The sequence below is a fragment of the Oncorhynchus nerka genome, unplaced genomic scaffold (assembly GCF_034236695.1).
Source record: "Oncorhynchus nerka isolate Pitt River unplaced genomic scaffold, Oner_Uvic_2.0 unplaced_scaffold_1445, whole genome shotgun sequence".
NCBI lineage: Eukaryota > Metazoa > Chordata > Actinopteri > Salmoniformes > Salmonidae > Oncorhynchus > Oncorhynchus nerka.
Window position 1 is genome coordinate 5542 of NW_027039871.1, and position 72089 is coordinate 77630.

The window sequence follows — 72089 nt, forward strand, 5'->3', positions numbered from 1 at the left end:
CTAGCTGGTCTGTCATAATATAATAGAGACAGTGATCTAGTCTGTCATAATATAATAGAGACAGTAGATCTAGCTGGTCTGTCATAATATAATAGAGACATCTAGCTGGTCTGTCATAATATAATAGAGACAGTAGATCTAGCTGGTCTGTCATAATATAATAGAGACAGTAGATCTAGCTGGTCTGTCATAATATAATAGAGACAGTAGATAGCTCTAGCTGGTCTGTCAAAATATAATAGAGACAGTAGATCTAGCTGGTCTGTCATAATATAATAGAGACAGTAGATCTAGCTGGTCTGTCATAATATAATAGAGACAGTAGATCTAGCTGGTCTGTCATAATATAATAGAGACAGTAGATCTAGCTGGTCTGTCATAATATAATAGAGACAGTAGATCTAGCTGGTCTGTCATAATATAATAGAGACAGTAGATCTAGCTGGTCTGTCATAATATAATAGAGACAGTAGATCTAGCTGGTCTGTCATAATATAATAGAGACAGTAGATCTAGCTGGTCTGTCATAATATAATAGAGACAGTAGATCTAGCTGGTCTGTCATAATATAATAGAGACAGTAGATCTAGCTGGTCTGTCATAATATAATAGAGACAGTAGATCTAGCTGGTCTGTCATAATATAATAGAGACAGTAGATCTAGCTGGTCTGTCATAATATAATAGAGACAGTAGATCTAGCTGGTCTGTCATAATATAATAGAGACAGTAGATCTAGCTGGTCTGTCATAATATAATAGAGACAGTAGATCTAGCTGGTCTGTCATAATATAATAGAGACAGTAGATCTAGCTGGTCTGTCATAATATAATAGAGACAGTAGATCTAGCTGGTCTGTCATAATATAATAGAGACAGTAGATCTAGCTGGTCTGTCATAATATAATAGAGACAGTAGATCTAGCTGGTCTGTCATAATATAATAGAGACAGTAGATCTAGCTGGTCTGTCATAATATAATAGAGACAGTAGATCTAGCTGGTCTGTCATAATATAATAGAGACAGTAGATCTAGCTGGTCTGTCATAATATAATAGAGACAGTAGATCTAGCTGGTCTGTCATAATATAATAGAGACAGTAGATCTAGCTGGTCTGTCATAATATAATAGAGACAGTAGATCTAGCTGGTCTGTCATAATATAATAGAGACAGTAGATCTAGCTGGTCTGTCATAATATAATAGAGACAGTAGATCTAGCTGGTCTGTCATAATATAATAGAGACAGTAGATCTAGCTGGTCTGTCATAATATAATAGAGACAGTAGATCTAGCTGGTCTGTCATAATATAATAGAGACAGTAGATCTAGCTGGTCTGTCATAATATAATAGAGACAGTAGATCTAGCTGGTCTGTCATAATATAATAGAGACAGTAGATCTATCTGGCTGGTCTGTCATAATATAAGCTGGTCTGTCATAATATAATAGAGACAGTAGATCTAGCTGGTCTGTCATAATATAATAGAGACAGTAGATCTAGCTGGTCTGTCATAATATAATAGAGACAGTAGATCTAGCTGGTCTGTCATAATATAATAGAGACAGTAGATCTAGCTGGTCTGTCATAATATAATAGAGACAGTAGATCTAGCTGGTCTGTCATAATATAATAGAGACAGTAGATCTAGCTGGTCTGTCATAATATAATAGAGACAGTAGATCTAGCTGGTCTGTCATAATATAATAGAGACAGTAGATCTAGCTGGTCTGTCATAATATAATAGAGACAGTAGATCTAGCTGGTCTGTCATAATATAATAGAGACAGTAGATCTAGCTGGTCTGTCATAATATAATAGAGACAGTAGATCTAGCTGGTCTGTCATAATATAATAGAGACAGTAGATCTAGCTGGTCTGTCATAATATAATAGAGACAGTAGATCTAGCTGGTCTGTCATAATATAATAGAGACAGTAGATCTAGCTGGTCTGTCATAATATAATAGAGACAGTAGATCTAGCTGGTCTGTCATAATATAATAGAGACAGTAGATCTAGCTGGTCTGTCATAATATAATAGAGACAGTAGATCTAGCTGGTCTGTCATAATATAATAGAGACAGTAGATCTAGCTGGTCTGTCATAATATAATAGAGACAGTAGATCTAGCTGGTCTGTCATAATATAATAGAGACAGTAGATCTAGCTGGTCTGTCATAATATAATAGAGACAGTAGATCTAGCTGGTCTGTCATAATATAATAGAGACAGTAGATCTAGCTGGTCTGTCATAATATAACAGAGACAGTAGATCTAGCTGGTCTGTCATAATATAATAGAGACAGTAGATCTAGCTGGTCTGTCATAATATAATAGAGACAGTAGATCTAGCTGGTCTGTCATAATATAATAGAGACAGTAGATCTAGCTGGTCTGTCATAATATAATAGAGACAGTAGATCTAGCTGGTCTGTCATAATATAATAGAGACAGTAGATCTAGCTGGTCTGTCATAATATAATAGAGACAGTAGATCTAGCTGGTCTGTCATAATATAATAGAGACAGTAGATCTAGCTGGTCTGTCATAATATAATAGAGACAGTAGATCTAGCTGGTCTGTCATAATATAATAGAGACAGTAGATCTAGCTGGTCTGTCATAATATAATAGAGACAGTAGATCTAGCTGGTCTGTCATAATATAATAGAGACAGTAGATCTAGCTGGTCTGTCATAATATAATAGAGAGACAGTATATCTAGCTGGTCTGTCGTAATATAATAGAGACAGTAGATCTAGCTGGTCTGTCATAATATAATAGAGACAGTAGATCTAGCTGGTCTGTCATAATATAATAGAGACAGTAGATCTAGCTGGTCTGTCATAATATAATAGAGACAGTAGATCTAGCTGGTCTGTCATAATATAATAGAGACAGTAGACAGTAGATCTAGCTGGTCTGTCATAATATAATAGAGACAGTAGATCTAGCTGGTCTGTCATATATAATAGAGACAGTAGATGTAGCTGGTCTGTCAAAATATAATAGAGACAGTAGATCTAGCTGGTCTGTCATAATATAATAGAGAGAGTAGATCTAGCTGGTCTGTCATAATATAATAGAGACAGTAGATCTAGCTGGTCTGTCATAATATAATAGAGACAGTAGATCTAGCTGGTCTGTCATAATATAATAGAGACAGTAGATCTAGCTGGTCTGTCATAATATAATAGAGACAGTAGATCTAGCTGGTCTGTCATAATATAATAGAGACAGTAGATCTAGCTGGTCTGTCATAATATAATAGAGACAGTAGATCTAGCTGGTCTGTCATAATATAATAGAGACAGTAGATCTAGCTGGTCTGTCATAATATAATAGAGACAGTAGATCTAGCTGGTCTGTCATAATATAATAGAGACAGTAGATCTAGCTGGTCTGTCATAATATAATAGAGACAGTAGATCTAGCTGGTCTGTCATAATATAATAGAGACAGTAGATCTAGCTGGTCTGTCATAATATAATAGAGACAGTAGATCTAGCTGGTCTGTCATAATATAATAGAGACAGTAGATCTAGCTGGTCTGTCATAATATAATAGAGACAGTAGATCTAGCTGGTCTGTCATAATATAATAGAGACAGTAGATCTAGCTGGTCTGTCATAATATAATAGAGACAGTAGATCTAGCTGGTCTGTCATAATATAATAGAGACAGTAGATCTAGCTGGTCTGTCATAATATATAGAGACAGTAGATCTAGCTGGTCTGTCATAATATAATAGAGACAGTAGATCTAGCTGGTCTGTCATAATATAATAGAGACAGTAGATCTAGCTGGTCTGTCATAATATAATAGAGACAGTAGATCTAGCTGGTCTGTCATAATATAATAGAGACAGTAGATCTAGCTGGTCTGTCATAATATAATAGAGACAGTAGATCTAGCTGGTCTGTCATAATATAATAGAGACAGTAGATCTAGCTGGTCTGTCATAATATAATAGAGACAGTAGATCTAGCTGGTCTGTCATAATATAATAGAGACAGTAGATCTAGCTGGTCTGTCATAATATAATAGAGACAGTAGATCTAGCTGGTCTGTCATAATATAATAGAGACAGTAGATCTAGCTGGTCTGTCATAATATAATAGAGACAGTAGATCTAGCTGGTCTGTCATAATATAATAGAGACAGTAGATCTAGCTGGTCTGTCATAATATAATAGAGACAGTAGATCTAGCTGGTCTGTCATAATATAATAGAGACAGTAGATCTAGCTGGTCTGTCATAATATAATAGAGACAGTAGATCTAGCTGGTCTGTCATAATATAATAGAGACAGTAGATCTAGCTGGTCTGTCATAATATAATAGAGACAGTAGATCTAGCTGGTCTGTCATAATATAATAGAGACAGTAGATCTAGCTGGTCTGTCATAATATAATAGAGACAGTAGATCTAGCTGGTCTGTCATAATATAATAGAGACAGTAGATCTAGCTGGTCTGTCATAATATAATAGAGACAGTAGATCTAGCTGGTCTGTCATAATATAATAGAGACAGTAGATCTAGCTGGTCTGTCATAATATAATAGAGACAGTAGATCTAGCTGGTCTGTCATAATATAATAGAGACAGTAGATCTAGCTGGTCTGTCATAATATAATAGAGACAGTAGATCTAGCTGGTCTGTCATAATAATAGAGACAGTAGATCTAGCTGGTCTGTCATAATATAATAGAGACAGTAGATCTAGCTGGTCTGTCATAATATAATAGAGACAGTAGATCTAGCTGGTCTGTCATAATATAATAGAGACAGTAGATCTAGCTGGTCTGTCATAATATAATAGAGACAGTAGATCTAGCTGGTCTGTCATAATATAATAGAGACAGTAGATCTAGCTGGTCTGTCATAATATAATAGAGACAGTAGATCTAGCTGGTCTGTCATAATATAAATAGAGACAGTAGATCTAGCTGGTCTGTCATAATATAATAGAGACAGTAGATCTAGCTGGTCTGTCATAATATAATAGAGACAGTAGATCTAGCTGGTCTGTCATAATATAATAGAGACAGTAGATCTAGCTGGTCTGTCATAATATAATAGAGACAGTAGATCTAGCTGGTCTGTCATAATATAATAGAGACAGTAGATCTAGCTGGTCTGTCATAATATAATAGAGACAGTAGATCTAGCTGGTCTGTCATAATATAATAGAGACAGTAGATCTAGCTGGTCTGTCATAATATAATAGAGACAGTAGATCTAGCTGGTCTGTCATAATATAATAGAGACAGTAGATCTAGCTGGTCTGTCATAATATAATAGAGACAGTAGATCTAGCTGGTCTGTCATAATATAATAGAGACAGTAGATCTAGCTGGTCTGTCATAAATATAATAGAGACAGTAGATCTAGCTGGTCTGTCATAATATAATAGAGACAGTAGATCTAGCTGGTCTGTCATAATATAATAGAGACAGTAGATCTAGCTGGTCTGTCATAATATAATAGAGACAGTAGATCTAGCTGGTCTGTCATAATATAATAGAGACAGTAGATCTAGCTGGTCTGTCATAATATAATAGAGACAGTAGATCTAGCTGGTCTGTCATAATATAATAGAGACAGTAGATCTAGCTGGTCTGTCACAATATAGAGACAGTAGATCTAGCTGGTCTGTCATAATATAATAGAGACCGTAGATCTAGCTGGTCTGTCATAATATAATAGACAGTAGATCTAGCTGGTCTGTCATAATATAGAGAGACAGTAGATCTAGCTGGTCTGTCATAATATAATAGAGACAGTAGATCTAGCTGGTCTGTCATAATATAATAGAGACAGTAGATCTAGCTGGTCTATCATAATATAATAGAGACAGTAGATCTAGCTGGTCTGTCATAATATAATAGAGACAGTAGATCTAGCTGGTCTGTCATAATATAATAGAGACAGTAGATCTAGCTGGTCTGTCATAATATAATAGAGACAGTAGATCTAGCTGGTCTGTCATAATATAATAGAGACAGTAGATCTAGCTGGTCTGTCATAATATAATAGAGACAGTAGATCTAGCTGGTCTGTCATATAATAGAGACAGATCTAGCTGGTCTGTCATAATATAATAGAGACAGTAGATCTAGCTGGTCTGTCATAATATAATAGAGACAGTAGATCTAGCTGGTCTGTCATAATATAACAGAGACAGTAGATCTAGCTGGTCTGGTCTGTCATAATATAATAGAGACAGTAGATCTAGCTGGTCTGTCATAATATAACAGAGACAGTAGATGTAGCTGGTCTGTCATAATATAATAGAGACAGTAGATCTAGCTGGTCTGTCATAATATAATAGAGACAGTAGATCTAGCTGGTCTGTCATAATATAATAGAGACAGTAGATCTAGCTGGTCTGTCATAATATAATAATAGAGACAGTAGATCTAGCTGGTCTGTCATAATATAATAGAGACAGTAGATCTAGAGAGACAGTAGATCTAGCTGGTCTGTCATAATATAATAGAGACAGTAGATCTAGCTGGTCTGTCATAATATAATAGAGACAGTAGATCTAGCTGGTCTGTCATAATATAATAGAGACAGTAGATCTAGCTGGTCTGTCATAATATAATAGAGACAGTAGATCTAGCTGGTCTGTCATAATATAATAGAGACAGTAGATCTAGCTGGTCTGTCATAATATAATAGAGACAGTAGATCTAGCTGGTCTGTCATAATATAATAGAGACAGTAGATCTAGCTGGTCTGTCATAATATAATAGAGACAGTAGATCTAGCTGGTCTGTCATAATATAATAGAGACAGTAGATCTAGCTGGTCTGTCATAATATAATAGAGACAGTAGATCTAGCTGGTCTGTCATAATATAATAGAGACAGTAGATCTAGCTGGTCTGTCATAATATAATAGAGACAGTAGATCTAGCTGGTCTGTCATAATATAATAGAGACAGTAGATCTAGCTGGTCTGTCATAATATAATAGAGACAGTAGATCTAGCTGGTCTGTCATAATATAATAGAGACAGTAGATCTAGCTGGTCTGTCATAATATAATAGAGACAGTAGATCTAGCTGGTCTGTCATAATATAATAGAGACAGTAGATCTAGCTGGTCTGTCATAATATAATAGAGACAGTAGATCTAGCTGGTCTGTCATAATATAATAGAGACAGTAGATCTAGCTGGTCTGTCATAATATAATAGAGACAGTAGATCTAGCTGGTCTGTCATAATATAATAGAGACAGTAGATCTAGCTGGTCGATCATAATATAATAGAGACAGTAGATCTAGCTGGTCTGTCATAATATAATAGAGACAGTAGATCTAGCTGGTCTGTCATAATATAATAGAGACAGTAGATCTAGCTGGTCTGTCATAACATAATAGAGACATTAGATCTAGCTGGTCTGTCATAAAATAATAGTAGATCTAGCTGGTCTGTCATAATATAATAGAGACAGAGACAGTAAATCTAGCTAGTCTGTCATAATTTAATAGAGACAGTAGATCTAGCTGGTCTGTCATAATATAATAGAGACAGTAGATCTAGCTGGTCTGTCATAATATAAAAGAGACAGTAGATCTAGCTGGTCGGTCATAATATAATAGAGACAGTAGATCTAGCTGGTCTGTCATAATATAATAGAGACAGTAGATCTAGCTGGTCTGTCATAATATAATAGAGACAGTAGATCTAGCTGGTCTGTCATAATATAATAGAGACAGTAGATCTAGCTGGTCTGTCATAATATAATAGAGACAGTAGATCTAGCTGGTCTGTCATAATATAATAGAGACAGTAGATCTAGCTGGTCTGTCATAATATAATAGAGACAGTAGATCTAGCTGGTCTGTCATAATATAATAGAGACAGTAGATCTAGCTGGTCTGTCAATATATATAAGAGAGACAGAGATCTAGCTGGTCTCATATAATATAATAGAGACAGTAGATCTAGCTGGTCTGTCATAATATAATAGAGACAGTAGATCTAGCTGGTCTGTCATAATATAATAGAGACAGTAGATCTAGCTGGTCTGTCATAATATAATAGACACAGTAGATCTAGCTGGTCTGTCATAATATAATAGAGACAGTAGATGTAGCTGGTCTGTCATAATATAATAGAGACAGTAGATCTAGCTGGTCTGTCATAATATAATAGAGACAGTAGATCTAGCTGGTCTGTCATAATATAATAGAGACAGTAGATCTAGCTGGTCTGTCATAATATAATAGAGACAGTAGATCTAGCTGGTCTGTCATAATATAATAGAGACAGTAGATCTAGCTGGTCTGTCATAATATAATAGAGACAGTAGATCTAGCTGGTCTGTCATAATATAATAGAGACAGTAGATCTAGCTGGTCTGTCATAATATAATAGAGACAGTAGATCTAGCTGGTCTGTCATAATATATAATAGAGACAGTAGATCTAGCTGGTCTGTCATAATATAATAGAGACAGTAGATCTAGCTGGTCTGTCATAATATAATAGAGACAGTAGATCTAGCTGGTCTGTCATAATATAACAAAGACAGTAGATCTATCTGGTCTGTCATAATATAATAGAGACAGAAATCTAGCTGGTCTGTCATACTATAATAGAGAAAGTAGATCTAGCTGGTCTGTCATACTATAATAGAGACAGTAGATCTAGCTGGTCTGTCATAATATAATAGAGACAGTAGATCTAGCTGGTCTGTCATAATATAATAGAGACAGTAGATCTAGCTGGTCTGTCATAATATAATAGAGACAGTAGATCTAGCTGGTCTGTCATAATATAATAGAGACAGTAGATCTAGCTGGTCTGTCATAATATAATAGAGACAGTAGATCTAGCTGGTCTGTCATAATATAATAGAGACAGTAGATCTAGCTGGTCTGTCATAATATAATAGAGACAGTAGATCTAGCTGGTCTGTCATAATATAATAGAGACAGTAGATCTAGCTGGTCTGTCATAATATAATAGAGACAGTAGATCTAGCTGGTCTGTCATAATATAATAGAGACAGTAGATCTAGCTGGTCTGTCATAATATAATAGAGACAGTAGATCTAGCTGGTCTGTCATAATATAATAGAGACAGTAGATCTAGCTGGTCTGTCATAATATAATAGAGACAGTAGATCTAGCTGGTCTGTCATAATATAATAGAGACAGTAGATCTAGCTGGTCTGTCATAATATAATAGAGACAGTAGATCTAGCTGGTCTGTCATAATATAATAGAGACAGTAGATCTAGCTGGTCTGTCATAATATAATAGAGACAGTAGATCTAGCTGGTCTGTCATAATATAATAGAGACAGTAGATCTAGCTGGTCTGTCATAATATAATAGAGACAGTAGATCTAGCTGGTCTGTCATAATATAATAGAGACAGTAGATCTAGCTGGTCTGTCATAATATAATAGAGACAGTAGATCTAGCTGGTCTGTCATAATATAATAGAGACAGTAGATCTAGCTGGTCTGTCATAATATAATAGAGACAGTAGATCTAGCTGGTCTGTCATAATATAATAGAGACAGTAGATCTAGCTGGTCTGTCATAATATAATAGAGACAGTAGATCTAGCTGGTCTGTCATAATATAATAGAGACAGTAGATCTAGCTGGTCTGTCATAATATAATAGAGACAGTAGATCTAGCTGGTCTGTCATAATATAATAGAGACAGTAGATCTAGCTGGTCTGTCATAATATAATAGAGACAGTAGATCTAGCTGGTCTGTCATAATATAATAGAGACAGTAGATCTAGCTGGTCTGTCATAATATAATAGAGACAGTAGATCTAGCTGGTCTGTCATAATAATAGAGACAGTAGATCTAGCTGGTCTGTCATAATATAATAGAGACAGTAGATCTAGCTGGTCTGTCATAATATAATAGAGACAGTAGATCTAGCTGGTCTGTCTAATATAATAGAGACAGTAGATCTAGCTGGTCTGTCATGGTCTGTATAATAGAGACAGTAGATCTAGCTGGTCTGTCATAATATAATAGAGACAGTAGATCTAGCTGGTCTGTCATAATATAATAGAGACAGTAGATCTAGCTGGTCTGTCATAATATAATAGAGACAGTAGATCTAGCTGGTCTGTCATAATATAATAGAGACAGTAGATCTAGCTGGTCTGTCATAATATAATAGAGACAGTAGATCTAGCTGGTCTGTCATAATATAATAGAGACAGTAGATCTAGCTGGTCTGTCATAATATAATAGAGACAGTAGATCTAGCTGGTCTGTCATAATATAATAGAGACAGTAGATCTAGCTGGTCTGTCATAATATAATAGAGACAGTAGATCTAGCTGGTCTGTCATAATATAATAGAGACAGTAGATCTAGCTGGTCTGTCATAATATAATAGAGACAGTAGATCTAGCTGGTCTGTCATAATATAATAGAGACAGTAGATCTAGCTGGTCTGTCATAATATAATAGAGACAGTAGATCTAGCTGGTCTGTCATAATATAATAGAGACAGTAGATCTAGCTGGTCTGTCTGTCATAATATAATAGAGACAGTAGATCTAGCTGGTCTGTCATAATATAATAGAGACAGTAGATCTAGCTGGTCTGTCATAATATAATAGAGACAGTAGAGACAGTAGATCTAGCTGGTCTGTCATAATATAATAGAGACAGTAGATCTAGCTGGTCTGTCATAATATAATAGAGACAGTAGATCTAGCTGGTCTGTCATAATATAATAGAGACAGTAGATCTAGCTGGTCTGTCATAATATAATAGAGACAGTAGATCTAGCTGGTCTGTCATAATATAATAGAGACAGTAGATCTAGCTGGTCTGTCATAATATAATAGAGACAGTAGATCTAGCTGGTCTGTCATAATATAATAGAGACAGTAGATCTAGCTGGTCTGTCATAATATAATAGAGACAGTAGATCTAGATCTAGTGGTCTGTCATAATATAATAGAGACAGTAGATCTAGCTGGTCTGTCATAATATAATAGAGACAGTAGATCTAGCTGGTCTGTCATAATATAATAGAGACAGTAGATCTAGCTGGTCTGTCATAATATAATAGAGACAGTAGATCTAGCTGGTCTGTCATAATATAATAGAGACAGTAGATCTAGCTGGTCTGTCATAATATAATAGAGACAGTAGATCTAGCTGGTCTGTCATAATATAATAGAGACAGTAGATCTAGCTGGTCTGTCATAATATAATAGAGACAGTAGATCTAGCTGGTCTGTCATAATATAATAGAGACAGTAGATCTAGCTGGTCTGTCATAATATAATAGAGACAGTAGATCTAGCTGGTCTGTCATAATATAATAGAGACAGTAGATCTAGCTGGTCTGTCATAATATAATAGAGACAGTAGATCTAGCTGGTCTGTCATAATATAATAGAGACAGTAGATCTAGCTGGTCTGTCATAATATAATAGAGACAGTAGATCTAGCTGGTCTGTCATAATATAATAGAGACAGTAGATCTAGCTGGTCTGTCATAATATAATAGAGACAGTAGATCTAGCTGGTCTGTCATAATATAATAGAGACAGTAGATCTAGCTGGTCTGTCATAATATAATAGAGACAGTAGATCTAGCTGGTCTGTCATAATATAATAGAGACAGTAGATCTAGCTGGTCTGTCATAATATAATAGAGACAGTAGATCTAGCTGGTCTGTCATAATATAATAGAGACAGTAGATCTAGCTGGTCTGTCATAATATAATAGAGACAGTAGATCTAGCTGGTCTGTCATAATATAATAGAGACAGTAGATCTAGCTGGTCTGTCATAATATAATAGAGAGACAGTAGATCTAGCTGGTCTGTCATAATATAATAGAGACAGTAGATCTAGCTGGTCTGTCATAATATAATAGAGACAGTAGATCTAGCTGGTCTGTCATAATATAATAGAGACAGTAGATCTAGCTGGTCTGTCATAATATAATAGAGACAGTAGATCTAGCTGGTCTGTCATAATATAATAGAGACAGTAGATCTAGCTGGTCTGTCATAATATAATAGAGACAGTAGATCTAGCTGGTCTGTCATAATATAATAGAGACAGTAGATCTAGCTGGTCTGTCATAATATAATAGAGACAGTAGATCTAGCTGGTCTGTCATAATATAATAGAGACAGTAGATCTAGCTGGTCTGTCATAATATAATAGAGACAGTAGATCTAGCTGGTCTGTCATAATATAATAGAGACAGTAGATCTAGCTGGTCTGTCATAATATAATAGAGACAGTAGATCTAGCTGGTCTGTCATAATATAATAGAGACAGTAGATCTAGCTGGTCTGTCATAATATAATAGAGACAGTAGATCTAGCTGGTCTGTCATAATATAATAGAGACAGTAGATCTAGCTGGTCTGTCATAATATAATAGAGACAGTAGATCTAGCTGGTCTGTCATAATATAATAGAGACAGTAGATCTAGCTGGTCTGTCATAATATAATAGAGACAGTAGATCTAGCTGGTCTGTCATAATATAATAGAGACAGTAGATCTAGCTGGTCTGTCATAATATAATAGAGACAGTAGATCTAGCTGGTCTGTCATAATATAATAGAGACAGTAGATCTAGCTGGTCTGTCATAATATAATAGAGACAGTAGATCTAGCTGGTCTGTCATAATATAATAGAGACAGTAGATCTAGCTGGTCTGTCATAATATAATAGAGACAGTAGATCTAGCTGGTCTGTCATAATATAATAGAGACAGTAGATCTAGCTGGTCTGTCATAATATAATAGAGACAGTAGATCTAGCTGGTCTGTCATAATATAATAGAGACAGTAGATCTAGCTGGTCTGTCATAATATAATAGAGACAGTAGATCTAGCTGGTCTGTCATAATATAATAGAGACAGTAGATCTAGCTGGTCTGTCATAATATAATAGAGACAGTAGATCTGTCTAATATAATAATAGAGACAGTAGATCTAGCTGGTCTGTCATAATATAATAGAGACAGTAGATCTAGCTGGTCTGTCATAATATAATAGAGACAGTAGATCTAGCTGGTCTGTCATAATATAATAGAGACAGTAGATCTAGCTGGTCTGTCATAATATAATAGAGACAGTAGATCTAGCTGGTCTGTCATAATATAATAGAGACAGTAGATCTAGCTGGTCTGTCATAATATAATAGAGACAGTAGATCTAGCTGGTCTGTCATAATATATAATAGACAGTAGATCTAGCTGGTCTGTCATAATATAATAGAGACAGTAGATCTAGCTGGTCTGTCATAATATAAATAGAGACAGTAGATCTAGCTGGTCTGTCTGTATAATAGATAAGATCTAGCTGGTCTGTCAGACAGTAGATCTAGCTGGTCTGTCATAATATAATAGAGACAGTAGATCTAGCTGGTCTGTCATAATATAATAGAGACAGTAGATCTAGCTGGTCTGTCATAATATAATAGAGACAGTAGATCTAGCTGGTCTGTCATAATATATAATAGAGACAGTAGATCTAGCTGGTCTGTCATAATATAATAGAGACAGTAGATCTAGCTGGTCTGTCATAATATAATAGAGACAGTAGATCTAGCTGGTCTGTCATAATATAATAGAGACAGTAGATCTAGCTGGTCTGTCATAATATAGTCATACAATAGAGACAGATCTAGCTGGTCTGTCATAATATAATAGAGACAGTAGATCTAGCTGGTCTGTCATAATATAATAGAGACAGTAGATCTAGCTGGTCTGTCATAATATAATAGAGACAGTAGATCTAGCTGGTCTGTCATAATATAATAGAGACAGTAGATCTAGCTGGTCTGTCATAATATAATAGAGACAGTAGATCTAGCTGGTCTGTCATAATATAATAGAGACAGTAGATCTAGCTGGTCTGTCATAATATAATAGAGACAGTAGATCTAGCTGGTCTGTCATAATATAATAGAGACAGTAGATCTAGCTGGTCTGTCATAATATAATAGAGACAGTAGATCTAGCTGGTCTGTCATAATATAATAGAGACAGTAGATCTAGCTGGTCTGTCATAATATAATAGAGACAGTAGATCTAGCTGGTCTGTCATAATATAATAGAGACAGTAGATCTAGCTGGTCTGTCATAATATAATAGAGACAGTAGATCTAGCTGGTCTGTCATAATATAATAGAGACAGTAGATCTAGCTGGTCTGTCATAATATAATAGAGACAGTAGATCTAGCTGGTCTGTCATAATATAATAATAGAGACAGTAGATCTAGCTGGTCTGTCATAATATAATAGAGACAGTAGATCTAGCTGGTCTGTCATAATATAATAGAGACAGTAGATCTAGCTGGTCTGTCATAATATAATAGAGACAGTAGATCTAGCTGGTCTGTCATAATATAATAGAGACAGTAGATCTAGCTGGTCTGTCATAATATAATAGAGACAGTAGATCTAGCTGGTCTGTCATAATATAATAGAGACAGTAGATCTAGCTGGTCTGTCATAATATATAATAGAGACAGTAGATCTAGCTGGTCTGTCATAATATAATAGAGACAGTAGATCTAGCTGGTCTGTCATAATATAGAGACAGTAGATCTAGCTGGTCTGTCATAATATAATAGAGACAGTAGATCTAGCTGGTCTGTCATAATATAATAGAGACAGTAGATCTAGCTGGTCTGTCATAATATAATAGAGACAGTAGATCTAGCTGGTCTGTCATAATATAATAGAGACAGTAGATCTAGCTGGTCTGTCATAATATAATAGAGACAGTAGATCTAGCTGGTCTGTCATAATATAATAGAGACAGTAGATCTAGCTGGTCTGTCATAATATAATAGAGACAGTAGATCTAGCTGGTCTGTCATAATATAATAGAGACAGTAGATCTAGCTGGTCTGTCATAATATAATAGAGACAGTAGATCTAGCTGGTCATAATATAATAGTCATGGTCTGTCATAATATAATAGAGACAGTAGATCTAGCTGGTCTGTCATAATATAATAGAGACAGTAGATCTAGCTGGTCTGTCATAATATAATAGAGACAGTAGATCTAGCTGGTCTGTCATAATATAATAGAGACAGTAGATCTAGCTGGTCTGTCATAATATAATAGAGACAGTAGATCTAGCTGGTCTGTCATAATATAATAGAGACAGTAGATCTAGCTGGTCTGTCATAATATAATAGAGACAGTAGATCTAGCTGGTCTGTCATAATATAATAGAGACAGTAGATCTAGCTGGTCTGTCATAATATAATAGAGACAGTAGATCTAGCTGGTCTGTCATAATATAATAGAGACAGTAGATCTAGCTGGTCTGTCATAATATAATAGAGACAGTAGTAGATCTAGCTGGTCTGTCATAATATAATAGAGACAGTAGATCTAGCTGGTCTGTCATAATATAATAGAGACAGTAGATCTAGCTGGTCTGTCATAATATAATAGAGACAGTAGATCTAGCTGGTCTGTCATAATATAATAGAGACAGTAGATCTAGCTGGTCTGTCATAATAATACATAGAGACAGTAGATCTAGCTGGTCTGTCATAATATAATAGAGACAGTAGATCTAGCTGGTCTGTCATAATATAATAGAGACAGTAGATCTAGCTGGTCTGTCATAATATAATAGAGACAGTAGATCTAGCTGGTCTGTCATAATATAATAGAGACAGTAGATCTAGCTGGTCTGTCATAATATAATAGAGACAGTAGATCTAGCTGGTCTGTCATAATATAATAGAGACAGTAGATCTAGCTGGTCTGTCATAATATAATAGAGACAGTAGATCTAGCTGGTCTGTCATAATATAATAGAGACAGTAGATCTAGCTGGTCTGTCATAATATAATAGAGACAGTAGATCTAGCTGGTCTGTCATAATATAATAGAGACAGTAGATCTAGCTGGTCTGTCATAATATAATAGAGACAGTAGATCTAGCTGGTCTGTCATAATATAATAGAGACAGTAGATCTAGCTGGTCTGTCATAATATAATAGAGACAGTAGATCTAGCTGGTCTGTCATAATATAATAGAGACAGTAGATCTAGCTGGTCTGTCATATATAATAGAGACAGTAGATCTAGCTGGTCTGTCATAATATAATAGAGACAGTAGATCTAGCTGGTCTGTCATAATATAATAGAGACAGTAGATCTAGCTGGTCTGTCATAATATAATAGAGACAGTAGATCTAGCTGGTCTGTCATAATATAATAGAGACAGTAGATCTAGCTGGTCTGTCATAATATAATAGAGACAGTAGATCTAGCTGGTCTGTCATAATATAATAGAGACAGTAGATCTAGCTGGTCTGTCATAATATAATAGAGACAGTAGATCTAGCTGGTCTGTCATAATATAATAGAGACAGTAGATCTAGCTGGTCTGTCATAATATAATAGAGACAGTAGATCTAGCTGGTCTGTCATAATATAATAGAGACAGTAGATCTAGCTGGTCTGTCATAATATAATAGAGACAGTAGATCTAGCTGGTCTGTCATAAATAGAGACAGTAGATCTAGCTGGTCTGTCATAATATAATAGAGACAGTAGATCTAGCTGGTCTGTCATAATATAATAGAGACAGTAGATCTAGCTGGTCTGTCATAATATAATAGAGACAGTAGATCTAGCTGGTCTGTCATAATATAATAGAGACAGTAGATCTAGCTGGTCTGTCATAATATAATAGAGACAGTAGATCTAGCTGGTCTGTCATAATATAATAGAGACAGTAGATCTAGCTGGTCTGTCATAATATAATAGAGACAGTAGATCTAGCTGGTCTGTCATAATATAATAGAGACAGTAGATCTAGCTGGTCTGTCATAATATAATAGAGACAGTAGATCTAGCTGGTCTGTCATAATATAATAGAGACAGTAGATCTAGCTGGTCTGTCATAATATAATAGAGACAGTAGATCTAGCTGGTCTGTCATAATATAATAGAGACAGTAGATCTAGCTGGTCTGTCATAATATAATAGAGACAGTAGATCTAGCTGGTCTGTCATAATATAATAGAGACAGTAGATCTAGCTGGTCTGTCATAATATAATAGAGACAGTAGATCTAGCTGGTCTGTCATAATATAATAGAGACAGTAGATCTAGCTGGTCTGTCATAATATAATAGAGACAGTAGATCTAGCTGGTCTGTCATAATATAATAGAGACAGTAGATCTAGCTGGTCTGTCATATATAATAGAGACAGTAGATCTAGCTGGTCTGTCATAATATAATAGAGACAGTAGATCTAGCTGGTCTGTCATAATATAATAGAGACAGTAGATCTAGCTGGTCTGTCATAATATAATAGAGACAGTAGATCTAGCTGGTCTGTCATAATATAATAGAGACAGTAGATCTAGCTGGTCTGTCATAATATAATAGAGACAGTAGATCTAGCTGGTCTGTCATAATATAATAGAGACAGTAGATCTAGCTGGTCTGTCATAATATAATAGAGACAGTAGATCTAGCTGGTCTGTCATAATATAATAGAGACAGTAGATCTAGCTGGTCTGTCATAATATAATAGAGACAGTAGATCTAGCTGGTCTGTCATAATATAATAGAGACAGTAGATCTAGCTGGTCTGTCATAATATAATAGAGACAGTAGATCTAGCTGGTCTGTCATAATATAATAGAGACAGTAGATCTAGCTGGTCTGTCATATATAATAGAGACAGTAGATCTAGCTGGTCTGTCATAATATAATAGAGACAGTAGATCTAGCTGGTCTGTCATAATATAATAGAGACAGTAGATCTAGCTGGTCTGTCATAATATAATAGAGACAGTAGATCTAGCTGGTCTGTCATAATATAATAGAGACAGTAGATCTAGCTGGTCTGTCATAATATAATAGAGACAGTAGATCTAGCTGGTCTGTCATAATATAATAGAGACAGTAGATCTAGCTGGTCTGTCATAATATAATAGAGACAGTAGATCTAGCTGGTCTGTCATAATATAATAGAGACAGTAGATCTAGCTGGTCTGTCATAATATAATAGAGACAGTAGATCTAGCTGGTCTGTCATAATATAATAGAATAGAGACAGTAGATCTAGCTGGTCTGTCATAATATAATAGAGACAGTAGATCTAGCTGGTCTGTCATAATATAATAGAGACAGTAGATCTAGCTGGTCTGTCATAATATAATAGAGACAGTAGATCTAGCTGGTCTGTCATAATATAATAGAGACAGTAGATCTAGCTGGTCTGTCATAATATAATAGAGACAGTAGATCTAGCTGGTCTGTCATAATATAATAGAGACAGTAGATCTAGCTGGTCTGTCATAATATAATAGAGACAGTAGATCTAGCTGCTGGTCTGTCATAATATAATAGAGACAGTAGATCTAGCTGGTCTGTCATAATATAATAGAGACAGTAGATCTAGCTGGTCTGTCATAATATAATAGAGACAGTAGATCTAGCTGGTCTGTCATAATATAATAGAGACAGTAGATCTAGCTGGTCTGTCATAATATAATAGAGACAGTAGATCTAGCTGGTCTGTCATAATATAATAGAGACAGTAGATCTAGCTGGTCTGTCATAATATAATAGAGACAGTAGATCTAGCTGGTCTGTCATAATATAATAGAGACAGTAGATCTAGCTGGTCTGTCATAATATAATAGAGACAGTAGATCTAGCTGGTCTGTCATAATATAATAGAGACAGTAGATCTAGCTGGTCTGTCATAATATAATAGAGACAGTAGATCTAGCTGGTCTGTCATAATATAATAGAGACAGTAGATCTAGCTGGTCTGTCATAATATAATAGAGACAGTAGATCTAGCTGGTCTGTCATAATATAATAGAGACAGTAGATCTAGCTGGTCTGTCATAATATAATAGAGACAGTAGATCTAGCTGGTCTGTCATAATATAATAGAGACAGTAGATCTAGCTGGTCTGTCATAATATAATAGAGACAGTAGATCTAGCTGGTCTGTCATAATATAATAGAGACAGTAGATCTAGCTGGTCTGTCATAATATAATAGAGACAGTAGATCTAGCTGGTCTGTCATAATATAATAGAGACAGTAGATCTAGCTGGTCTGTCATAATATAATAGAGACAGTAGATCTAGCTGGTCTGTCATAATATAATAGAGACAGTAGATCTAGCTGGTCTGTCATAATATAATAGAGACAGTAGATCTAGCTGGTCTGTCATAATATAATAGAGACAGTAGATCTAGCTGGTCTGTCATAATATAATAGAGACAGTAGATCTAGCTGGTCTGTCATAATATAATAGAGACAGTAGATCTAGCTGGTCTGTCATAATATAATAGAGACAGTAGATCTAGCTGGTCTGTCATAATATAATAGAGACAGTAGATCTAGCTGGTCTGTCATAATATAATAGAGACAGTAGATCTAGCTGGTCTGTCATAATATAATAGAGACAGTAGATCTAGCTGGTCTGTCATAATATAATAGAGACAGTAGATCTAGCTGGTCTGTCATAATATAATAGAGACAGTAGATCTAGCTGGTCTGTCATAATATAATAGAGACAGTAGATCTAGCTGGTCTGTCATAATATAATAGAGACAGTAGATCTAGCTGGTCTGTCATAATATAATAGAGACAGTAGATCTAGCTGGTCTGTCATAATATAATAGAGACAGTAGATCTAGCTGGTCTGTCATAATATAATAGAGACAGTAGATCTAGCTGGTCTGTCATAATATAATAGAGACAGTAGATCTAGCTGGTCTGTCATAATATAATAGAGACAGTAGATCTAGCTGGTCTGTCATAATATAATAGAGACAGTAGATCTAGCTGGTCTGTCATAATATAATAGAGACAGTAGATCTAGCTGGTCTGTCATAATATAATAATAGAGACAGTAGATCTAGCTGGTCTGTCATAATATAATAGAGACAGTAGATCTAGCTGGTCTGTCATAATATAATAGAGACAGTAGATCTAGCTGGTCTGTCATAATATAATAGAGACAGTAGATCTAGCTGGTCTGTCATAATATAATAGAGACAGTAGATCTAGCTGGTCTGTCATAATATAATAGAGACAGTAGATCTAGCTGGTCTGTCATAATATAATAGAGACAGTAGATCTAGCTGGTCTGTCATAATATAATAGAGACAGTAGATCTAGCTGGTCTGTCATAATATAATAGAGACAGTAGATCTAGCTGGTCTGTCATAATATAATAGAGACAGTAGATCTAGCTGGTCTGTCATAATATAATAGAGACAGTAGATCTAGCTGGTCTGTCATAATATAATAGAGACAGTAGATCTAGCTGGTCTGTCATAATATAATAGAGACAGTAGATCTAGCTGGTCTGTCATAATATAATAGAGACAGTAGATCTAGCTGGTCTGTCATAATATAATAGAGACAGTAGATCTAGCTGGTCTGTCATAATATAATAGAGACAGTAGATCTAGCTGGTCTGTCATAATATAATAGAGACAGTAGATCTAGCTGGTCTGTCATAATATAATAGAGACAGTAGATCTAGCTGGTCTGTCATAATATAATAGAGACAGTAGATCTAGCTGGTCTGTCATAATATAATAGAGACAGTAGATCTAGCTGGTCTGTCATAATATAATAGAGACAGTAGATCTAGCTGGTCTGTCATAATATAATAGAGACAGTAGATCTAGCTGGTCTGTCATAATATAATAGAGACAGTAGATCTAGCTGGTCTGTCATAATATAATAGAGACAGTAGATCTAGCTGGTCTGTCATAATATAATAGAGACAGTAGATCTAGCTGGTCTGTCATAATATAATAGAGACAGTAGATCTAGCTGGTCTGTCATAATATAATAGAGACAGTAGATCTAGCTGGTCTGTCATAATATAATAGAGACAGTAGATCTAGCTGGTCTGTCATAATATAATAGAGACAGTAGATCTAGCTGGTCTGTCATAATATAATAGAGACAGTAGATCTAGCTGGTCTGTCATAATATAATAGAGACAGTAGATCTAGCTGGTCTGTCATAATATAATAGAGACAGTAGATCTAGCTGGTCTGTCATAATATAATAGAGACAGTAGATCTAGCTGGTCTGTCATAATATAATAGAGACAGTAGATCTAGCTGGTCTGTCATAATATAATAGAGACAGTAGATCTAGCTGGTCTGTCATAATATAATAGAGACAGTAGATCTAGCTGGTCTGTCATAATATAATAGAGACAGTAGATCTAGCTGGTCTGTCATAATATAATAGAGACAGTAGATCTAGCTGGTCTGTCATAATATAATAGAGACAGTAGATCTAGCTGGTCTGTCATAATATAATAGAGACAGTAGATCTAGCTGGTCTGTCATAATATAATAGAGACAGTAGATCTAGCTGGTCTGTCATAATATAATAGAGACAGTAGATCTAGCTGGTCTGTCATAATATAATAGAGACAGTAGATCTAGCTGGTCTGTCATAATATAATAGAGACAGTAGATCTAGCTGGTCTGTCATAATATAATAGAGACAGTAGATCTAGCTGGTCTGTCATAATATAATAGAGACAGTAGATCTAGCTGGTCTGTCATAATATAACAGAGACAGTAGATCTAGCTGGTCTGTCATAATATAATAGAGACAGTAGATCTAGCTGGTCTGTCATAATATAATAGAGACAGTAGATCTAGCTGGTCTGTCAAAATATAATAGAGACAGTAGATCTAGCTGGTCTGTCATAATATAATAGAGACAGTAGATCTAGCTGGTCTGTCATAATATAATAGAGACAGTAGATCTAGCTGGTCTGTCATAATATAATAGAGACAGTAGATCTAGCTGGTCTGTCATAATATAACAGAGACAGTAGATCTAGCTGGTCTGTCATAATATAATAGAGACAGTAGATCTAGCTGGTCTGTCATAATATAATAGAGACAGTAGATCTAGCTGGTCTGTCATAATATAATAGAGACAGTAGATCTAGCTGGTCTGTCATAATATAATAGAGACAGTAGATCTAGCTGGTCTGTCAAAATATAATAGAGACAGTAGATCTAGCTGGTCTGTCATAATATAATAGAGACAGTAGATCTAGCTGGTCTGTCATAATATAATAGAGACAGTAGATCTAGCTGGTCTGTCAAAATATAATAGAGACAGTAGATCTAGCTGGTCTGTCATAATATAAAGAGACAGTAGATCTAGCTGGTCTGTCATAATATAATAGAGGCAGTAGATCTACCTGGTCTGTCATTGTACAATTGAGACAGTAGATTTTCCTGGTCTGTCATTGTATAATAGAGGCAGTAGAGCTAGCTGGTCTGTCATAATATAATAGAGACAGTAGATCTAGCTGGTCTGTCATAATATAATATAGACAGTAGATTTTCCTGGTCTGTCATTGTATAATAGAGGCAGTAGAGCTAGCTGGTCTGTCATAATATAATAGAGACAGTTGATCTAGCTGGTGTGTCATATTATAATAGAGACAGTAGACATAGCTGGTCTGTCATTATATAATAGAGACAGTAGATCTAGTTGGTCTGTCATAATATAATAGAGACAGTAGATCAACCTGGTCTGTCAAAATATAATAGAGACAGTAGATCTAGCTGGTCTGTCATAGGACAATAGAGACAGTAGATCTAGCTGGTCTGTCATAGTACAATAGAGACAGTATATCTAGCTGGTCTGTCATAATATAATATAGACAGTAGATTAACCTGGTCTGTCATTGTATAATAGAGGCAGTAGAGCTAGCTGGTCTGTCATAATATAATAGAGACAGTAGATCTAGCTGATCTGGCATAATATAATAGAGACAGTAGATCTAGCTGGTCTGTCATAGGACAATAGAGACAGTAGATCTACCTGGTCTGTCAAAATATAATAGAGACAGTAGATATAGCTCGTCTGTCATAATATAATAGAGACAGTAGATCTAGCTGGTCTGTCATAATATAATAGAGACAGTAGATCTACCTGGTCTGTCAAAATATAATAGAGACAGTAGATCTAGTTGGTCTGTGATAATATAATGGAGAAAGTAGATCTAGCTGGTCTGTCATAATATAATAGAGACAGTAGATCTAGTTGGTCTGTCATAATATAATAGAGACAGTAGATCTAGCTGGTTTTCATAAGCTTGGAAAAGAGACCCTTAAACCTAGAATTGGTACCACACACCCACTCCACTGAATAGCAGGCTAGTGATTGCATTGCAGTTAACCACTGATTCCTTCCACACCACTCATTGTTGAATTTGTGATTTCCAACTTGTTGTGTAATGTTTATGTCCAATGGCCGATGAGCACCGATACGTTTTATCTATAAATTCCCTTCATTATTTGTCTTCATATGACAAGGATTAAAAAGGATTTGCCAGTAGCTTGTCGACTTGATTCAAAATGATGACTGCTAGCCTGCAAGCTAAGATTTTGAGTGTATGATGTCCAATCAAAGCTACTGTGGATATACCGTGATTTGATGTAATTTTATCTGTGGCCAATGACCTTGAGCCTTCTTGGATGGGCACTTCTAATGTAACTCTATGGCAGGACACAAAGAGCTTGAATTTTCTAGCTCTACCCTTAGATTTATCAGTGACATAGTGTCCCCATGAGTGACAGAACACTGAGCCAATCACGGCGCAATTAGAGAACATTACCAACCCCTACGCTCCGTATTTTCCGCTGGCTGCCCCAACATCACAGAAAGCACTGAGCTAGGCTGAAACACCTGCATTTTGGAGCTTCCTTACTCAAGAAAGCAAAACAAGAGACCATGTTTGAATACGGCTTTATTAACTCAATGATTTTAAAAATTTTTGTACATTGTTTGCAAACTGATATGTGACATGTATTAATGCCAAAATAACAAAAAATGTGGCCCTGAATGACGGGTCGCCACTACTGCCACTACTTCTGTCTGTATTGCTGACGATATACATTGTTCTGTCTGTGTCCATATTATGTCAAGTTACCAGCATCACCTCCAGACACCAGTGACTTAACTTTTTTTTTTAAATATTATTTTTCATTTGTGGTAATATTTTCTCTCTTCCTCTCTCTTCTCAACACGTCTTCATTGTCTGAATTTTAATTTATTTGACACTTATTTACTGCATTTGAAAAAATATACAATTTCAAAACTCAAAAATGCTATTTGGAGAACAACAAAAACAAGCCAAAATTACCCATTTTCACCATGGCTGCTGTAGCTTCATTCACGTCAGTGCACCTACAAACACAGTGTCCAGTTTCCGATTACTTTAATGAGTAACAGAGTTAGTATCTGGTGTGGCCACCAGCTGCATTAAGTACAGAGTAACGTGTTCCCTTTTTTTTTATTGGGTAAATATTACAGTTATTTTGTCAAACAACGCATGCGTTACTTTGACTCATATCTTTACCGTGCACTTGTTTCCATGACGAGATCTCAACAAGTTTCCTCATTCAATTCTCGAGTGAGCGGAGAAAGACTGTTTGGAGAAAAGTAATGAAAGCTGCTGTCCATAGAAATGTACAGAGAGTGCGCACCTCTGATGTTTGCCATGGTTCACTCCTGTGATAGGATAGCTTTCCAGTCCAGTGGCAAGTGTGCCCTCCTATACATTTTTTTGTAGATTAGTTTCGATGTTTATTAAGTCACATGCACAGGGTCGCAGAAGTAGTTGCAGTGTATAGTGAAATTCTTAATAACCTTTTTAGGGCATTCCCTTAGCGGGACAACTTCTGGGGAAACTGGAGGGAACGCAAATCAAATATATAATCATAAAAATGATGGATATTAAACATTTAGGTACATATAAGTGTCTCATATCGGTTAAAAGCTTACATTCTTGTTAATCTAACTGCACTGTCCGATTTACAGTAGCCGTGCGATTGTTTGAGGACAGCACCCCAGATCAAAATATTTTTACACCGGCAAAGGTTTCATAAATTCACAAATGGAGATTAGATATTCACTTACTTTTTGAAAATCTTCTACACCTGCATTGCTTGCTGTTTGGGGTTTTAGGCTGGGTTTTGGTACAGCACTTTGAGATATCAGCTGATGTAAGAAGGGCTTTATAAATAAATGTGATTTGATTAATGTCAAGATCCTCAGAGATTCATTTGGATAGAGATAGCAGAAATACAATTGTTTTCGTTCTGTCATAATGATAGAAACTCAAGAAAAGCGGGCATAATTGAGGTAGGCTAACTTGAATGTAACTTTTGTAGATTTTAGGCAAATGCTCTTATCTGTGAGATAGGTCCTCATTAGCATATCTTGTCTATGCAGTCTCACACCTAGGTGTCGATAGAAACCATCCGGGATGCCAATCAATCAGCGCCAATGATCAATCACACATGGGCACGCAGGGACTTTTAAATTCACAAGCAGATATGGGACAGACAGAGAAAGAATATAAGCTTGTCTTACCCTGTTTGTAAAACAATTAAGTAACATCTAAATGTAATTGTGAACTGTATAGCCTGAAAACATGGTTAAACTATCCTTTTGATAAAATGGATGGGCCTGTATGAATTTGAGTGGTTAGGCTACATTTCTAAAGCCACATCCCTCGGCTGTTTTCCTAAAAGGTGGCAGATTTCCCCTTTAAGATCAGTGGATGACAGAGGGAATGTCTGTTTTTTTTTAAACAAAATATGAAATGAGTCATCGTGCTACATGGGCCTACACAATCCACACTGGAACTTGTTTGATATTTTACAGATATTGTACCATTTTGTTTTTTTGAAAACAATTACATCTGGAGTTCCTGTTGTTTTAGAGCCAGAATTGACCAATGAAAAGCGAAACAAGGGGGACAAGGTCAGAGAGAATTTGGTTTGTTTATGCAGCTAAAGGCCGATATTGACTGCGACCTTCCAAATACTGTCAATTGAAACCTAGGTCCTACATCTAAAGTGTAGCCCTAATGTACTTTTATTTTATTTTTTAAATATTTTTTTTGTGAGTCCTCTGCAGGTAGGCTGGTGTCAGGCTGGAGCGGCAGCTGCCAAGGCTGTGTGGAGAAATACATGTTCTTCAACATGTCTGTGCTGCAGCCCGTGGAGCAGCTCTCTCTGGCGCAGCTGGAAATCAAGTTCCAGTGGGACATGTTCCGCACACCAAGGTTCCTCCTGGGCCCACAGGCGCTCAGCGTGTCCCTGTACAAGGTGTTGCGTGCGACCCTGAGGGGAGCGAGCCACGAGGCCCACCGCAGGCTGGTGCTGTCCCAGTCGGTGCAGCTGGAACCAGAGGCCGGATCTCTCACCTTGGACCTCACAGCACTGGCAGACAACTGGCGTAAACCGGGTCATAACTACGGCCTGGTGCTGGAGCTGCAGCCACACCCCGTCCACACCCAGGCGACAGACATCTTCATGTCCCAGAACCTTGTGAACGCTGTGCCGTTAGGGCCGACCGTAACCCTCCCAGAGTTCCATGCCTCCCTGGTGGTTGTATCCCTGAATCCACTCCAGTGCCGCTCTCGGCAGAAGAGGAGCGCCGTCTACCTGCCGGTTACACCCAGCAACGTGTGTAAGCCGCGCCGCCTCTACATTGAATTCAAGGATGTGGGCTGGCAGGACTGGATCATCGCTCCGCAGGGCTACCTTGCCAATTACTGCCACGGAGAGTGCCCGTTCCCACTGAGCGAGAGCCTGAATGGCACTAACCATGCCATCCTGCAGACTCTGGTGCACTCCCTGGACCCCCACGGCACACCCCAGCCCTGCTGCGTACCCATCCGCCTGTCACCTGTATCCATGCTCTACTACGACAACAATGACAACGTAGTCCTACGTCATTACCAAGACATGGTGGTGGATGAGTGTGGCTGCAGATGAAATGCATTCGGTTGCTGGTGTGGATTGTAGAGAAGTTTGAATGGTTGTTTTTAACATTTTTACCTGTAATAAAACGCTTATTCATTGATTATACTGTTATGAAAAGGCTTTTGGTATTATTCTGACAGATGATCTCTTTTCAGTTTGGCAGAGGCACATTTTCACCAAACACAAAGTTCAGATATAAATTGACTTTATAGAGGAGACTTACTTCTGTCATATACTGATGTAGGATCTTAATTTGATCACGCTTTTGTTGCTGAGCAGGAAATGCAATCTTGTGCATTCAAGGCTTCTAAAGTTTGTAATTTCCAGAGACTTGATTTGCTATTGAAAAACTGTATCAACCCCAACAATTCGATGGAACAATACTATAACTACCAATTGGGAACAAAAGTGTAAAAAAGTACAATGAAATAAAATGTCTCTTGACTCAAACTAGGATTTTGGATTTGAGCTTAACATTTTTCATAGGAGGCAATGGTATAGTATTTCATTTTTTTTGTGTGTTTAAAAAAAAATGCATATGTCTTACCATTTTAAAAATGAATACACTTTATGGATCAAGTAAAGATCTCCTCAATTTATGTTTGTCCCTTTTATGATGATACCATCTAGCGTTTCATATTTGTGCAAATCTTTCTAAAACATAAAATGGGACACAATTCAATGGATATCAATCAACGAAGAGGTAAGAATATGTTGAAGACTATCTGTACTGGATGCAGATGACTGAACTGCTCACTTTTGTGTCTGTTTGCAGGTATACAGACAAGGCGTTACAAAGGTATGTTATGCAGATCACATTTCCCATCCTCCACCTCTTCAATGAATATCCCATAGGCTATGAGGTGGGCTCTGCTGGGAGTTTAGCTCATAGCCTAAAGTCCAATGGTTATATCCTGTGGCATGTTAATGTGTTGACTCTTTCAAAATGTTGAAAGCCCTCAATGGTGCTGCCCATGACAAAAGGAGCCTAGGCCTCCCCATCAAAATCCATCTTTAAGCCGGAGATGGTTTTTGGCACAGGCTGCGTTTCAATCCATCACATCCACCGATGTCTCATCTGTGGTGGAAGGTGGCAGAGCTACAGTGGTTTTTGTCAGACCAGAAAAATCGGTCTTTTCATGACAATGTCTGTAGCGTCTCTTCTATGCCCACAAACTTCACGGGCCTTGTCTGAAGTTGGTACCGCCGATGGGAAAACTTCTGTCTGTAGCATCCGAACGGTTTGGACTACAAACTATTATGACCACACCGTCAACTCTCACAAACTCCTACATGTTGGTTGTTTTGTATGATGCCCTCAAGACTCACAAAACTCGCCTCAAGGTAACCCGTACCAGTTTTTAAAAATAAAGGGAAGTATGGAAATAATTTACTGCCAAAGAGTCCAAAAATAAATCAAAAGTAAAGATCTGTTTTTACCATGTATACAGTGCGTTGGGAAAGTATTCAGACCCCTTTACCTTTTCCACATTTTGTTACATTACAGCTTTATTTTAAAATGCATTAAGAAAATAGCTAAATGATCCATAGTATGAAAAACATCTTAAAACAATTCCATGTCTCAGTTTATAATCTTTGGAGGGTTCATCCTAGAACCCTCTATGCAGAGTTCCACCAGCCTTATTACCCTTAATTAGTCCTGTTAGCTCTGGAGCAGGATCTCAGACTGGGTCTAAAGTTCACCTTCCAACAGAACAACGACCCTAACACACAGCCAAGACAACGCAGGATTGGCTTCGGGACAAGTCTCAATGGTTTTTGTGGCCCGGATTTGAACCCGATCGAAGATCTCTGGAGAGACCTGAAAATAGCTGTGCAGCAACACTCCCCAGCCAACCTGACAGAGCTTGAGAGGATCTGCAGAGAAGAATGGGCCAAATTCCACAAATATAGGTGTGCCAAGCTTGTAGCGTCATACCCTGGAATCACTGGCAAATGTGCTTCAACAAGGTACTGAGTAAAGGATCTGAATTCTTGTGACTCTCCAGAGAGTGGTGTGGTCTGCCCAACGATCATCAAGGACATCAACCACCCGAGCCACGCCCTGTTCACCCCGCTGTCATCCAGAAGGCGAGGTCAGTACAGGTGCATCAAAGCTGGCACTCAAGGCCCTCAGACTGTTAAATAGCCAGCACAAGCAGACTACCACCCAGTTATTCAACCCTACACCTTAGAGTATGCTGCCCTATGTACATAGACATGGAATCCCTGGTCACTTTAATAATGGAACACTAGTCAATTTAATGTTTACATACTGCTTTACTCATCTAATGTGTGTGTATGTATATATATGTATTGTATTTTGTCAATACCACTCAGACATTGCTTAACAAAATAATTTTTTAAATTCCATTCTTTTACTTGTATTTGTGTGGGTGTGTATTATTGTGAATTGTTAGATTCTACTGCACTGTTGGAGCTTGGAACACAATTTTGCTTCAGCTGCAACATCTGCTGAATATTTGTATGTGACCAATAAAATATGATTTTGATTTGATTTGGTAGTGTATTAAAGGTAGTAACCCTTTAAATGTAATTTTCAGGTAATTTATGTATTTAGATATTGGTTCCATTACCCTGTAATCAGTCTCTGAACTGCTCTTAGTCTGTGTGACTCTGACATTGTTCATCCATATATTCATATATTCTTCCAGTCCTTTACTTAGATTTGTGTGTATTAGGTATTTGTCGTTAAATTGTTAGATATTGCTTCACTGTCGGAACTAGGTGCATAAACATCTCGCTACATCCGCAATAACATCGGCTAAACCAATGTTTTTGACAAGTAACATTTTATTTTATTTCTACTGAGTGACTGCAATCCATCACTGCCAACAAACAGGACTGTTACCGTTTTCAGACAAAACATATTACTTCCTTCAGCACACCACTGGTCACTGTTCAAAATGGTCACTGTTCACTGTTCAAAACATTTATAAAGAATAGTCTTCACTTTAGGGAAAACTACTTTACTGAGTATTAAATGGGAAAAATACATTTTCACATCTTTGGTTTGATCTTATGAATCATTATGTACTATAAGTTTTTTATGATTACGTGAATTACCAGTTTAATAAAATAAATATTGGATAAATGACATTATGAATAAACAATTTACTTATAAATGATTTAGTGTGATACCCACTCTATATTCATTCAGAGTAAACAGCATCTGAGAGAGCTGCTCTGGTGTGACCCCTAACCTGGCAGCAGTGATGTAGTGAGTGTAGTGGTACTATTCATACCCAGTATGTTGAGGTTGAAGTGTCTGCTAATGGTCTCCTCTGTTGTGTTGAATAATTCATGTATATACTGTAGTAGTTATTTATAAATGTCAGAATACCTAGCTGAATAACATTTAGTAAATGTGGCCTTAATATTAAATGGTGAGCAGACTAAATTCCTTACAAATGGTTTATTACTGAATGTTATTATAAAGTGTTAACCATACATGTATATTCTTACATTTTACCATCAACTACTTACACAACACAGCATTTATTTAGACCTGGACATTATCTGATATCATGGAGTATTATACATTTCAACTTTACTGCACTTGATGAAGACGTTGTGTCACAATTGAGCCACTAGAGGGAGATGTTAACCAACATATAGAATGACTCATGACGTCCTCAGAATGTTCTATTAGAATACTTACATACTATTTATCATTAACATGGAACAACCACAGCCTTAGGTATTTGGAGTACACAATCCACAATGACTACAATGTCTTTTATAAAACAAGCTTATGCATTCTTATAACTTCTCCAAGTCATTCCATTACAATCCAGGCAAATCATTCTTTATCAACACCACATGTACCTATGATGACAACAGTGAGATGAGTCATGTCAGTATAACTAGGGAATCACATTATTGGAACAATGAACGTCTTAATATAAGTTTAGCTGTCACTTTAAACCATGGATAAAGGAAAGCATAAATGATTGGATTAATTAAGGAATTAACAAATGACAGAAAACGAATGAAATATGATAATAAATGATCAATTAAAACAGAAAAGAAAAAGAAAACAATTAGAGATGGAATCCAACCAATGAGATAGTTGAAAACAACAATACCTAGAGTTGTTGCTGCTTTTCTCTCAGACTTACTTGCCTGTACAGTTTTAACACCAGACACACTGGCAGCCTCTTTTGAAAATACCTTTCTGGCCTGTGATCTGGCCACCACAAAGATTTTCACATAAAGTGTTATAATAACAGAGCACGGGACAGCTATTGTAATTACAAGGTCAGTGATATTAACCCAGACTGACCCTTCAACAGTAATACATTCTTTCAAACACCTACTTGGTACCTGTACATTTACAAAAGTTTGTATATTAGCAGCACGGTATATGATACAACAACACCAGGTGATGGATATACAACACGTGATTCTTGTTGTTGTTATTTTAGAGTGGTACAATAAGGGATCACACACAGCAACATAGCGGTCAATAGATATCAAGACCAAATTGCCCAGAGATAAAGAAGTACATAAAGAAGCAATGTAGGCATGAAACACACAGAAATATTCCCCAAAACCCCAGCATGGTTCCATTAATGCTACAGTCATTACTGGTATCACAATCAGTCCAACCAGGAGATCTGACACAGCCAGAGAGAGGATGAGCAGGTTGGTTGTAGTGTGGAGCTGCTTGAAGTGAGAGATGGAGATGATCACCAGTAGGTTCAAAAGTACTGTAACTGCTGAAATCAATGAGAAGAAGATGTACAGTGTTATGTAGATAGATGTCGATAGCAAAGCCTTTCTGCAAGAAGAGTTTCTGTCTTGAAAACAGTATTGAACATCTTCATGTGATTCCATTTGTATTAAAAAGTTAAAATGCTGAGGTCCTGCTTGATCCTGTGTGTGACCCTGTCAGGTCCACCTTCTGAGAAACTCTGAGCTCTGCCTCTTTATTTATACCTGAGTTACTGACAGAAACTCCCCTCCCCGGAGTCTCTCTGCACACACACACACACACACACACACACACACACACACACACCACCACCACCACCACCACCACCACATACACAAGTGAACACACAAATGAGCAAATGGTTGGTTAAACAAATCATTTGTGAAAGCATGATGTAATGTATGACAGGATTGGATGTTGCTGTGCCCACCTAGCCTGTCCTTCAGCCTTACTGATCGTTAAAGAGTGTAAAAGATAAGAGAAAAGGTACTTTTACTTAACTGAGCATTTTAATGGGGAAAATATATTATATTGATGTTTTGGTCTCTCAAAGGCTTTTTTACATTTTAAACTGTGTAAGGCTAACTATTTTGGGCGATGTCAGAGTTCAGTTTGGTCCATAATCCACAACCTCAGGACACATGATGGCACGCCACATGTCAGCTGGTCAGTGTATAGGAAAGTTGAAAGTAGGGAAGTTGATGAGATGCTAATAGCAAATGCAATCAAAATAGTGGGATTCCATAGGAACATTCCATAGATCATAAAAATGTCGATCTGAACTGAATTATTCATAAATCCCGTGTCTGAGCCGTTCAATTGCGAGTCCACTTTGTCTCTCTACTGACATTTTGCCTGTTTGTGTCACACCCTGATCTGTTTCACCTGTCTTTGTGATTGTGTCCACCCCCCTCCAGGTGTCTCCCTTTTTCCTCATTATCCTCTGTGTATTTATACCTGTGTTTTCTGTCTGTCTGTGCATCTTTGTCTTGTTTGTTCAAGCCAACCAGCGTTTTGTCTCAGCTCCTGCTTTTCCCCAGTCTCGCTTTTTCTTGCCCTCTTGGGTTTGACCCTTGCCTGACCTGTCTCTGAGCCTGCTTGCCTGACGACTCTGCCTGACCCTGACCCTGAGCCTGCCTGGCGTCCTGTACCTTTCTCCCACTTCGCTGGACTATTGACCCCTGCCTGCCTTAACCTGTCTGTTTGCCTGCCCCTTTGGGATTTTGAAACTATTGGTTATCCAACATGGTCTGAATGTGGGTCTTACCTTCATATCTGATAGTAGGAATTTGCCCTGACTGACCCAGCAGACCTGGACCAGCTGCGCAACGACACCAAGGTTTCCGACTTTCCTCGAGAGTCACCGAAAAGGGCAGAGGCACTGTTTCCCAACACCATGCAACTAGGCAGAGCTGGGCTGTCGCCAGCAGAACGGCAACACAGGATCAGCACAAGGAGATGTCTGTATTGTGCGTCATTTTGTATTATCGTGCCCGGTAACGGACCAGGCTCTCCAGGGAGCGAGTACTCTGGTGGGCCATATGGAGAACTTTTCTGCTTCCCTTACTCGCACCCCTTTCCATGTCATTCTGCTGTGGGGGAACCAGTCCAAATCTCTCTGGGTTCTCATTGACTCGGGGGGCCGATGAGAGCTTTCAGGATGCCACACTGGCTTCCGAGCTGAACATCCCCACTCAGCCCTTCTCCATTCCCATAGATGTTAGAGTGCTGGACGTGCGCTCTATAGGTCGGGTCACCAATAACACCACTCCCATCAACCTACGTGTGTAAGGGAATCACAGCGAGACCATTCATTTCCTGCTCATCAAGTACCCCCAGATTCCCATGGTGTTGGGATTCTTCCGTCTCCAGCAACACATTCCACTCATAAACTGTTCTACGTGTGCTATCATGGGCTGGAGTCTCTTCTGCCATGCCCATTGTCTGAAGTCGGGGCAGTCTGCCCTGGGACGTCTCCCGGGGCCCTCGGAGGTGGCTCCAGAATTCTCTGCCATTCCCGTGGAGTACCAGGATCTTCTGGGAGGTGTTCAGCAAGGCCCGGGCCACTTCCCTTCCGCCGCACCGTCCCTATGACTGCGGGATTGACCTTCTCCCTGGCACCACGGTGCCCCAGGGACGTTTGTACTCGCTGTCGGGACCAGAGACCAAGGCTATTGATGACTACATTGGGGACCCCCTAGCTACAGGATTTATCTGTCCCTCCTCCTCTCCCGCTGGCACAGGGTTCTTCTTTGTCTAGAAGAAGGACAACACCCTGCGGCAGTGCATTGACTACAGGGGACTCAGTGATATCACTGTGAAGAACCGTTATCAGCTAACACTCATTTCCTCAGCCTTCGAGCTGCTCCAGGGGGCCACTGTCTTCTCCAAGCTGTATCTACGAAATGCCTACCAAATCAAATGTATTGGTCACATACACACGGTTAGCAGATGTTTTTGAAAGTGTAGCGAAATGCTTGTGCTTCTAGTTCTGACTATGCAGTAATATATAACAAGTAATCTAACAAATTCACAACAACTACCTGACACACACAAATGTAAAGGGATGAATAAGAGTATGTACATATACAGTATATATATGTATTTTGCAATTTGCAATGAAATGTCAAATCAAATCAAATCAAATTTGCAATTTGCAATGAAATGTGTGGTTTGTGTGTGTGTGTGTGTGTGTGTATATATATATATATATATATATATTCCATGTCAGATATATATATTTTCCATGTCGGATTATATTTTCCATTATTTTATTCAAATGGAATGGAGTAGAACAGCAAACACACACATGGCCACTGCGCCTGCTACTCCTCTCCATTTCCATTTGAAATAGCCATTGGGTGCTGTTCAGGGAGGGCAGGCCCACAACAATGGCCGGAGTTGAATGGAACAGCACTTCACCTTAGTGACTGTTCCCTCTGCTCTATACAATACATATCTGTTTATTTTATGTGATGATAAAAGGCTCATACAATACAAATATTTTCTTAATGTTTTCTTCCACAGTGATAGCGACTCCGACTGGGAGCCCCCGGTGCCAAGCTGCCCGCTCTACCTCTGCCCCCAGTGGTGTTCCTATACCACAGTTCATTACTGCAGGCATGACTGTGCCTCAGGGCCAAAAGGGCACAGCATGAAGGCGTCGTTGTGTTCTGTGTTGCATGAACTGCACCACTTGTTCAGTTTGCCTCTGCTTTACATCAGAAAGAGACTGCTATGGGACATGGCACAGGCAGCAAAATATTGTGTTAGAGGACTTCCAAAGGGTGTACTGTTTTTTAAAATATTTATTTTCTAATATTTTTTTGAACTCAAAAAGCGTTGACGCCTTGACACCATCATGTTTCTGGGCTAACAGCTCATTTGGCCAAACCCGTGCTCACCGAGTTTCATCTTTGAAGTCTTTTCCATTTAGGAGAAATGGCCATGTCACATTGGTGATGTTTTGTCCATTTGCATTAAGCAGCCACTCCCCATTTGGTGGAATTTTCCCGAACAGCGGGAAAATAAATTAAAATAATAAAATGGAAAACAAATGTCAGAGAGACTTATTTTGATGACTTCCCTGTAGATCTGGCCCTGGGGCACGGCTCCAGGATGCCAGTCTATTTTAAAAACATTTGCGGACGTCTAGTAAGGGACTGTACGTTTGCGATATGGAGATCCTCATCAATCATACAGCAAATGCCGAATTGTGCCCTTCATATATGAAAATACCCTCAAATAAAAGGTGACATTCTATAATGTCGCCTCATATTAAACATTTGATCTCATATCCAAAGTGCTGGAGTAAAGAGCTACATTTTTTAAAAATGTTTTCCTTCAGAGTAAAAAAGAGGACAGGTATTACTTTCAGTATGTACAGTGGCCAGAGTAAGGCAGTATAATTCACAATCTGTGACAGAGGGATAACTTGACTTATTCTATACTGAACAAAAATATAAACGCAAGATTTTACTGAATACAGTCATAAGGAAATCAGTCATTTGAAATTAATTCATTAGATGGATTTCACATGATTGGGAATACAAATATACATATGATATACATATATAAGATGGTTACACCCCTTCATATTTGTGGATTTGGCTATTTCAGCCACACACGTTGCTGACAGTGGTATAAACTCAATCACACAGCCATGCAATTTCCATAGACCAACATTGGCAATAGAATGGGTTGACTGAAGAGCTTAGTGACTTTCAACGTGGCACCGTCATAGGATGTCACCTTTCAAAGTCAGTTCATCAAATGTCTGCCCTGCTGCCCCTTTCAGCTGTTATTGCTGTTATTATTTAATGGAAACATCTAGGAGCAACAATGTCTCAGCCGAGAAGTGGTACACAAGCTCAAAGAACGGGAAGGCGGGAGTCCTCTGTCCTCAGTTGCAACACTCACTACCGAGTTCCAAACTGCCTCTGGAAGCAACGTCAGCATAAGAACTGTTCGTCAGGAGCTTCATGAAATGGGTTTCCATGGCCGTGTAGCCGCACATTGGCCTAAAATCACCATGCGCAATGCCAAGTGTTGGCTCGAGTGGTGTAAAGCACGCCACCGTTGTAATCTGGTGCAGTGAAAAATGCCTTCCCTGGAGTGACAAATCTGGATTTGGCGGATGCCATGAGAATGCTATCTGCCCCAATGCATGTTGCTTGTAAAGTTTGGTGGTGGAGGAATAATGGTCTGGGGCCGTTTTTCATGGTTGGAGCTAGACCCCTTAGTTCCAGTGAAGGGAAATCTTAACACTACAGCATACAATGACATTCTAGACTTTGTGACAACAGTTTGGGGAAAGCCATTTCCTGTTCCAGCATGAAAATGCTCCCATGCACAAAGTGAGGTCCATTCATAAATAGGTTTGTTGAGATCTGTGTGGAAGAACCTGACTGGCCTGCACAGAGCTCTGACCTCAACCCCAATGACCACCTTTGGGATGAATTGGAACACTGACCGCGAGCCAGGCCTAATCATCCAACATCAATGACAAACTTTACTAATGGTCTAGTGGCTGAATGGAAGCTGAATGGAAGTCCCAGCAGCAATTAGCCATCTAGTCATCTACAACCAACTCCGTATTATTACCCATGATTTTGGAATGAGATTTTCAATGAGCAGCTGTCCACATACTTTTGGCAACGTAGTGTCTAAGAAAGTTCAGGAAAATCTAGGAAACAGAACTAGAGAAACAGGAAGTTGGCATAGAACGCTGGTAATACCTGACAAGACAAGACGAACTGGCAACAGACAAACAGAGAATACAGGTATAAATACGCAGGGGATAACGGAAAGATGGGCGACACCTGGAGGGGGGTGGAAACAAGCACAACGACAGGTGAAACAGATCAGGGTGTGACAATCCCACCTGTAATATCGCAAACGGACATGGCAGTTTCACCATTACGAATTCCATCTTTAAAGGGAAATGTCACTCAAAAACAAGAACCAAAGTGTCGACAGCCACATCATCATGATGAAGCAAAAGATTGTATGATGCAAAAGGCATCATCATACTGTGTGATGCTGTGGCCAGTGACACTTTGATTCTTGAAAGTCCAATATCTTGAAAAGTTGACATATGACAGTAAAATCATTTTGGGACTCTATCAACAGTGGACTAGTAAACAAAAAAACTAAAGATGTTTTTTGAGTTTAATTTCCCTTTAAGGGCATAATGGCTAACCTCTTGGCAACTCCACATTATTAGCCACAACCCAGGGTCAGCGATGGAGCGCCACACGGCCACCCAGGATCTAATCGATCTGACACCTTGCTGTGTGTGTGTGTGTGTGTGTGTGTGTGTGTGTGTGTGTGTGTGTGTGTGTGTGTGTGTGTGTTAATATACAGTCTGTGTGTTTTGTCCCTCCAGTTTCCCCATTATCTGTGGTCAGAACCAGGTCTAGAACATGTGAGTCTGGTGGTGAACAACCCTGTGTCTCTAACCTGTGACAATCCTCTTCCTGTTATCAACTAGCTGAACGATGGAAACACAACAGAGCAGGAGACACTTCAACCTCAACATATTGGTTATGAACACTACACTCACTACCACCACTACACTCACTACCACTACTCTCACTACTACTACACTCACTACCACTACTCTCACTAACACTACACTCACTACCACTACTCTCACTACCACTACTCTCACTACCACTACTCTCACTACCACTACACTCACTACCACTACACTCACTACCACTACTCTCACTACTACTACACTACCACTACCACTACTACTCACTACCACTACTCTCACTACCACTACCTCACTACCACTACACTACCACTACCACTACCTCACTCCACACTACCACTACTACACTCACTACCACTACTCTCACTACTACTACTCTCACTACCACTACTCTCACTACCACTACTCTCACTAACACTACTCTCACTACCACTACTCTCACTACCACTACTCTCACTACCACTACTCTCACTACCACTACTACTCACTACCACTACTCTCACTACCACTACTCTCACTACCACTACTCTCACTACCACTACCCTCACTACCACTACTCTCACTAACACTACACTCACTACTACTACTCTCACTACTACTACCTCACTACCACTACTCTCACTACCACTACTCTCACTAACACTACTCTCACTACCACTACTCTCACTAACACTACTCTCACTACCACTACTCTCACTACCACTACTCTCACTACCACTACCACTACTCTCACTACTACTACACTCACTACCACTACTCTCACTACTACTACACTCACTACCACTACTCTCACTACCACTACTCCTCAATAACTACTCTCACTACCACTACTCTCACTACCACTACTCTCACTACCACTACTCTCACTACCACTACCACTACTCTCACTACCACTACTCTCACTACCACTACCCTCACTACTACTACTCTCACTACTACTACTCTCACTACTACTACTCTCCCTACCACTACTCTCACTACCACTACTCTCACTACTACTACTCTCACTACCACTACTCTCACTACTACTACTCTCCCTACCACTACTCTCACTACAACTACACTCACTACCACTACACTACTACTACTCTCACTACCACTACTCTCACTACCACTACTCTCACTAACACTACTCTCACTACCACTACTCTCACTAACACTACACTCACTACCACTACTCTCACTACTACTACTCTCACTACCACTACTCTCACTACCACTACTCTCACTAACACTACTCTCACTACCACTACTCTCACTAACACTACTCTCACTACCACTACTCTCACTACCACTACTCTCACTACCACTACCACTACTCTCACTACTACTACACTCACTACCACTACTCTCACTACTACTACACTCACTACCACTACTCTCACTACCACTACTCTCAATAACACTACTCTCACTACCACTACTCTCACTACCACTACTCTCACTACCACTACCCTCACTACCACTACTCTCACTACCACTACTCTCACTACCACTACCACTACTCTCACTACCACTACTCTCACTACCACTACCCTCACTACTACTACTCTCACTACTACTACTCTCACTACTACTACTCTCCCTACCACTACTCTCACTACCACTACTCTCACTACTACTACTCTCACTACCACTACTCTCACTACCACTACTCTCACTACCACTACTCTCACTACTCTCACTACCACTACTCTCACTACCACTACTCACTACCACTACTCTCACTACCACTACTCTCAATACCACTACTGTCACTACTACTACTCTCACTACCACTACTCTCACTACCACTACTCTCACTACCACTACTCTCACTACCACTACTCTCACTACCACTACTCTCATTACCACTACTCTCACTACCACTACTCTCACTACTACTACTCTCACTACCACTACTCTCACTACCACTACTCTCACTACTACTACTCTCACTACCACTACTCTCATTACCACTACTCTCACTACCACTACTCTCACTACCACTACACTCACTACCACTACTCTCACTACCACTACTCTCACTACCACTACTCTCACTACCACTACTCTCAATACCACTACTCTCAATACCACTACTCTCAATACCAATACTCTCACTACCACTACTCTCAATACCACTACTCTCACTACCACTACTCTCACTATCACTACTCTCACTACCACTACTCTCACTACCACTACTCTCACTACTACTACTCTCACTACCACTACCACTACTCTCACTACCACTACTCTCACTACTACTACTCTCACTACCACTACTCTCACTACCACTACTCTCACTACTACTACTCTCACTACCACTACCACTACTCTCACTACCACTACTCTCACTACTACTACTCTCACTACCACTACTCTCACTACCACTACTCTCACTACTACTACTCTCACTACCACTACTCTCACTACCACTACTCTCAGTACCACTACCACTACTCTCACTACCACTACTCTCACTACCACTACTCTCACTACCACTACTCTCACTACCAATACTCTCACTACCAATACTCTCACTACCACTACTGTCACTACTACTACTCTCACTACCACTACTCTCACTACCACTACTCTCACTACCACTACTCTCACTACCACTACTCTCACTACCACTACTCTCACTACCACTACTCTCATTACCACTACTCTCACTACCACTACTCTCACTAACACTACTCTCACTAACACTACTCTCACTACCACTACTCTCACTACCACTACTCTCAGTACCACTACCACTACTCTCACTACCACTACTCTCACTACCACTACTCTCACTACCAATACTCTCACTACCACTACTCTCACTACCACTACTCTCACTACCAATACTCTCACTAACACTACTCTCACTACCACTACTCTCACTACTACTACTCTCACTACCACTACTCTCAGTACCACTACCAATACTCTCACTACCACTACTCTCAGTACCACTACCACTACTCTCACTACCACTACTCTCACTACCAATACTCTCACTACCACTACTCTCACTACTACTACTCTCACGACCACTACTCTCACTACCACTACTCTCACTACCACTGCTCTCCCTACATCACTGCTGGCAGGTCAGGGGTCACACAAGAGTCTTTTGGCATGTTAGATATGTCTATATTGACCCTGGATCATATTATATATGTGTTGATCCTGGACCATGCTCCATGAAATCAGGATGTGCCAACTCAGAGAGGCCAGGTAAAACAAATGTAATTTCAGTTCTGTACTTGTGAAAATGTCTTGTTATTTGTCAAAGACACTACAGAGAGGGTGTAGCATTGAGACTTGAGTGAGTTTAGGGGGAGGTTTAGTCTGAAAACCTACCTCTTCATGAGTATCTTTATCAATGCCACAATGTGCTAAATGACTAAAATGTAAAATGTGTAGCAGAGGTGAGTCAGACTCATGGTCTCCTGATGAGATGTGTTTGGGGTAAGAGTTGTATTGAGGCTGAGGCCTAGTGGAAGTTGTGCTCATGTAACCGGTGTGAAATGGCTAGCTAGTTAGCGGGATGCACGCTAATAGCATTTGATTTGGTGACGTCACTCTCTCTGAGACCTTGAAGTAGTTGTTGCTTGCTCTTCAATGGTCGCGGCTCTTGTAGAGCGATAGGTAACAATGCTTCGAGGGTGATGTGTGCAGAGGGTTCCTGGTTCGAGCCCAGGTAAGGGTGAGGAGAGGTACAGAAGGAACACTGTTACACTCACACAAACGACAATAGAGCTTTACTTAGGTTCACTTTGAATGTTTATGCTGAATTGGGGCCTTATTAGGGCCCTGGAGGAAAGCATTTGTGTGTTTCCAACACCTTTAATTGGTAGAATTCCTTAGAGTTTTGGACCTCATTGTTCCTGAGCCTTTGATACATTGGATAACAGGACCCTCTGGTGTCAGAAACTTTAAAAAGTAAAACTAACATTATTAAAGAGTTGTTCACTTACCCAGTAGAGACAATATAGTCTCAGTGACATCAGTCACAGAGAACAGATTGAGTTTTGCTGATGCAATATGCTCTTTGAGAATCATGAGAACTAGAGAGGTGAAATGACAGTGTACTAGATGAATGTTTGCATGTGTGTGTGTGTGTGTGTGTGTGTGTGTGTGTGTGTGTGTGTGTGTGTGTGTGTGTGTGTTCTTGTTTGACACCTTTAATTGGTAGAGTGACGTGTCATTATTACAGAGCCTTGCATATTAGTGCTAACAGGTCCCTCTTGAATCTGAGACAACTAATTAGACAAAAAATATGATTGGGTCAGAATACTGCAGAGTGATCTCTGGCAAACATTATGTGTCCCAATGATGTAACTGTCTCCCTCAACTTGAATCATTGTTTCATAATTCAGTTCAGATGGACATTTGTACAAGTCTATGGAATGTTCCTATGAAATGCCATGAGAACATACACCATAAAGATGTACCGTCTTATCAACTGCCTGACTGTTATTTTCTTATGCACTGGCCAAATGACATATGCCGTGATGTGTCCTGTAGTTTCGCAAAGCCATCCTTCCAAGTCTCATTTTGTTGTCTTGAATATTCTATGTCTAAAGAACTTCAGTTTCACATTTTGCATTTCATTGGCAGGGCTGGCTTCTAACGCTTAAAAATAAAGGAGAGCCGCACACTCAGATGCAAAAATAATAGTTTACCAACTTGTCGACAGCCGAAGTGTCTTCATCAGCGTACAATCACAAACACTGCGGGATGTCTCGTTTATATAGCGTCAAGACACACGTGTCTGTAATCATGGCCAAGAGTGGCCTAATATCATTGGTTCATTTCTCAAATATTAAAATGGCATAGAAAGAGCAGCATACAAAAAAATACAAATGGTTAGCATATGATCATAGATTCATTTTAGACTACACAAGCTTACAAACAATTACAATGGCAAAGTCACAATCACGAGAATGGCTTCAGATCAAAGTCTACGTTGAGACCGAAGAGAGCAAGGGTCTTTAAGTTAAAGATCCAGGCAGCCTCTAGTTTTAACAATAAATTATCAAGGTCACCCCCCTCTCCTAGTGAGGGTGACATGTTCAATACCAATGTAACGCAGAGACGAAATCATGTGGCCTGCCTCCAAAAAGTGGGCCGCAACTGGGTAGGTCAAGTTTTTACACCTAATGGTGCTACGATGTTCTGAGATACGTACTTTTAATTCACGCTTTGTTCTACACGTAATAACACCTTTGATTGGGATTGATTTCCCTGTTTGTGGGTGTTTGAAGGATCTACATTTATACGTGCCATTGCATTGAGCACAGCCATTACACTTGTAATTTCCATCCAGTAGGGGCGCAAATAGACGTTGTTCAGGAATATCTTGGGGTGGTAAATCAGAGTGTACCAATTGGTCTCTGAGATTTCTGCCGCGCGAGAATACGACCAAGGGAAGGTCCGAAAACACATTACAGAGACTATCATCGGATTTGGCTTCTAACGCTTGCCATTCGTTTTGTATCTTATGATAGCAGGCTTGTTGGTTTCAACTAGAACCTTACGATCATGTCCCTTCTTGAAACACATGTTGAATTTCCAATAGTTGTTAATTATTTTCAACTTGATGTTTATTTTGGAAATAACCCAACTCTACCAGACAGTTGAGAAGTCAAGAGGGTCATACCAGCTATGCCATTATAGAATAGCAATTTGCATAGCATTTTTACTAATCTCAACAATATTACAAACATTACTTTAGGTCTGCTTACATTGGATTTTACTCTGTATGTAGTTAAGCACTGTTCAAATTGAATGAGGACTGATGTCAAATGTGTATGAATTATGTTAATTGCATATGTGTGAATGAAATGAATCCATTTTCAGGTGGTGTTGGTTTTCTTACATTTCAATGAAACCAGGTCCTTCCACCATGTTTCCACTATGTTACCATATTCCTACGGTTCACGGTCTCTACTTACATGAATGGTGCTATATTCATCCCTCACCAATTGAATTCCTGACGCCGACAGAGATGGCCGCCTCGCTTCGCGTTCCTAGGAAACTATGCAGTTTTTGTTTTTTTACGTGTTATTTCTTACATTAGTACCCCAGGTCATCTTAGGTTTCATTACATACAGTCGAGAAGAACTACTGAATATAAGATCAGCGTCAACTCACCATCAGTACGACCAAGAATATGTTTTCCGCGACGCGGATCCTGTGTTCTGCCTTACAAACAGGACAACGGAATGGATCGCATGCAGCGACCCAAGAAAACGACTCCGAAAAAAGAGGGAAACGTAGCGGTCTTCTGGTCAGACTCCGGACAAGGGCACATCGCGCACCACTCCCCAGCATTCTTCTTGCCAATGTCCAGTCTCTTGACAACAAGGTTGATGAAATCCGAGCAAGGGTAGCATTCCAGAGGGACATCAGAGACTGCAACGTTCTCTGCTTCACGGAAACATGGCTTACTGGGAAGATGCTATCCATGCGGTGCAGCCAACGGGTTTCTCCACGCATCGCGCCGACAGAAACAAACATCTTTCTGGTAAGAAGAGTGGCGGGGCGTATGCCTCATGACTAACGAGACATGGTGTGATGAAGGAAATATACAGGAACTCAAATCCTTCTGTTCACCTGATTTAGAATTCCTCACAATCAAATGTAGACCGCATTATCTTCCAAGAGAATTCTCTTCGATTATAATCTGGATAAGCCTGTAAATGACTTAAATCCCCCCAAGCAGACACATCGATGGCTCTGAACGAACTTTATTTAACTCTTTGCAAACTGGAAACCATTTATCCGGAGGCTGCATTCATTGTAGCTGGGGATTTTAACAAAGCTAATCTGAAAACAAGACTCCCTAAATTTTATCAGCATATCGATTGCGCAACCAGGGGTGGTAAAACCTTGGATCATTGTTACTCTAACTTCCGCGACGCATATAAGGCCCTGCCCCGCCCCCTTTCGGAAAAGCTGACCACGACTCCATTTTGTTGATCCCTGCCTACAGGCAGAAACTTAAACAAGAGGCTCCCACGCTGAGGTCTGTCCAACGCTGGTCAGACCAAGCTGACTCCACACTCCAAGACTGCTTCCATCACGTGGACTGGGACATGTTTCGTATTGCGTCAGATAAAAATATTGACGAATACGCTGATTCGTGTGCGAGTTCATTAGAACGTGCGTTGAAGATGTCGTTCCCATAGCAACGATAAAAACATTCCCTAACCAGAAACCGTGGATTGATGGCAGCATTCGCGTGAAACTGAAAGCGCGAACCACTGCTTTTAATCAGGGCAAGGTGTCTGGCAACATGACCGAATACAAACAGTGCAGCTATTCCCTCCGCAAGGCTATTAGAGGCATGTGGCAGGGTCTACAGTCAATCACGGACTACAAGAAGAAACCCAGCCCAGTCACGGACCAGGATGTCTTGCTCCCAGGCAGACTAAATCACTTTTTTGCCCGCTTTGAGGACAATACAGTGCCACTGACACGGCCTGCAACGAAAACATGCGGTCTCTCCTTCACTGCAGCCGAGGTGAGTAAGACATTTAAACGTGTTAACCCTCGCAAGGCTGCAGGCCCAGACGGCATCCCCAGCCGCGCCCTCAGAGCATGCGCAGACCAGCTGGCCGGTGTGTTTACGGACATATTCAATCAATCCCTATACCAGTCTGCTGTTCCCACATGCTTCAAGAGGGCCACCATTGTTCCTGTTCCCAAGAAAGCTAAGGTAACTGAGCTAAACGACTACCGACCCGTAGCACTCACTTCCGTCATCATGAAGTGCTTTGAGAGACTAGTCAAGGACCATATCACCTCCACCCTACCTGACACCCTAGACCCACTCCAATTTGCTTACCGCCCAAATAGGTCCACAGACGATGCAATCTCAACCACACTGCACACTGCCCTAACCCACCTGGACAAGAGGAATACCTATGTGAGAATGCTGTTCATCGACTACAGCTCGGCATTCAACACCATAGTACCCTCCAAGCTCGTCATCAAGCTCGAGACCCTGGGTCTCGACCCCGCCCTGTGCAACTGGGTACTGGACTTCCTGACGGGCCGCCCCAGGTGGTGAGGGTAGGCAACAACATCTCCTCCCCGCTGATCCTCAACACGGGGCCCCACAGGGTGCGTTCTGAGCCCTCTCCTGTACTCCCTGTTCACCCACGACTGCGTGGCCACGCACGCCTCCAACTCAATCATCAAGTTTGCGGACCACACAACAGTGGTAGGCTTGATTACCAACAACGACGAGACGGCCTACAGGGAGGAGGTGAGGGCCCTCGGAGTGTGGTGTCAGGAAAATAACCTCACACTCAACGTCAACAAAACTAAGGAGATGATTGTGGACTTCAGGAAACAGCAGAGGGAACACCGCCCTATCCACATCGATGGAACAGTAGTGGAGAGGGTAGCAAGTTTTAAGTTCCTCGGCATACACATCACAGACAAACTGAATTGGTACACTCACACTGACAGCCTCGTGAAGAAGGCGCAGCAGCGCCTCTTCAACCTCAGGAGGCTGAAGAAATTCGGCTTGTCACCAAAAGCACTCACAAACTTCCTGGCGGGCTGTATCACCGCCTGGTACGGCAACTGCTCCGCCCTCAACCGTAAGGCTCTCCAGAGGGTAGTGAGGTCTGCACAACGCATCACCGGGGGCAAACTACCTGCCCTCCAGGACACCTACACCACCCGATGTTACAGGAAGGCCATAAAGATCATCAAGGACATCAACCACCCGAACCACTGCCTGTTCACCCCGCTATCATCCAGAAGGCGAGGTCAGTACAGGTGCATCAAAGCTGGGACCGAGAGACTGAAAAACAGCTTCTATCTCAAGGCCATCAGACTGTTAAACAGCCACCACTAACATTGAGTGGCTGCTGCCAACACACTGTCATTGACACTGACTCAACTCCAGCCACTTTAATAATGGGAATTGATGGGAAATTATGTAAATATATCACTAGCCACTTTAAACAATGCTACCTTATATAATGTTACTTACCATACATTATTCATCTCATATGCATACGTATATACTGTACTCTACATCATTGACTGCATCCTTCTGTAATACATGTATCACTAGCCACTTTAACTATGCCACTTTGTTTACTTTGTCTACATACTCATCTCATATGTATATACTGTACTCGATACCATCTACTGTATGCTGCTCTGTACCATCACTCATTCATATATCCTTATGTACATATTATTTATCCCCTTACACTGTGTATAAGACAGTAGTTTTGGAATTGTTAGTTAGATTACTTGTTGGTTATCACTGCATTGTCGGAACTAGAAGCACAAGCATTTCGCTACACTCGCATTAACATCTGCTAACCATGTGTATGTGACAAATAAAATTGGATTTGATTTGATTTGATTTGACTTCTATCCAACATCTTCTGCCCCTGAACAAGCAGTTAACCCACTGTTCCTAGGCCGTCATTGAAAATAAGAATTTGTTCTTAACTGATTTGCCTGGTTAAATAAAGGTCAAAAATAAACAAATAATCATCATTGGTGACAGATGGAGTTTTCTTATAGCCCTCTGAATGGGAAAGGTTCATGTTAATTGATGCAGGAGGGTTAGGGGAGTTGACCAATCAGGTTCACGTGAAGGTTTGTTTCATATCCAATAATAAATCCATTGTCAAAACAGGCCCAGGTAGACAGGTAGAACCTTAACAAAGTGTTCAATATTTCACCAAAAAGGGATCTGCGATGGTTACAAGATAAAGAACTCTCAATTGGCACCATACAGAACCATCTGTTTTTAGTGTGCAGATACACACTTCAGCTGATCACATACTACTGTATCTCTTCTACATCTAAAGAGGCAGCTGAAAAGTCAGCTTCAGAACAGCTGCCCCCTCTGTTTTCTGGAGCTCAGTGTCATGCCTTGGTCTTAGTATTTTGTGTTTTCTTTCTTTATTTGGTCAGGCCAGGGTGTGACATGGGTTTATTTTGTGGTGTGTTTTTGTATTGGGGTTTTAGTAGGTATTGGGATTGTGGCTGAGTAGGGTTGTTTAGGAAAGTCTATGGTTGCCTGAGGCGGTTCTTAATCAGAGGCAGGTGATTTTCGTTGTCTCTGATTGGGAACCACACCAGGACCAAGCAGCGTGGTGACAGGCAGCGGCAGCAGGAGCAAAGTTTAGAGTATACGACTTGGGAGGAAATAGACAGGTGGGCGGTCGACCCAGAGAGAGTGCCGGAGCCCGCCTGGGATTCACTGGAGCAGTGCGAAGAGGGTTATAGAAGAATGGAGTTGAAGAGAAAAGCACGGCGGCGCAGAAGGAAGCCCGAGAGTCAGCCCCAAAAATGTCTTGGGGGGGGCTCAGGGAGAGTGTGGCAGAGTCAGGGTTCAGACCTGAGCCAACTCCCCCTGTTTATCGTGAGGAGCCAAGGAGGAGACCAGAACCAGAGCCGGTGTTGGAGGTGAGTGAATCAGAGACTGTGAAGGAGTTAATGGGGAAAGTGGAGGAGAGAGTTATGAGGGAGTTGCTAGTTTGGTGCTTTAAGTACGATATTCGCCCGACGGAGCGTGTCGGGGATTTAATGGCACCTGGGTCAGCGCTCCATACTCGTCCTGAGGTGCGTGTTAGTCGGCTGGTGAAAATTGTGCCAGCCTCACGCACCAGGCCTCCTGTGCACCTCCCTAGCCTTGCACATCCTGTGCCGTCCTGCTCTCAGGCTCTCCAGTACGCCTTCACGGTCCGGTCCATTCTGTGCCACCTTCACACACCAGTCCTCCGATGGCAGCTCCCCGCACCAGGCTTCCTGTGCGTATCCTCGGCCCAGTACCACCAGTGCCAGCACCACGCACCAGGCCTTCAGTGCGCCTCGCCTGGTCAGCGCGGCCAGAGCCTTTCTCCTCTCCAGTGCTGTCGGAGTCTCCCGCCTGTTAAGCGCTGTCGGAGTCTCCCGCCTGTTTAACGCTGCCAGAGCCTTTTTCTCTCCTGCGCTGCCGGAGCCTCCCGCCTGTTCAGCACTGTCGGAGCCTTTCTCCTCTCCTGCGCTGCCGGAGTCTCCCGCCTGTCCAGCGCAGCCAGAGCCTTCCTCCTCTCCAGCGCTGCCGGAGTCTCCTGCCTGTTCAGCGCAGCCAGAGATGCTAATCTGCATGGAGAAGCCAGAGCTGCCAGTCTGCATGGAGCAGCCAGAGCTGCCAGTCTGCATGGAGCAGCTAGAGCTGCCAGTCTGCATGGAGCAGCCAGAGCTGCCAGTCTGCATGGAGCAGCCAGAGCTGCCAGTCTGCATGGAGCAGCCAGAGCAGCTAGAGCCGCCAGTCAGCCAGGATCCACCAGTCGGCCAGGATCCGCCAGTCAGCCATGATCTTCCAGATCCGCCAGTCAGCCAGGATCTGCCAGTCAGCCATGATCTGCCAGTCAGCCATGATCTTCCAGATCCGCCAGTCAGCCAGGATCTGCCAGTCAGCCATGATCTTCCAGATCCGCCAGTCAGCCAGGATCCGCCAGTCAGCCAGGATCTTCCAGATCCGCCAGTCAGCCAGGATCCGCCAGTCAGCCAGGATCTGCCAGAACCACCAGCTAGCCAGGATCTGCCAGAGCCAACTACCTGCCTGAGCTTCCTCTCAGTACTGGGCTTCCTCTCAGGGCTGAACTTCCCCTCAGGGCTGAGCTTCCCCTCAGTTCCGAGCTTCCCCTCAGTCCTGAGCTTGGTGAGGGTTATTAGGCCAAGGTCGCGTCATAGGACGCGTTACAGGGGGACTAAGACTTGGTTGGAGTGGGGTCCACGTCCCGAGCCGGAGCCGCCACCGTGGACAGACGCCCACCCGGACCGTCCCGTATGGGTTTAGGTGTGCGGCCGGGAGTCTGCACCTTGGGGGGGGGGGGGTTCTGTCACGCCTTGGTCTTAGTATTTTGTGTTTTCTTTCTTTATTTGGTCAGGCCAGGATGTGACATGGGTTTATTTTGTGGTGTGTTTTTGTATTGGGGTTTTAGTAGGTATTGGGATTGTGGCTGAGTAGGGTTGTCTAGGAAAGTCTATGGTTGCCTGAGGCGGTTCTTAATCAGAGGCAGGTGATTTTTGTTGTCTCTGATTGGGAACCATATTTAGGCAGCCATATTCTTTGAGTGTTTTGTGGGTGATTGTTCCTGTCTCTGTGTTAGTTGTCACCAGATAGGCTGTATAGGTTTTCACGGTCCGTTTGTTGTTTTTGTATTGTTCGTGTTTTTTCTACATTAAAGATATATTGAACTAACCACGCTGCATTTTGGTCCGACTCTCTTTCGACGGAAGAAAACCGTAACACTCAGCTGTTTGAACTGATCATTGAGTGGATAGAGGGCCCTCTTGGCCCAAAGCTTTTTTTGGCTTGGGCAGCACCATTTCACAATTTTTTAAATGTCTGTTGCCAATTGGATGAAAAAGCTTGCTAGTGTCACCCAAAAGTGGCAAGTGCGCTAGTCTAGTGCCACTTTGATTATGCCTGTACATGATAGTTCACCAGCAGCCCTAAACATCGAAAGAATAAGCTACAGACCAGCCAAAAAGCTTGTTAGAATTGTACTTAAACTCCCTCCCGCCTCATACTCCTCTGGAAATCAAGCATTTTAAGCAACTAGGCTGGCCATCTGTGGAAAAAAAGAATAGTATTAATTTAACTTTGTCTGGTCCAAATAATTATCACAGACTCAGCCCACAGGTACCGATATAACTATTTTCCATTTGTAAGAGAGATGTCCACCATCATAAAACCTGAGTCAGAAAGTCTAATATTCACTATATTAAATATAAGAGATGAACTACATTTATATACACTGGCATTATTAAATGGAACAAACTATAACAATAACTCAAAGCCGTACCACCAATTATTAGGAAATGGAAGACATACAAGACCACTGATAATCTCCCTCGATCTGGGGCGCCACGCAAGATCTCACCCTGTGGGGTCAAAATGATCACAAGAACGGTGAGCAAAAATCCCAGAACCACACGGGGGGACCTAGTGAATGACCTGCAGAGAGCTGGGACCAAAGTAACAAAGCCTACTATCAGTAACACACTACGCCGCCAGGGACTCAAATCCTGCAGTGCCAGACGTGTCCCCCTGCTTAAGCCAGTACATGTCCAGGGTCTGGAGAGCATTCATGGAACGCCTGAGGGTCTCGGTCAGCCTCACCTCAGGTTTTCACCCCGAGAATAACGGGCAGGTGGAGAGAGTAAAACAGGATGTGGGTAGGTTTCTGTGGTCATATTGCCAGGACCGGACGGCGGAGTGGGTGGCGTTCATCCCCTGCGCAGAGATGGCCCAAAACTCACTTTTTGTTTTTGGCACCTTTTTTGGCACCTTGGCATCAGAGCCAGATCGAAGCTCCTGTAGTGGACGAAAGGTTTAAGCACTCGGAGGAGACCTGGGACGCCGCCCATGTGCACCTGCAACGGGCCGTGAGAAGGCAGAAGGTGAGCGCCAACCGCCACCGCAGTGAGGCCCTGGTGTTCGCACCATGGGATTGGGTCTGTCTCTCGACCCGAAACCTACCCCTCCGCCTGTCCTGCCGGCAGCTGAGTCCGTGGTTTGTGGGGCCATTAAATGTCCCGAGGAGACTGAACGGGGTATGCTATAGGTTACAGTTTCCCCCAGATTATCATATTAATCCCTCGTTCCATGTGTCTCTCCTCAGGCCATTGATGGCTGGTCCACTCCAGGAGTCTGAGGTGCGGGAAGTTCTCCGCCCCCTCTGGACATCGAGGGGGCCCCGGCGTATGCTGTTCGAGCCATCCTGGACACGAGGCATTGGGTGAGGGGCCTTCAGTACCTCGTGGAGTGGGAGGGGTACGGTCCGGAGGATAGATGCTGAATGCCGGTGGAGGACGTCTTGGACCCTTCATTGCTGTGGGGGTTCCACCGTTTCCATCCGGATCGACCTTCGCCTCGTCCTCCGGGTCGTCCCCGAGGTCGGTGTCGGCACGCTGCTGGAGCCGCGCCTCAAGGGGGGGTACTGTCACGACTTCCGCCGAAGTCGGTCCCTCTCCTTGTTTGGGCGACATTCGGCATTCGACGTCACTGGCCTTCTAGCCATCGCCGATCCACTTTTCATTTTCCATTTGTTTTGTCTTTGTCTTACACACCTGGTTTCAATCCCCCAATTACTTGTTCATTATCTAACCCTTTTGTTCCCCCATGTTTGCTTGTGAGTGATTGTTTTTATGTAAATCGGTCCGTTTATGTGGGCTATATTGTATTGTACTTGTCTATTAGATTTACTTTATATCTGCTGTTCTGCGCCTGACTCCTCAACACCAGCTACACACAGACCACAATACACTGTCTAGACAGAAAAATACCTTGATGTCATATTTTGCAGTAAAGTAAATGACGTAGTTACTGAATTTTGCCTTTTGCCTAAAGCACATGCAGTCAAAATGAATGGTACCATTCCATACATGAAGGGAACATTTTGTAATTTGCTGTTTGATTGATGAGAAACTCCATATTGCAAATGTACGGTCCCTTACTCAACTTCCGCTAATGTTTCTAAAATTCGCCGACAGCGCTGGGCCGTACGTAAGCGGCCAGATCTTCCGGGAAGTCATTGAACGAAGTCTCTCGGACATTTAGTTTCCGTTTTATAACATTTTCAAATGTTGGTCATTTTTCCGCTGTCCCGGCAAATACCACCAGATGGCGAATGGAATCATATTGCAAACGTACAAAACATCACCAATCACGACATGGCCATTTTTCCTAAGCGGAAAAGACTTCGGAGACGAAACTTGGTGAGCATAGGTTTGGCATAATGTGCAGTTAGAACCGAACAAGATGGTGTCGAGGCCTCAATGTTTTTTGAATTAAGGCCATTTTTCTGGGATTGAAGGTCAAAAACGAAAATAGAGTGCTAATTTGACCGCATCACATCAAAGTACATGAACCTACGGTGTCAGGAAAAAAAGAACCAGACATTTAATCTATCGTAATTTGAGAGAAATAGCAAAATGTACAATCGGTGATGCTCAAAGAAATGTTGTTTTTTCCCCAAAAAGTTACAGATCCAGTTGCGGCATGTTCAGACGAATCCGTTAAGATGGGTTTCAGAACTCTACGTGATTTCTGTGATTTTCTTTGATTTTCTGAAATAACACTCAATCATTCAATCAACCCTCTGTAAATAAGTCAGTTCTTAATGTAAAGACTTAAAACTCCAAATTCTGTAAGAGCCTACCCAAAGGGGAAGCAGGGCAGTCTAGTGGTTAGAGCGTTGGACTAGTAACCGGAAGGTTTCAAGTTCAAACCCCCTAGCTGACAAGGTACAAATCTGACGTTCTGCCCCTGAACAGGCAGTTAACCCTCTGTTCCTAGGCCGTCATTGAAAATAAGATTTTTTCTTAACTGACTTGCCTAGTTAAATAAAGGTTAAAAAAAAGAAAAAAAGGAGGATATGTGTTCACTTTCAGCTTCCTGTGTCAACCGGAAGTGCCTTAAATTGGAGTCACAGGGGCTGTTTCGAAGGGTTAAAAAGGTCAGCTCTTTCCAAAACATCATATGTGTGATTAGAAAACCCTCATGAACTGTAAATCACTCATTTCTTCCAACAGCTGTCAAAGAAAAACTCACACACACACACACACACAAACACAGTAAGGATGGAGTGACACAGTGCGGGGCTTAAAGACACACAGAGCCTGCAATGGCATTGCCATAAACTCTAGGCAGTGCAGAGTTCAACGAGATGCCTCGCTTGGTCTGAGCGCAACGACCGTGATAAAAAGTAGGCCCATAACGAAGCCTGGCCCTAAATTTCAGGTGCTTTTGGGGGACAGCGGCCGAACCGTTAGGGTTAGAAGGACATTTCAACCAGTGCAAGCCTAAACTTGACTGTGTGGCATTAACCATTAACAGTGAAAACAGGGTTTTTTCATCTCACAGTTTACAATGATATCTCTCCAAGTAGGAATACATTGCCTGCTCCCCTAAATTCAACCTGAAGCCTATGTGGGTTATGAATGCCTTACGAAACTGTCTTCGATGACAATTCATCAGGCCACTATGAGGTCTACCTGTGTTGATTCTAAGCTTCCTGGAGAAACCGGAAGTGATTATTAAATTCACCCTAAAGATGTTTTGATATACCAAACCTGCAGTTTGTGAGACACTGCATTCAACCCTGTGTAGATAGGTCAATTCTGAATGTAAAGACTTTAAACGCAGGATTCTGTAAGAGCATAACCCAATCAGGGTATGTGTTTACTTTTAGCTTCCTGTGCCAAACCGGAAATGCCTTAAATTGTGGTCACAGTGTTTGTTTCAAGGGATAAAAAGTCACATCTTTCCAAAACTTCATATGTGTGATTACGCAACCCTCAGCTAGGCCTACACATAATGTCTGAACTGGACCCGCAACTAGAATGTTACTACATGTTTTATGTTTTTATTATGGTTTACATAAAAGGCCCTGTGAATTTTGGGCCTACTCTGGAATATTTGATATTTGGCTTCTAAACCAGTTTGAAAAAGTGGGTGTGGTATCCGTTTGTATCAGTTTGGTGTCAGAATGATGTCTAATTGACTAATGGATGGTGACTTGCTGGCTATGTTTAACTTGTTGACACACCCCATCCCAATAGCGGGATAATTGTCATCAGCAACGCTGAATAGCATAGCACTACAGTGAAATAATATTACTAAAACATATTAATATTCATGAAATCACAAGTGCAATATTGCAAAACACAGCTTAGCCTTTTGTTAATCCACCTGTCGTCTCAGATTTTGAAATGATGCTTTACAGCGAAAGCAATACAAGCGTTTGTGTAAGTTTATCGATCGCATAACAAAGCATTAAGTACACTTAGTATCAGGTAGCTTGGTCACGAAAATAAGAAAAGCAGTCAAATGAATTGTTTACCTTTGATGATTTTCGGATGCTTTCACTCACGAGACTCCAAGTTACACAACAAATGTTCCTTTTGTTCCATAAAGATTATTTTTCATATCCAAAATACCTCCGTTTGTTTGTCGCGTTATGTTCAGAAATTCACAGGAAAGAGCGGTCACAACAACGCAGACGAAAATTCCAAATAATATCCATAATGTCCACAGAAACATGAAGAACGTTTTTTATAATCAATCCTCAGGTTGTTTTTAAAATATATATTCGATAATATATCAACCGGGAGTGTAGGTTTTTCAAAAGGACCTGGAGAAACAATGTCCGCTTTCCTCTGTTATGCAAAACTCACTCTGAGAGCCCCCACCTATCCAATTACGCAATGTGATCTTTCTGGCTCATTTTTCAAAATAAAAGCTTGAAACTATCTAAACTTGATGACCTCAATCTCACACAAATTATCAATGAACCTACCAGGTACCTCCCCAAAGCCTTAAACACGGGCACCCTCATAGATATCATCCTAACCAACTTGCCCTCTAAATACACCTCTGCTGTCTTCAACCAAGATCTCAGCGATCACTGCCTCATTGCCTGCATCCGTAATGGGTCAGCGGTCAAACAACCTCCACTCATCACTGTAAAACGCTCCCTGAAACACTTCAGCGAGCAGGCCTTTCTAATCGACCTGGCTGGGGTATCCTGGAAGGATATTGATCTCATCCCGTCAGTAGAGGATGCCTGGATATTTAAAAAAAATGCCTTCCTAACCATCTTAAATAAACATGCCCCATTCAAGAAATTTAGAACCAGGAACAGATATAGCCCTTGGTTCTCCCCATACCTGACTGCCCTTAACCAACACAAAAACATCCTATGGCGTTCTGCATTAGCATCGAACAGCCCCCGTGATATGCAGCTGTTCAGGGAAGCTAGAAACCATTATTCACAGGCAGTTAGAAAAGCCAAGGCTAGCTTTTTCAAGCAGAAATTTGCTTCCTGCAACACTAACTCAAAAAAGTTCTGGGACACTGTAAAAGTCCATGGAGAATAATAACACCTCCTCCTAGCTGCCCACTGCACTGAAGATAGGAAACACTGTCACCACTGATAAATCCAACATAATTGAGAATTTCAATAAGCATTTTTCTACGGCTGGCCATGCTTTCCACCTGGCTACTCCTACCCCGGTCAACAGCACTGCACCCCCAACAGCAACTCGCCCAAGCCTTCCCCATTTCTCCTTCTCCCAAATCCGTTCAGCTGATGTTCTGAAAGAGCTGCAAAATCTGGACCCCTACAAATCAGCCGGGTTAGACAATCTGGACCCTTTCTTTCTAAAATTATCTGCCGAAATTGTTGCCACCCCTATTACTAGCCTGTTCAACCTCTCGTTCGTGTCGTCTGAGATTCCCAAAGATTGGAAAGCAGCTGCGGTCATCCCCCTCTTCAAAGGGGGGGACACTCTTGACCCAAACTGCTACAGACCTATACCCATCCTACCATGCCTTTCTAATGTCTTCGAAAGCCAAGTCAACAAACCGATTACCGACCATTTCGAATCTCACCATACCTTCTCTGCGATGCAATCTGGTTTCAGAGCTGGTCATGGGTGCACCTTAGCCACGCTCAAGGTCCTAAACGATATCTTAACCGCCATCGATAAGAAACATTACTGTGCAGCCGTATTCATTGATCTGGCCAAGGCTTTCGACTCTGTCAATCACCACATCCTCATCGGTAGACTCGACAGCCTTGGTTTCTCAAATGATTGCCTCGCCTGGTTCACCAACTACTTCTCTGATAGAGTTCAGTGTGTCAAATCGGAGGGTCTGCTGTCCGGACCTCTGGCAGTCTCTATGGGGGTGCCACAGGGTTCAATTCTTGGACCTATTGCTCTTAAATACAAGTAAAACTAAATGCATGCTCTTCAACCGATCGCTACCTGCATCTACCCGCCTGTCCAACATCACTACTCTGGACGGCTCTGACTTAGAATACGTGGACAACTACAAATACTTAGGTGTCTGGTTAGACTGTAAACTCTCCTTCCAGACCCATATCAAACATCTCCAATCCAAAGTTAAATCTAGAATTGGCTTCCTATTTCGCAACAAAGCATCCTTCACTCATGCTGCCAAACATACCCTTATAAAACTGACCATCCTACCAATCCTCGACTTTGGCGATGTCATTTACAAAATAGCCTTCAATACCCCACTCAACAAATTGGATGCAGTCTATCACAGTGCAATCCGTTTTGTCACCAAAGCCCCATATACTACCCATCATTGCAACCTGTACGCTCTCGTTGGCTGGCCCTCGCTTCATACTCGTCGCCAAACCCACTGGTTCCATGTCATCTACAAGACCCTGCTAGGTAAAGTCCCCCCTTATCTCAGCTCGCTGGTCACCATAGCATCTCCCACCTGTAGCACACGCTCCAGCAGGTATATCTCTCTAGTCATCCCCAAAACCAATTCTTTCTTTGGCCGCCTCTCCTTCCAGTTCTCTGCTGCCAATGACTGGAACGAACTACAAAAATCTCTGAAACTGGAAACACTTATCTCCCTCACTAGCTTTAAGCACCAACTGTCAGAGCAGCTCACATATTACTGCACCTGTACATAGCCCACCTATAATTTAGTCCAAACAACTACCTCTTTCCCAACTGTATTTACTTAATTTATTTATTTTGCTCTTTTGCACCCCATTATTTTTATTTCTACTTTGCACATTCTTCCATTGCAAAACTACCATTCCAGTGTTTTACTTGCTATATTGTATTTACTTTGCCACCATGGCCTTTTTTGCCTTTACCTCGCTTCTCACCTCATTTGCTCACATTGTATATAGACTTGTTTATACTGTATTATTGACTGTATGTTTGTTTTACTCCATGTGTAACTCTGTGTCGTTGTATCTGTCGAACTGCTTTGCTTTATCTTGGCCAGGTCGCAATTGTAAATGAGAACTTGTTCTCAACTTGCCTACCTGGTTAAATAAAGGTGAAAAAAAAATTTGATTAACAGGTTTTATATAGCTTTGTAATACAATTGTTGTAATTGCTTCTTTCATGTAACAATACACTGATATAACTTATCTTATCATCATAGATATATGTGGTGTTGAAAAACTATTTAGACATTGTGGATTGTATATTTCAAATACCAAAGTCTGTTGTTGTTCCATGTTATTTAATGCTAAACAGTATGTAACTATTCTAAAAGTACATTTTGAGAACGTCATGAGTCATTACGTAGGTTTAACATCACCCTCTAGTGGCTCAATTGGGACACAATGCCTTCAACAAGTGCAGTAAAATGTAAATGTACAATATGCATGATATCAGATAACATCCAAGTATATCTCAATGGTTTATTGTGTAAGTAGTTGATGGTCAAATTTAAGAATATGCAATTTGGATAACACTTTAAAATGTTCAGTAATAAACCATTTGTTAGGAATTTACAGAAAGGTATTTTCAAAAGAGGCTGTCAGTGTGTCTGGTGTTAAAACTGCACAGACAAATAAGTCTGAGAGAAAAGCAGCAAATACGCTTTCTATTGTTAGCACTAACATGCAAGAGTCTGTAATAATGACACATCACTCTACCAATTAAAGGTATCGAACAAGAACGCACACACACAAACACACACACACACACACATACACACACATTCATCTAGTACACTGTGATTTCATATTACATCAGCAACACTCAATCTTTGTTCTGTGAGTGACGTCCAAAACTCTAAGGTATTCTACCAATTAAAGGTGTTGGAGACACACTGAGGATTTCCTCCAGGGCCCTAATAAGGCCCCAATACAGCATAAACATTCAAAGTGAACCTAAGTACAACTCTATTGTCATTTGTGTGATTACAACTTCCATTAGGCCTCAGCCTCAGTACAACCCTCACCCCTAAACTAGTCTTCTCTGCACAGGTCAAGAACCCCACCTCTGAATTGATACTCTGTGGTATCCTGAGTGGAAAACCAACATCTAAACCAATAGTCCAAGAGAAAAGCCCTTCCTGGCCTGAGTTTGACACTGATTTAGAAGTACCAGGCAGGGCTACCTTATCATGAGAGCATGAGTCTAACTCACCTCTGCTACACATTTTCCATCTAAGTCATTTAGCAGATAGGGGGGTGGCATTAATCAAGAGACTCATTAAGAGGTACGTTTTCAGACTTAGCCTCCCCCTAACCACACTCATGTCTCAATCCTACACCCTTTCTATAGTGTTTTTGAAAGATAACAAGACATTTTCACAAGTACAGAACTGAAATGAAATGTTTTATACATGGACTCTCTAAGTTGGCACATCCTGATTTCAACACATATATAATATGATCCAGGGTCAATATAGACATATCTAACATGCCAAAAGACTGTTGTGACCTCTGACCTGGCAGCAGTGATGTAGTGAGAGCAGTGGTAGTGAGAGTAGTGGTAGTGAGAGTAGTGGTAGTGAGAGTAGTGGTAGTGAGAGTAGTGGTAGTGAGAGTAGTGGTAGTGAGAGTAGTGTTAGTGAGAGTAGTGGTAGTGAGAGTAGTGGTAGTGAGAGTAGTGTTAGTGAGAGTAGTGGTAGTTTTCATAACCAATATGTTGAGGTTGAATTGTCTGCTGCGGTCTCCTGCTCTGTTGTGTTTTCATCGTTCAGCCAGGTGATAACAGGAAGAGGGATATCACAGGTTAGAGACACAGGGTTGTTCACCACCACAATCACATGTTCTGGGACCTGGTTCTGACCACAGATAATGGGGAAACTGGAGGGACAAAACACACATACTGTGTATTAAAACACACACACACACACACACCCACAAACACACACACATACTCTACCCCTACATGTTGTAGTATTCTGAGGTTGTTGTTTACGTACCATATACCTGCAGGCTGTACTCCTTGGCTGCGTTGATGTCTGTATAGATGGCTGTGTTAACTTCTTTAGAGCACTACGTGATGCAGCCCGGGTTGGTGCTGCATCACTGACCCTGGGTTGTGGCTAATAGTGTGGAGTTGCCTAGAGGATAGCGATTATGCCCTTAAAGGGAAATTACACTCAAAAACGTTTTTTTTTTTTTTTTTACTTTACGTTGAAAGTCACTTCGCTCTTCAGTTAGCCCATTGTACTGCCAATGTTTGTCTATGGAGAGTGCATGGCTGTGTGATCGAGTTCATGCAACTATCAGCAACGGGTGTGGCTGAAATAGCCAGATCCACTAATTTGAAGGGGTGTCCCTATACTTTTGTATGTCTTTGACCAACATATATATATATTTGTATTCCCAATCATGTGAAATCCATAGGACTAATGAATTAGTTTCAATTGACTGATTTCCATGTGACTGTAACTATGTATGTTACGCCCTGACCAGAGAGAGCTGTTTATTCTCTGTTGGTTGGGGCGTGATAGTGACTAGGGTGGGTGATCTAGGTGATTAATGGTTTATGTTGGCCTGGTATGGTTCCCAATCAGAGACAGCTGTTTATCGTTGTCTCTGATTGGGGATCATATTTAGGCAGCCATTTCCTAATTTGTGATTTGTGGGATCTTGTCTATGGATAGTTAGAACTATTATTAGAACTATTATTAGTTTTGTTTGTGTTTTATTGTTTTGTTTGGTGAGAACTCTACTCACGCTGCGCCTTGGTCCAATCATTATGACGATCGTGACACTCTAATCTTACGTTTTATATTTTTGTTCATTATAGAATATTTCAAATTATCAAATTATCCCTCTGTCACAGATGTGAATTATACTGCCTTCCTCTGGCCTCTGGACATGAAAGTAATCCCTGTCCTCGGGTTCTTTCTGCAGGAAAATGTCTCAAATATGTAGCTCTTTACTCCAGCACTTTGGATATAAGTTCAAATGTTTTATATGAGGCGACATTTTAGAAATGTCACCTTTCATTTCAGGGTATTTTCATACATACATTGCATTAGGAAAGTATTCATACCCCTTGACTTTTTCCACATTTTGTTACGTTACAGCCTTATTCAAAAATGCATTAAATTATTTTTATTTCTCATTAATCTACACACAATACCCCATAAACCGTTAATTTTTGTAAAGTTGCAGGTATTAAAAATAAAAACAGAAATACTTACATAAGTATTCAGACCCTTTGGTATGAGACACGAAATTGAGCTAAGGTGCATCCTGTTTCCATTGATGATCCTTGATGTTTCTACAACTTGATTGGAGTCCACATGTGGTATATTCAATTGATTGGACATGAGTTGACAGTTGAGGCACAGAAAACCACAAAGACTCTTCCTATAGCTGGCCGCCCGGCCAAACTGAGCAATCGGGGGAGAAGGGCCTTGATCAGGGAGGTGACTAAGAACCTGATACTCACTCTGAGAGAGCTCCAGAGTTCCTCTTTGGAGATGGGAGAACCTTCCCGAAGGACAACCATCTCTGCAGCACTCCAACAATCAGGTCTTTATTGTAGAGTGGCCAGACGGAAGCAACACCTCAATAAAGCCTTGGAGTTTGCCAAAAGGCACCTTAAGTACTCTTACACCACAAGAAACAAGATTCTCTGGTCTGATGATACCAAGATTGAACTCTTTGCTCTGAATGGCAAGTGTCACATTTTGAGGAAACCTGGCCACGTCCCTGTGGTGAAGCATGGTGGTGGAGGAATCATGCTGTGGGGATGTTTTTCAGTGGCAAGGACTGGGAGACTAGTCAGGACTGAGGGAAAGATGAATGGAGCAAATTAAAGAGAGATCTTTGATTAAACCTGCTCCAGAGCGCTCAGGACCTCAGACTGGGGCGATAGTTCACCTAATATCAGGACAATGACCCTAAGCACATAGCCAAGACAACTCAAGAGTGGCTTCGGGACAGGTCCTTGAATGTCCATAACTTGCTCTGCCAGAGCTCGGGCTTAAAGCCGATGGAACATCTATGGAGAATCCTGAAAGAAGCTATGCAGCGGCGCTGCCCATTCAACCTGAATGAACTTGGGAGGATATTCAGAGCAAAATGGGATAAACACCCCTAATACAGGTGTGCCAAGCATGTAACGTCATACCCTGTAATCGCTGCCAAAGGTGCTTCAACAAGGTACTGAGTAAAGGGTCTGAATACTTATGTAAATTTCAGTTTTAAATGTTTTATAAATTTGCCAAAAAAATAAAACCTGTTTTTTCTTCGTCAGGTTAGAAGTTGATGTTACTCTTCAATAACACTGTCATGTTATGTCTTGTCCCTGTGCTTTCCCTTCTCTTCGTTTCCCCCTGCTGGTCGTATTGGTTACTCTCTCTCGCTATCGTTCCGTTCCTGCTCCCAGCTGTTCCTCATTCTCCTAACGACCTCGTTTACTCTCTCACACCTGTCCCCTCTTTTGCCCTCTGATTAAGTCTCTATTTCTCTCTCTGTTTCTGCTTCTGTCCTTGTCGGATTCTTGTTTGCTTTGCCCTTGTCCCGTCCTGTCGTAATCTGCCTCTTCTTCAGATGCTGCGTGTGAGCAGGTGTCTCTGTCCTCTACGGCCCGCGCCTACCCAGAGGGACCTGCAGTCGGTTGCCGCTAGCCCTGCAATTCTCCTCTACTACTAGAAGGAGGACTCTCCTGCAAAGATAGAGGATTTATGTTTTCCCTGTTTGGACATCTCCTGTAAAGATTGAGGATTTATGTTTTCCCTGTTTGGACATTAAAAGACTCTGTTTCTGTTGAATCGCTGTTGGGTCCTTACTCATCTGCATAACAGAAGAATCCGACCAAGAATGGACCCAGCGACTTCGGATCCTCTCTACTCAGCCGTCGAGATCCAGGGAGCGATGCTAGGCAGACACGAGCAGGAATTGTCTGCTGCTCGACATGCCGTTGAGACCCTGGCCGCCCAAGTCTCCGACCTCTCGAAACATATTCACAATCTCCGCCTTGATCCACCGGCTACTTCCAGGGCTTCCGAGTCTCCGGAGCCCAGAATTAATAACCCACCGTGTTACTCTGGGGAGCCTACTGAATGCCGCTCGTTCCTCACCCAGTGTGATATTGTGTTCTCTCTCCAGCCCAACACGTACTCCAGGGGTACAGCTCGTATCGCCTACGTCATATCTCTCCTTACAGGACGGGCTCGTGAGTGGGGCACGGCAATCTGGGAGGCAAGGGCTGAGTGTACTAACCAGTATCAGAACTTTAAGGAGGAGATGATACGGGTTTTTGATCGTTCAGTTTTTGGGAAAGAAGCTTCCAGGGCCCTGTCTTCCCTATGTCAAGGGAATCGATCCATAACGGACTACTCTATAGAGTTTCGCACTCTTGCTGCCTCCAGTGACTGGAACGAGCCGGCGTTGCTCGCTCGTTTTCTGGAGGGTCTCCACGCGGAGGTAAAGGATGAGATTCTCTCCCGGGAGGTTCCTTCCAGCGTGGATTCTTTGATTGAACTCGCTATTCGGATAGAACGACGGGTAGATCTTCGTCACCGAGCTCGTGGAAGAGAGCTCGCGTTATCCGTTTCCCCCCTCTCCGCATCACTACCATCTTCCTCCAGTGGCTCAGGTGCTGAGCCCATGCAGCTGGGGGTATTCGCATCTCGACTAAGGAGAGGGAACGGAGAATCACCAACCGCCTCTGTCTCTATTGCGGTTCCGCTGGTCATTTTGTCATTTCATGTCCAGTAAAAGCCAGAGCTCATCAGTAAGCGGAGGGCTACTGGTGAGCGCTACTACTCAGGTCTCTCCTTCAAGATCCTGTACTACCTTGTCGGTCCATCTACGCTGGACCGGTTCGGCAGCTTCCTGCAGTGCCTTGATAGACTCTGGGGCGGAGGGCTGTTTTATGGACGAAGCCTGGGCTCGGGAACATGACATTCCTCTCAGACAGTTAGGGAGCCCACGGCCATGTTCGCCTTGGATGGTAGTCCTCTCCCCAGTATTCAGCGTGAAACGCTACCTTTAACCCTCACTGTCTCTGGTAATCATAGCGAAACCATTTCTTTTTGATTTTTCGTTCACCTTTTTCACCTGTTGTTTTGGGCCATCCCTGGCTAGTGTGTCATAATCCTTCTATTAATTGGTCAAGTAATTCTATCCTCTCCTGGAACGTCTCTTGTCATGTGAAATGTTTAATGTCTGCTATCCCTCCTGTTTCTTCTGCCCCCTCTTCACAGGAGGAGTCTGGTGATTTGACAGGGGTGCCGGAGGAATATCATGATCTGCGCACGGTCTTCAGTCGGTCCAGGGCCACCTCCCTTCCTCCTCACCGGTCGTATGATTGTAGTATAGATCTCTTTCCGGGTACCACTCCCCGGGTAGACTATATTCTCTGTCGGCTCCCGAACGTAAGGCTCTCGAAGATTATTTGTCTGTAGCTCTCGACGCCGGTACCGTAGTCCCTTCCTCCTCTCCCGCCGGAGCGGGGTTTTTTTGTTAAGAAAAAGACGGGACCCTGCGCCCCTGCGTGGATTATCGAGGGCTGAATGACATAACGGTTAAGAATCGTTATCCGCTTCCCCTTATGTCTTCAGCCTTCGAGATCCTGCAGGGAGCCAGGTTTTTCACTAAGTTGGACCTTCGTAACGCTTACCATCTCGTGCGCATCAGGGAGGGGGACGAGTGGAAAACGGCGTTTAACACTCCGTTAGGCATTTTGAATACCGGGTTCTGCCGTTCGGTCTCGCTAACGCTCCAGCTGTCTTTCAGGCATTAGTGAATGATGTACTGAGAGACATGCTGAACATCTTTGTTTTCGTTTACCTTGACGATATCCTGATTTTTTCACCGTCACTCCAGATTCATGTTCAGCACGTTCGACGTGTCCTCCAGCGCCTTTTAGAGAATTGTCTTTATGTGAAGGCTGAGAAGTGCGCTTTTCATGTGTCTTCCGTCACATTTCTCGGTTCTGTTATTTCCGCTGAAGGCATTCAGATGGATTCCGCTAAGGTCCAAGCTGTCAGTGATTGGACCGTCCCTAAGTCACGTGTCGAGCTGCAGCGCTTTCTCGGTTTCGCGAATTTCTATCGTCGTTTCATTCGTAATTTCGGTCAGGTGGCAGCTCCTCTCACAGCCCTTACTTCTGTCAAGACGTGCTTTAAGTGGTCCGTTTCCGCCCAGGGAGCTTTTGATCTCCTCAAGAAGCGTTTTACATCCGCTCCTATCCTTGTTACACCTGACGCCTCTAGACAGTTCATTGTCGAGGTTGACGCGTCAGAGGTGGGCGTGGGAGCCATTCTGTCCCAGCGCTCCCATTCTGACGATAAGGTCCATCCTTGCGCGTATTTTTCTCATCGCCTGTCGCCGTCGGAACGTAACTATGATGTGGAAACCGCGAACTGCTCGCCATCCGCTTAGCCCTAGGCGAATGGCGACAGTGGTTGGAGGGGGCGACCGTTCCTTTGTCGCTTGGACTGACCATAAGAACCTTGAGTACATCCGTTCTGCCAAACGACTTAATGCTCGTCAGGCTCGTTGGGCGCTGTTTTTCGCTCGTTTCGAGTTCGTTATTTCTTATCGTCCGGGCTCAAAGAACACCAAGCCTGATGCTTTGTCCCGTCTCTTCAGTTCTTCAGTAGCCTCCACCGACCCCGAGGGATTCTCCCTGAGGGGCGTGTTGTCGGGTTGACTGTCTGGGGAATTGAGAGGCAGGTAAAGCAAGCACTCACTCACACTCCGTCGCCGCGCGCTGTCCTAGGAACCTTCTTTTCGTTCCCGTTCCTACTCGTCTGGCCGTTCTTCAGTGGGCTCACTCTGCCAAGTTAGCCGGCCATCCCGGCGTTCGGGGTACGCTTGCTTCTATTCGCCAGCGTTTCTGGTGGCCCACTCAGGAGCGTGACACGCGTCGTTTCGTGGCTGCTTGTTCGGACTGCGCGCAGACTAAGTCCGGTAACTCTCCTCCTGCCGGCCGTCTCAGACCGCTTCCATTCCCTCTCGACCGTGGTCTCACATCGCCTTAGACTTTATTACCGGTCTTCCTTCGTCAGCGGGGAAGACTGTTATTCTAACGGTTGTCGATAGGTTCTCTAAGGCGGCTCATTTTATTCCCCTCGCTAAACTCCCTTCTGCTAAAGAGACGGCACAAATCATCATTGAGAATGTTTTCAGAATTCATGGCCTTCCGTCAGACGCCGTTTCGGACAGGGGTCCGCAATTCACGTCTCAATTTTGGAGGGAGTTTTGCCGTTTGATTGGGGCTTCCGTCAGTCTCTCTTCCGGTTTTCACCCCCAGTCTAACGGTCAAGCAGAACGGGCCAATCAGACGATTGGTCGCATCTTACGCAGTCTTTCTTTTCGAAACCCTGCGTCTTGGGCAGAACAGCTCCCCTGGGCAGAATACGCTCACAACTTGCTTCCTTCGTCTGCGACCGGGCTATCTCCTTTTCAGAGTAGCCTCGGGTACCAGCCTCCTCTGTTCTCGTCCCAGCTCGCCGAGTCCAGCGTCCCCTCCGCTCAGGCTTTTGTCCAACGTTGTGAGCGCACCTGGAGGAGGGTCAGGTCTGCACTTTGCCGTTATAGGGCGCAGACTGTGAGAGCCGCTAATAAGCGTAGGACTAAGAGTCCTAGGTATTGTCGCGGTCAGAGAGTATGGCTCTCCACTCGTAACCTTCCCCTTATGACAGCTTCTCGCAAGTTGACCCCGCGGTTCATTGGTCCGTTCCGTATTTCTCAGGTCGTTAATCCTGTCGCAGTGCGACTTCTTCTTCCGCGACATCTTCGTCGCGTCCACCCGGTCTTCCATGTCTCCTGTGTCAAGCCTTTTCTTCGCGCCCCCGTTCGTCTTCCCCCCCGTCCTTGTCGAGGGCGCACCTATCTACAGGGTTCGGAAGATTATGGACATGCGTCCTCGGGCCGTGGTCATCAGTACCTAGTGGATTGGGAGGGTTACGGTCCTGAGGAAAGGAGTTGGGTTCCATCTCGGGACGTGCTGGACCGTTCGCTGATCGATGATTTCCTCCGTTGCCGCCAGGTTTCCTCCTCGAGTGCGCCAGGAGGCGCTCGGTGAGTGGGGGTACTGTCATGTTATGTCTTGTCCCTGTGCTTTCCCTTCTCTTCGTTTCCCCCTGCTGGTCGTATTGGTTACTCTCTCTCGCTATCGTTCCGTTCCTGCTCCCAGCTGTTCCTCATTCTCCTAACGACCTCGTTTACTCTCTCACACCTGTCCCCTCTTTTGCCCTCTGATTAAGTCTCTATTTCTCTCTCTGTTTCTGCTTCTGTCCTTGTCGGATTCTTGTTTGCTTTGCCCTTGTCCCGTCCTGTCGTAATCTGCCTCTTCTTCAGATGCTGCGTGTGAGCAGGTGTCTCTGTCCTCTACGGCCCGCGCCTACCCAGAGGGACCTGCAGTCGGTTGCCGCTAGCCCTGCAATTCTCCTCTACTACTAGAAGGTGGACTCTCCTGCAAAGATAGAGGATTTATGTTTTCCCTGTTTGGACATCTCCTGTAAAGATTGAGGATTTATGTTTTCCCTGTTTGGACATTAAAAGACTCTGTTTCTGTTGAATCGCTGTTGGGTCCTTACTCATCTGCATAACAAACACAGACCACAAAACAAATCAAGGGAGAAAATAGGTTTATTCAAAGAGGACAAATCATAGATGTTATGCTGAGAGGTAGATGTCTCTGACCCAATGATCATTAATTCCCTGTTACAGAAAAACACTATTTCCATTGATCGTTGATTCCCTCTTGACCGTTAGTCCTCTGCGTTGTGTATTATCTTAAAATATTCTTAGTCATTATGGTATTGTGAGTAGATTGATTAGGAGGATAAAAATAATTCAACATTTTTTAGAATAGGGCTTTAATGTAAGAGATTTTGGAAAAAGTCAAGGGATCTGAATAATTTCCGAATGCACTGTATCTGTTTTACAGTTTAGAAACAACTTATGTATCTACTCCTGACCCCTCCTGTCTCAGCCTCCAGTATTTATGCTGCAGTAGTATATGTGTTGGGGGGCTAGGGTCCGTCTGTTATATCTGAAGTATTTCTCCTGTCTTATCTGGTGTCCTGTGTGAATTTAAGTATGCTCTCTCTAATTCTCTCTTTCTTTATTTCTCTCTCTCTGAGGACCTGTCATATAACCATGCCTCAGGACTACCTGGCATGATGACTCCTTGGTGTCCCCAGTCCACCTGCCGTGCTGCTGCTCCAGTTTCAACTGTTCTGCCTGCGGCTATGGAAACCTGACCTGTTGACTGGACGTGCTACTTGTCCCAGACCTGCTGTTTTCAACTCTCTAGAGACAGCAGGAGAGGTGGAGATACTCTCAATGATCGGCTATGAAAAGCAAATTGACATTTACTCCTGAGGTGCTGACTTGTTGCACCCTCGACAACCACTGTGATTATTATTATTTGACCATGCTGGTCATTTATGAACATTTGAACATCTTGGCCATGTACTGTTATAATCTCCACCCGGCACAGCCAGAAGAGGACTAGCCACCCCTCATAGCCTGATTCCTCTCTAGGTTTCTTCCTATGTTTTGGAATTTCCAGGGAGTTTTTCCTAGCCACCGTGCTTCTACACCTGCATTGCTTGCTGTTTGGGGTTTTAGACTGGGTTTCTGTACAGCACTTTGTGGCATCAGCTGATGTAAGAAGGGCTTTATAAATAAATACATTTGATTTGAACAAACAAGACGAACTGGCACAGACAGACAGGAAACACAGGTATAAATACACAGAGGATAATGAGGAAGAAGGGAGACACCTGGAGGGGGGTGGACACAATCACAAAGACAGGTGAAACAGATCAGAAGTCGGAATTCAGCGGCTCAGACAAGTGATGTATTAATAATTCAGTTCAGATCGACATTTTTATAGTCTATGGAATGTTCCTATGGAATGCCACTATTTTGATTTGCTATTAGCATGTACACCATTAACTTATACTATCTCATCAACTTCCCTACTGTCAACCTTCCTATAAACACTGACCAGCTGACTTGTGGCGTGCCATCATGTTTCCTGAGTTTGTGGCTTATGGTCCAAAATGAGCTCTGACATCGCCCAAACATTTATTCTTACACAGTTTCCCATGTAAAATAGCCTTTGAGTGACCTCACCAATACTATATTTTCCATATTAAAATGCTCAGTTGAGTAAATGTACCTTTTCTATCATCTCTGACTATCAGTAAGGCTGAATGACAGGCCAGCTGGGCACACCAACATCCAATCCTGTCATACATCATGCTTTCACAAATTATTTGTTTATCTAACCGTTTGTTAGTGTGTGTTGATGTGGATGTGCACAGAGAGGCTCCTGGGAGGGGAGTGTCAGTAGCTCAGGGATAAATAGAGAGGCAGAGCTCAGAGTTAGTCAAAAGGCGGACCTGAGAAGGTCACACACACAGAACCATGCAGGAGCAGCAGGACCTCAGCATTTGTTACAAATGGAGAAATATGAAGATGTTCAATACTGTTTTCAAGACGGAAACTCTTCATGCGGAAAGGCTTTGCTATCGACATCTATCTACATAACACTGTACATCTTCTTCTCATTGATTTCAGCAGTTACAGTATTTTTGAACATACTGGTAATCATCTCCATCTCTCACTTCAAGCAGCTCCACACTACAACCAACCTGCTCATCTTCTCTCTGGCTGTGTCAGATCTCCTGGTGGGACTGATTGTGATACCAGTAGTGACTGTAGCATTAATGGAATCATGCTGGGATTTTGGAGAATATTTCTGTGTGTTTCAGATCTACATTACTTTTTTATGTACTTCTTTATCGCTTGGCAATTTGGTCTTGATATCTATTGACCGCTATGTTGCTGTGTGTGATCCCTTATTGTACCACTCTAAAATAACCACAACAAGAATGATGTGTTGTATATCCATTACCTGGTGTTGTTGTATCATATACCGTGCTGCTATTATAAAAAACTTTGTCAATGTACTGGTACCCGGTAGGTGTTTGAAAGAATGTTTTATTGTTGAAGGAATAACCTGGGGTAATATAATTGATCTTGTAATTACAATGGTTGTCCCGTGTTCTGTTATTATAACACTTTATGTGAAAATCTTTGTGGTGGCCAGATCACAGGCCAGAAATGTTTTTTCAAAAGAGTCTGCCAATGTGTCTGGTGTTAAAACTATACGGGCAAATAAGTCTGAGAGAAAAGCAACAAAAACTCTTTCTATTGTTGTTTTCAACTATTTCATTTCTATTTGTTTTCTTTTTTACTTTTGTAATTGACAATTTATTATCAGTTATCATCGGCTTTCTGGCATTTGTTAATTCCTTAATTAATCCAATCATTTATGCTTTCTTTTATCCATGGTTCAAAGTGACAGCTAAACATATTTTAACTCTGAACTTAAGGCGTTCGTAGTACAAATGTTTTCATAGTACATGTGATAGCTAGGGATGGGGGAAAAGTGTGACACCAATCAGGCCACCGAAGACTGGAATTGCCCTTCTAGTGTCTAGTGGCTCACTTCAACAAGTGCAGTAAAATTTAAATGTACAATATGCATGATATCAGATGACATCCAAGTATTTTTTATTTTTTTATTTTTATTTATTTCACCTTTATTTAACCAGGTAGGCTAGTTGAGAACAAGTTCTCATTTGCAACTGCGACCTGGCCAAGATAAAGCATAGCAGTGTGAACAGACAACACAGAGTTACACATGGAGTAAACAATTAACAAGTCAATAACACAGTAGAGAAAAAAGGGGAGTCTATATACAATGTGTGCAAAAGGCATGAGGAGGTAGGCGAATAATTACAATATTGCAGATTAACACTGGGGTGATAAAAGATCAGATGGTCATGTACAGGTAGAGATATTGGTGTGCAAAAGAGCAGAAAAGTAAATAAATAAATAAATAAAATTTAAAAAAAAACAGTATAAAAACAGTATGGGGATGAGGTAGGTGAAAATGGGTGGGCTATTTACCAATAGACTATGTACAGCTGCAGCGATCGGTTAGCTGCTCGGATAGCTGATGTTTGAAGTTGGTGAGGGAGATAAAAGTCTCCAACTTCAGCGATTTTTGCAGTTCATTCCAGTCACAGGCAGCAGAGTACTGGAACGAAAGGCGGCCAAATGAGGTGTTGGCTTTAGGGATGATCAGTGAGATACACCTGCTGGAGCGTGTGCTACGGATGGGTGTTGCCATCGTGACCAGTGAACTGAGATAAGGCGGAGCTTTACCTAGCATGGACTTGTAGATGACCTGGAGCCAGTGGGTCTGGCGACGAATATGTAGCGAGGGCCAGCCGACTAGAGCATACAAGTCGCAGTGGTGGGTGGTATAAGGTGCTTTGGTGACAAAACGGATGGCACTATGATAGACTGCATCCAGTTTGCTGAGTAGAGTGTTGGAAGCCATTTTGTAGATGACATCGCCGAAATCGAGGATCGGTAGGATAGTCAGTTTTACTAGGGGGTAAAACTGTATGGTGTATTGTGTAAATAGTTGATGGTCAAATATAAGAATATGCACTTTATAATAGCATTCAGTAATAAACCATTTGTAAGGAATTTACAGTTTGCTCAGCATTTATTAATCATTACTTCCACATTTGTTAAATGTTAGTCAGTTAGGTATTATCACATGTATAAATAACTACTCTATCCACTAATGATTCAACACAACAGCTCAGGAAACCACAGCAGACACTTTAACCTCAACATACTGGGTATGAACACTACCACTTCTCTCACTACCACTTCTCTCACTACCACCACTCTCATTACATCACTGCTGCCATGTCAGGGGTCACACTAGAACAGCTCTCTCAGACGCTGTGGAGTCAGAATGAATATAGAGATTAGTAAGACTTTATAATAACACTTTGTAATAAAGAATGTATAATAGATTAGTAAATAAGTCAATAGTTTATTAATCATTCATGTATCATTACTTTCACATTTGTTTTAGTAAGTTAGTAATTCACACATTTATAAACAACTTTTATAATCTGTAATAGTGATTCATAAGATCATCCAGAAGATGTTTCATGAATTAACTTATAAACCATGTACTAATCATTAGTCAAGTAGTTTTGCAGTCCCTAATATAAAAGTGAGGACTATTCAGACTTTCTTAATACTTTATAAATGTTTTGAACAGTGACCAGTGTAATTTATCACATAAAGATGGACAGGATATTGGTAGACATTCCAGTACTACCTGATGACACATAAGTTCTCAAAACGACCCAGAATGAATCAATGTTTAAACAATAAGCAAACAACACAGAGGATGTTAAAGGAAATATATTGAACATTTTATTCCAAAACAGTCACACTGTTGTAGTAGTGTGCTGAAGGAAGTAATGTGTTTGTCTGAAAATGATAGCATTCTTGTCTGTTGGCAGTGACTAAGAAAACCAAAGTGTGGATTGCAGTCACTCATTAGAGCAGTTCATAGACTGATTACAGGGTAAGGGAACCAATATCTAAATATATAATTTAACTGAACATTACATTTAAAGGGTTAATACCTTTAATACACTACAAGTGAAGTTTTCCAAAAACGTATGACTCTCTTTAAATGAAGGGGGCATGTCCAAAATGCTGGAGAAAAAAGCCCAGTTTAAAAACAGTTTTTCTGCAGAGCTTTAAACCCACTGGGCACAAACTTGTTGAATCAGCTTTTTTTCTTTTGAAACAACATGGAGTAGACATTGAATTGACGTCTGTGCCCATTGGGCAGGGATTGTTTTCAGTATGTGCAGTATATTCATTGATTTGG

General features: G+C 41.3%; 3 protein-coding genes across 3 annotated transcripts; 2 read left to right on the top strand and 1 right to left on the bottom strand.

The window, feature by feature from the left end:
• Positions 1 to 25975: 25975 nt before the first annotated feature.
• LOC135568620 (protein DVR-1-like) lies at positions 25976 to 26840 on the top strand (the record flags this gene model as incomplete). The annotated part of the gene is made up of 1 exon (XM_065015426.1): positions 25976 to 26840. A coding segment is annotated over one exon (863 nt), but the record flags the coding sequence as incomplete, so codon positions are not given.
• Positions 26841 to 30041: 3201 nt separating this feature from the next.
• LOC115122001 (trace amine-associated receptor 13c-like) lies at positions 30042 to 31739 on the bottom strand. Its single transcript, XM_029651153.2, has one exon. It carries the CDS (start codon positions 31684 to 31686, stop codon positions 30727 to 30729), a length of 960 nt encoding a protein of 319 aa, XP_029507013.2. The 5' UTR covers positions 31687 to 31739; the 3' UTR covers positions 30042 to 30726.
• Positions 31740 to 68714: 36975 nt separating this feature from the next.
• On the top strand, positions 68715 to 69665 carry LOC135568619 (trace amine-associated receptor 13c-like). Its single transcript, XM_065015425.1, has one exon. It carries the CDS (start codon positions 68770 to 68772, stop codon positions 69577 to 69579), a length of 810 nt encoding a protein of 269 aa, XP_064871497.1. The 5' UTR covers positions 68715 to 68769; the 3' UTR covers positions 69580 to 69665.
• The last annotated feature ends 2424 nt before the right edge of the window (positions 69666 to 72089 follow it).

Coding starts and splice junctions, on each gene's coding strand:
- LOC115122001 (XM_029651153.2), bottom strand. CDS start 31,686: ATGGAATCACATGAAGATGTTCAATACTGTTTTCAAGACAGAAACTCT.
- LOC135568619 (XM_065015425.1), top strand. CDS start 68,770: ATGGAGAAATATGAAGATGTTCAATACTGTTTTCAAGACGGAAACTCT.